Below are 72,089 nucleotides of genomic sequence, written 5' to 3'. Positions count from 1 at the left end.
GCTGATCACTCTCAATCAGTACCCCGTTCCTGCCTTCTCCCCATACCCCCTCACTCCGCTATCCTTAAGAGCTCTATCCAGCTCTCTCTTGAAAGCATCCAACGAACTGGCCTCCACTGCCTTCTGAGGCAGAGAATTCCACACCTTCACCACCCTCTGACTGAAAAAGTTCTTCCTCATCTCCGTTCTAAATGGCCTACCCCTTATTCTCAAACTGTGGCCCCTTGTTCTGGACTCCCCCAACATTGGGAACATGTTATCTGCCTCTAATGTGTCCAATCCCCTAATTATCTTATATGTTTCAATAAGATCCCCCCTCATCCTTCTAAATTCCAGTGTATACAAGCCCAATCGCTCCAGCCTTTCAACATACGACAGTCCCGCCATTCCGGGAATTAACCTAGTGAACCTACGCTGCACGCCCTCCATAGCAAGAATATCCTTCCTCAAATTTGGAGACCAAAACTGCACACAGTACTCCAGGTGCGGTCTCACCAGGGCCCGGTACAACTGTAGAAGGACCTCTTTGCTCCTATACTCAACTCCTCTTGTTACGAAGGCCAACATTCCATTGGCTTTCTTCACTCCGGGTTCAATCCTGAATACGGGTGCTTGTCTGTACGGAGTTTGTACGTTCTCCCCCGTGACCTGCGTGGGTTTTCTCCGGGAGCTCCGGTTTCCTCCCACACCCCAAAGACGTGCAGCTTTGTAGGCTAATTGGCTTGGTAAAATTGGACAGTGTCCCTAGCGTGTGCAGGATATTTAGTGTGCGGGGATCGTAGGTCGGCGCGGTCACGGGGAGAACGTACAAACTCCATACAGGCAGCACCCGTAGTCAGGATCGAACCCGGGTCTCTGGCGCTGTGAGGCAGCAACTCTACCGCTACGCCTCTGGGGACACTCAACTTTACTCATGGGAATTCAATACTGTCTGACTGCATTAGGGTGGTCTAAGTGTACTGGTGAGCTCTGTGTTGTTGTACACTTTCATGTGGTTATAATTTGTGGCCAGGCCATTCCTTATCTCCAGCCGGCAGAGTTAATGTCACCATGTGGGAGATGAGTAACTTGCATGCCAGCCTGGGAAAACTGCAATGTTCTCATCCTTAAACGACAAGGGAATTATGTGCAATTTACAGCGCTGAATCAGGCCATTCAGCCCAACTGGTTTAAGCCTTCACCCACCCCAATTGTTTCATCACAACCATTCATTTATTCTCACAACCCTCATGGTTCCTCAAACACTATCAATTTATCAATGTATTCCTTCCTCGTCATGTCCTTATGTGCTTCTCTTCTACTTTCTGCAACCACAACTTTACGTCATTGAGCTCAACATTTAGGTCCAGGTTTAGTTTAGCTTAGTTTAGTGATACAGCGTGGAAACAGGCCCTTCGGCCCATCGAGACCACACCGACCCTGCAGCGATCCCTGCACATCAACGCTACCTTACACACACTAGGGACAATTTTACATTTATACCAAGCCAATTCATCTAGAAACCAGTACGTCGTTGGAGTGTGGGAGGAAGGCATGAACTGAGAATCCCAAGCACAGGGCCAGCTCTCTACTGCAGGTTCCAAGTGAAATACCCGAGGGTAAAGATTTGGATTACAGTCTAGGATGTGGAGGGAGAGAGGGAGAGAGAGAGAGAGAGGGGGGGGGGGGGGAGAGGGAGGGAGAGAGAGGGAGAGAGAGTGAGAAAGAGTGAGAAAGAGAGAGCTAAGAACTAAGAACTTGGCTATGTCCACAAAGCATGCCACAGAACAGAGAATTTTAAACAAGGGTTCAGATCGAGAGTGTAGATCTGGCTAATATCTGTAAGGTAAGTAAAGAGATTAAAGATTTTAGATTTTAGATTTAGAGATACAGCGCGGAAACAGGCCCTTCGGCCCACCGAGTCCGCGCCGCCCAGCGATCCCCGCACATTAACACTATCCTACACACACTAGGGACAATTTTTACATTTTACCCAGCCAATTAACCTACATACCTGCACGTCTTTGGAGTGTGGGAGGAAACCGAAGATCTCGGAGAAAACCCGCGCAGGTCACGGGGAGAACGTACAAACTCCGTACAGACGGCGCCTGTAGCCAGGATCGAACCTGAGTTTCCGGTGCTGCATTCGCTGTAAGGCAGCAACTCTACCGCTGCGCCACCGTGCCGCTCGATTGGTAATTCAAGGCAAGAGTCAAGAGTGTTATATTGTCAAATATCCCAAAACGGAACAATGAAATTCTTACTTGCAGAGGCACAACAGATATGTTAACATGTTGGAAAATAACTGCAGATGCTGGTACAAATCTGGAGTAAAATGCTGGAGTAACTCAGCAGGTCAGGCAGAATCTCAGGAGAGAAGGAATGGGTGACGTTTCGGGTCGAGACCCTTCTTCAGACTGATATGTTAACATAGCACACTGCAGATACACACAGATTTGATCGCTGGTTGGCGTGAACTGGGTGGGCAGAAGGGCCTGTTTCCGCACTCTGGAGTCTAAAATCTCGAAAGAAACTTATGCGTGGTATTGATTCTGAGTGCGTCTATGTGGACAGAAATAAGCATTTAATGCCTTGCCCACTTTACTCGGTCAGGGTGAACTATCCTCTTGTACTTTAAAAGAATTGCTTCAGAAAATCCAGTCCTAATACAATTACTTCCCATTGAACCGAACCGTAGCCGTCGTTTGGTGGCGACTTGGGCAGTTAGTTAGTGGGGGGTCTTTCTTCAGCGACCTTCATTTGTCAAAACACCACCGGGAAAATGAAAAAAAAACGTGAATTGAGCTAAGATTGAACAATGAATGGTCACCATATGTGGCAGGTCCATAAGGCGATGAGAACGGCCTTCCTTGAAGATAAATACTGCCTGCACACTTAGATTACTATAATCTATTCAGCCTGGCTAAACGAAAGTATCAGTTCATCAGAATGCCGCCAACAAACATAAAGATTGAACTTAACAAAAAGGACTGATTTGGTAATGTAATCTGCTAATATCTTGATTACAGTCCCCTGAGCAATTATGTCAGAAGCTATAGTTATTTTCTTTCTTCGCTGTTACGATCGGGAATATGACCAGTCCTTCGAAGCATAGAAACACAGAAAATAGGTGCAGGAGGAGGCCATTTGGAACTTCGAGCCTGCAACACCATTCATTGTGATCATGGCTGATCATCCACAATCAGTAACCTGTGCCTGCCTTCTCCCCATATCCCTTGATTCCGCTAGCCCCTAGAGCTCTATCTAACTCTCTTTTAAATTCATCCAGTGAATTGGCCTCCACTGCCTTCTGTGGCAGAGAATTCCACAAATTCACAACTCTCTGGGTGAAAATGTTTTTTCTCACTTCAGTTTTAAATGGCCTCCCCTTTATTCTTAGACTGTGTGGCCCCTGGTTTTGGACTCCCCCAATATTACATAGAAATATAGAAAATAGGGTGCAGGAGGAGGCCGTTCGGCCCTTCGAGCCAGCACCGCCATTCATTGTGATCATGGCTGACCATCCACAATCAGTAACATGTGCCCAACTTCACCCCATATCCCTTGATTCCACTAGCCCCCAGAGCTCTATTTAACCCTCTCAAATCCATCCAGTGATTTGGCCTCCACTGCCCTCCGTGGCAGAGAATTCCACAAATTCACAACTCTCTGGGTGAAAAAGTTCCTTCTCACCTCAGTTTTAAATGGCCTCCCCTTTATTCTAAGTCTGTGGCCCCTTGTTCTGGATTCCCCCAATTGGGAACATTTTTCCTGCATCTAGCTTGTCCAGTCCTTTTATAATTTTATATGTTTCTATAAGATCCCCTCTCATCCTTCTAAATTCCAATGAATACAAGCCCAGTCTTTCCAATCTTTCTTCATATGACAGTCCCGCCATCCCGGGAATTAACCTCGTGAACCTTACGCTGCACTGCCTCAACAGCAAGGACGTCCTTCCTCAAATTGGGTCCAAATTCGGTCCAAATTTCCTCAATTAGTCCAAAAATAACTCGCAGAAGAATCGACTTGTGAAACTGCCTGCTGAGATAGTTTGATCTCAGTTTGGTGGATGGGAAGGTGGTCTGAGCTCAATAAAGCATCGAGAATTTTAAAAAAAATTAGCAAACTATTTCACTAGATCACCAGATGATATATGTTGCATGTATAAATGTTGGTTAAGGTTTAGGTTTATTATTGTCATTTGTACTGAGGTACAGTGAAAGGCTTTGTTTTTGCATGCTATCCAAAACAGAACAGATATACTATGTATAAATACAGCCACTCACTCATATTTTACGTATGTGTAGGAAGGAACTGCAGATGCTGGTTTAAACTGACGATAGATACAAAAAACAGGAGAAGACACAAAGTGCTGGAGTAACTCAACGGGTCGGGCAGCATCTCTGGAGGACATGGATAGGTGACGTTTTTGGTCAGGACCCTTCTTCACAGTGATTTTGTAGCCGGGGATCGAAAGCTGGAAGAGAGGTGGGAGCAGGACAAAGCCTGGCAAGTGGTAAGGAACTACAGATGCTGGTTTACACCAAAGATTGACACAAAATGCTGGAGTAACTCAGCGGGACAGGCAGTATCTCTGGAGAGAAGGAATGGGTGACGTTTTGGGTCGAGACCCTTCTTCAGACTAGTCAGGGGAAAGGGAAATGAGAGATATAGACGATGATGTAGAGAGATGAAGAACAATGAATGAAAGATATGCAAAAAGAAACTCTGATAAAGCAAACAGGCCATGATTAGCTGTTTAAGAAAATAACTGCAGATGCTGGTACAAATCGATTTATTCACAAAATGCTGGAGTAACTCAGCAGGTCAGGCAGCATCTCGGGAGAGAAGGAATGGGTGACGTTTCGGGTCGAGACCCTTCTTCAGACTAGCTGTCTGTTGGGTGAAATCGAGAAGCTGGTGCGACATGGATGGGGGAGGGTTGGAGAGAGAGGGAATGCCGGGGTTACTTGACGTTAGAGAAATCAACATTCGTACCACTGGACTGTAAGCTGCCCAAGCAAAATATGAGATGCTGCTCCTCCAATTTGCATTTAGCCTCAACTCTGACAATGGAGGAGACCAAGGACAGAACTGCAGATGCTGGTTTAAACCGAAGATAGACACAAAAAGCTGGAGAAACTCAGCAGACCAGGCAGCAAGTCTGGAGAAAAGGAATGGGTGACATTTCGGACCTGAAGAAAGGTCCCGACCTGAAACATCACCCATTCCTTTTCTTCAGAGATGCTGCCTGTCCCACTGAGCTACTCCAGCACTTTGTGTCTATCTTCGCAACGGCAGAGGCAGCGTGTTCGCCCGCCCCGAATCGCGGGGCTTGGGTCGGCCCGCCGCGGACCTTTCACCATCCGGCGCGGCCTGAAATAGGCCGTTGACCTTTCACCGCCCAGCGGGGGCTTCAATATCGGGAGCCCCGACCGCCCCGACGTGGCAACTCCAACAGCCTGACCGCGGGACAAGACGGCAGGGAAGAGAAAAAGACATTCTGGCCTTCCATCACAGTGAGGAGGGACTGGAGGAGACTCACTGTGATGGATGTTTCTTTTTGTTTGGTGTTAGTTGTGATTGTATGTGTTATTGCATTTTTATTGATTAATCTTATTGGTCTTATTGTTCAACTGCGGGTAATGTTTCATTTTACTACACATTTATGTGTATGTAACAAATAAACGACTATTGACTATTGACTATTGACTATTGACTATTGTTTCTGCTTTTTTGACACGTATGTTCCTTTATTACCAAAGCTTGTTTTACACACTCATATTTTTGGAAGAACGTGTTCAAATTTACTGCTTACAGTTTAGTTACGTATATGTTTAATTCATATGTTTTTGAATTGCGCGCTGCTTTTCACGCACATAACTCCCACTATAAAATGCGAGATGCCTGTGGACTTTAGACTTTAGAGACACAGCGTGGAAACAGGGCCTTCAGCTTACCGAGCCCGCACCGCCCAGCGATCACCCCCTACACTAGCAGTATCCAACACACTAGGGACAATTTACAATTTTACCCAAGCCCCAATCCCCCTGCACATCTTTGGAGAGTGGGAGGAAACCAGAGCGCCTGGAGAAAACCCACGCGGTCACAGGGAGAACGCACAACCTCCATACAGGCAGCACTCGTAATCAGGATTGAACCTCTGGCGCTGCAAGGCAGCAACTCTACTGCTGCACCACTGTGCCGCCCTGAACTGTACAATCAGGTCAAACTCAAGGACAATGGATAAAGCAAATGTGAAGATACAGAGCGCAGAATATAGTTCTCAGCGTTGAAGTACATCAACTTCATCGACAAATTCCAATGTCTATAACGGGGTAGAGGTGAGTTGGACCCTAAGGAAGGACTGTTCCAAAACCTTGTAACAGAGGGGAAGATGCTGTTCCTGAGTCCGGTGGTGCGTGCTTTCGAGCCTCTGGATCTTCTGCCAGATGGGAGCAGGGAGAAGAAGGAATGATCAGGGTGGGACAAGTCTTTGATTATGTTGCCTGCTTTTCCAAGGCAGCGTGATGTGTCGATGGAGTCAATGGTGGGATGTTTTGGCCTGTGTGATGGACTGGGCTACATCTAGTTACGTATGAGATGTCCTGCTCCAATTATAAAGGTCCCGGGTGAGAATCATCTGAAATATTGAGTCTAGGTCTGGTCTTCTTACTTAAGAAAGGAAATTCTTGTCCAAGGAAATACTTGAGAGAGTCCAAAGAGGGCTCATAGGCAGAGCTGGGCCCAAGCCAAGCTGTGATGCAACCCGACTGCATGCTTCTACGGTACTTCAATAGAAGTTAGTAAGAGTCATTGGAGACATGCTGAATTTCCTCAGTCTCGTCAGGAAGTAGAGGCATTGGAGTGCCTTCTTGGCCGTTGCATCTGCTGATAGCTGACTTTGGAATTGTAAATTCACAGCCATCTTTCTGCTCAATTTGCGGTTTAATCTGGATTTCCAGTGTTATTGTAGCAGTGGCTCCGTTTTAGTTTTAGAGACACAGCCTGCAAAACAGGCCCTTCGGCCCGCCGAGTCTGCGCCAACCAGCGGTCACCTGTACATTCGTTCTACCTTACTCACCAGGGGCAATTCACAGAAGCCATTTAACCGACAAACCCGCACGTCTTTGGAATGTGGGAGGAAACTGGAGCACCCGGAGAAAACTCTTCGATTGTGCTGCCCCAGAAAACTACTTGCAGTGCCCCCCCCCCCAACGCTTTCCACAATCACTCTGCCAGACTGTGTCTTCATTGACTTTGTAAAAAAAAAAGCTACAATCGGACAGAGCATTTGTTTGCAAATTCAATAAAGCATGAAATGATAAAATTGCAGGGAGTGGGACAGATCTTTCTGATAAATGCTGGAAGGTTGAGACACCTGTGTAAACACACACAGAGCCTGAAATTTCTCATGAGGTTTTTTTTCCAGGGTATCGTGGATTAAACGTCATCGCCGACCTCCGAATGTCGAAAAGCGAGCAAGAGCGCAGAGAGGATCTACAAGCATTTTATCCCCAGGATTCGAGGGCCTTGGCTATCGGGAGAAGTAAGGCAAACTAGGACCATTGCCTGGAGCGCAGGAGGTTAAGGAGTGATCTTGTAGAGGTGTATTAAATCATGAGGGGAATTGATAGGGTGAATGCAGAGTTTTTTACCCAGGGTAGGGGAATCGAAAACCAGAGGACATGGGTTTAAGGTGAAAGGGGAAAGGTTTAATAGGAACCTGAGGTGCAACTTTTCCACTCAGAGAGTGGTGGGTAAATGGATGAGCTGCCAGAGGAACTAGTTGAGGCAGAACCAATAACATCTTTTAAATGGCACTTGGACAGGTGTATGGATCGGAAAGGTTTTGAGAAATATGGGCCAAATGCAGTTAAATGGGACTAGCTTGGATGGGACCACTTGGGCCGGCACGGCTGATGGGCCGAAGGGCCTGTTTCCATGCTGTATGACTCGATGAGTGTGAACTTTCTCCAAATTCCCAATACTTGGGAGGGGAATCTGATATAGATAGTGCATTCACAACAATGTAGGTGAATGGTTTTGTAACCCACCAGGTAGTAGACAATGAGCATTTTTTTGAATGAATTTTGATTTAAATTGTTCACAGCACACAAGGTTAGGATCGAACTCGAGTCTGCATGTCACACAGCGTCCCAATTTAGAAACACATCACTCATTCCTCGCCGTTGTCGTTTTTAAATTCTTGAATACTACATCCAGCAGTATTCTGGGGATTATCTCTGCAGTAGGAATGCAGCATTTCAAGAAAGTGACCATTACCATTGTAAGGCCAATTAGCGGATAGCCAATAAATACTGGTTTGGTCAGCAGTGCACACATACTGAAAAAGGAATAACTTTACTTTAAATAGACACAAAATGCCGGAGTAACTCAGCAGGACAGGCAAAATCTCTCGAGAGAAGAAATGGGTGACGTTTTGGGTACTTTTGAAATAGTTTAGTTTAGTTTAGAGATACAGCGTGGAAACAGGCCCTTCAGCCCGAGTCCGCACCAACCAGTGATCCCTGCACACTAACACTATCCCACACACACACATAACGGACAATTTACAATTTCGCCAAAGCCAATTGACCGACAAACCTGCACGTCTTTGGAGTGTGGGAGGAAATCGGAGCTCACGCAGTCATGGGGAGAAAACCCACGCAGTCATGGGGAGAATGTGCAAACTCCATATAGACAGCACGAACCCAGTATCGAACCTGTCTCTGGCGCTGTCTGGCTCTGGTGCCAGATTTATCATTTGATTTGATTGGAAACGATGCAAAACAAAGCTTTGTACCTTGGTACATGTAATAATACAAACCAATAATTAAGCCTTATTAGTCTTTGTAAGTGTGTGAAAGTGGTATAACATACGTAGAACCAGTGTGAACATATGAATGGTGGTCAGTGTGGGCTTGTTGGGCCCGTTTCCATGCTGTATCATTCAATCAATCAATCCTCCCTCATCACTAAATGGTCTGAAGGGTCCCGACCCGAAACGTCACCCATTCCTTCTCTGCCGAGATGCTGCCTGTCCCGCTGAGTTACTCCAGCTTTATGTGTCTATCTTTACTAAATGGTTGACACAAAATGCTGGAGTAACTCAGCGGGTCAGGCAGCATCTCGGGAGAGAAGGAATGGGCGACGTTTCGGGTCGAGATCCTTCTTCAGTCTGAAGAAGGGTCTCGAGCTCTCGACCTGAAATGTCACCCATTCCTTCTCTCCCGAGATGCTGCCTGACCCGCTGAGTTACTCCAGCATTTCGTGTCTACCTTCGATTTAAACCAGCATCTGCAGTTTTTTTTCCCCCTTTACTAAATGGTTTGTTGTTCAAGCAATAATGAATGGCACCTAACATTGCAAACCTTGACTATCCTACTTTGGACACATTGGTGCATACATTTAAGCACAGTAGCTTTCAATCACACCCTAGAGTCGTACAGCATGGACACAGGCCCTTTGGCCCGACTTGCCCATGCCGACCCAGATGCCCCATCCACACTAGTCCCATCTGCCTGCGCTTGACCCATATCCCTGTAAACCTTTCCTATCTGTGCTGTGCTGTATAAATATTCTATACCAGATATTTTTGATAAAAGTTGTCTTTTAATGTAAGCTCCAGGTCTCAGCCAGAATAGAGCTCTAGCTCCATCTAGTGGAATTCAAAATTCATTACTGTATAAACAGAATCTTCCCCCTCCTTTTGAGACCAGGCACTGACTTCCAGTTTCACTACAGATCATATTTCCCAGCCAGAGGTTCATTCATTGCAACTATCGAAACTGAATCAAGTTGCTTCTGTTAACCCCAAACAGGTCCCAGTCTGCATATCTTATCGGCGATCTTATCGAAACGTACAAGATTATGAAGATCTTATCGAAACGTATAAGATTATTAAGGGGTTGGACACGTTAGAGGCAGGAAACAAGTTCCCAATGTTGGGGGAGTCCAGAACAAGGGGCCACAGTTTAAGAATAAGGGGTAGGCCATTTAGAACTGAGATGAGAAGAAACTTTTTCAGTCAGAGAGTTGTGAATCTGTAGAATTCTCTGCCTCAGAAGGCAGTGGAGGCCAATTCTCTGAATGCATTCAAGAGAGAGCTAGATAGAGCTCTTAAGGATAGCGGAGTCAGGGGGTATGGGGAGAAGGCAGGAATGGGGTACTGATTGAGAATGATCAGCCATGATCACATTGAATGGCGGTGCTGGCTCAAAGGGCCTCCTCCTGCACCTATTGTCTATCCCTTTATCATTCCCCCTGGCACAGATGCACAGCACGGCTGGGAAGTGCCGCTGCCTCACAGTGCCAGTGACTCGGGTTCAATCTTCATCTCAGGTGTTCCAGAGTTCTCCCACATTTCCAAGGGCTTGCAGGTTTGTAAGGCATGTTTGTTATCACGTTTCTGAACAGTCCTTCTGTAAGTCTGATTGTCCAATTACCTCATTGTGGACACTGGACCTCGCCTTGGAACTGGTGTGCTACAATGCTGAGAACTAGTGTACATTCTGCACTCTGTATCCTTCCCCTCGCGCTACCTATTGGACTTGAGTTTGGCTTGATTGCATCGATGTGCAGTACTATCTGATTTGATCGGAAAGCACGCAAAAAAAGCTTTTCAAAGCTTTGCACCTCGGTACAAGCGATAATAACAAACCAAAACCTCAGCTCTATTAGTCTGTAAATTGTCCCTAGTGTGCAAAAACGTTGAACTAGTGTGAACAGATGAATGATGGGCAGTGTGGGCTAGTTGGTCCTGTTTCTATGCTGTATCATTCAATTCTTCCTGACTATTTCCATTTCTGCATCATTACCCGACACACCTCCTACCTCAGCTCATCTGAAGTTCAAATCTTCATTTGTTCCCTTCCCTTTACTACTAGACCACTATAAAAAGCCAATCCTCTTCATTCAGCCCGCCACAGATTTGGGTCATGTGAAATTCAGTTGCCCATGTCCTGACTTGCACCAGTCCAATGCACTTATCAACCCAGTGCTTAGTGGCCTAGGCTGATCCCTAGTTAAATATCATGTTGATTTTCAGTTTCACTTCCTTCTATAGCCTTACCTCTCCCTAACATTGGAGTCCTTTCCTGGGCACCTAATTCATCAGATTCAGACAAAACGTGCAGGAAGGAACTGCAGATGCTGGTTTACACCGAAAATAGACAGAAAATCCTGGAGTAACTCAGTCTGAAGAAGGGTCTCGACTCGAAATGTCACCCATTTCTTCTATCCAGAGATGCTGCCTGAGCCGCTGAGTTACTCCAGCAATTTGTGTCTATCATCAGAATCGGAGACCCTTCTTCAGTCTGAAGAAGGGTCTCGAGCTCTCGACCTGAAATGTCACCCATTCCTTCTCTCCCGAGATGCTGCCTGACCCGCTGAGTTACTCCGGCATTTCTTGTCTACCTTCGATTTAAACCAGCATCTGCAGTTTTTTTTCCCCCTTTACTAAATGGTTTGTTGTTCAAGCAATAATGAATGGCACCTAACATTGCAAACGTTGACTATCCTACTTTGGACACATTGGTGCATACATTTAAGCACAGTAGCTTTCAATCACACCCTAGAGTCGTACAGCATGGACACAGGCCCTTTGGCCCGACTTGCCCATGCCGACCCAGATGCCCCATCCATACTAGTCCCATCTGCCTGCGCTTGGCTCATATCCCTCTAAACCTTTCCTATCTGTGCTGTGCTGTATAAATATTCTATACCAGATATTTTTGATAAAAGTTGTCTTTTAATGTAAGCTCCAGGTCTCAGCCAGAATAGAGCTCTAGCTCCATCAAGTGGAATTCAAAATTCATTACTGTATAAGCAGAAGCTTCCCCCTCCTTTTGAGACCAGGCACTGACTTCCAGTTTCACTACAGATCATATTTCCCAGCAGGAGGTTCATTCATTGCAACTATCGAAACTGAATCAAGTTGCTTCTGTTAACCCCAAACAGGTCCCAGTCTGCATATCTTATCGGCGATCTTATCGAAACGTACAAGATTATGGAGATCTTATCGAAACGTATAAGATTATTAAGGGGTTGGACACGTTAGAGGCAGGAAACATGTTCCCAATGTTGGGGGAGTCCAGAACAAGGGGCCACAGTTTAAGAATAAGGGGTAGGCCATTTAGAACTGAGATGAGAAGAAACTTTTTCAGTCAGAGTTGTGAATCTGTGGAATTCTCTGCCTCAGAGGCCAATTCTCTGAATGCATTCAAGAGAGAGCTAGATAGAGCTCTTAAGGATAGCGGAGTCAGGGGGTATGGGGAGATGGCATGAATGGGGTACTGATTGAGAATGATCAGCCATGATCACATTGAATGGCGGTGCTGGCTCAAAGGGCCGAATGGCCTCCTCCTGCACCTATTGTCTATCCCTTTATCATTCCCCCTGGCACAGATGCACAGCACGGCTGGGAAGTGCCGCTGCCTCACAGTGCCAGTGACTCGGGTTCAATCTTCATCTCAGGTGTTCCAGTGTTCTCCCACATTTCCAAAGGCTTGCAGGTTTGTAAGGCATATTTGTTATCAGGTTTCTGAACAGTCCTTTTGTAAGTCTGATTGTCCAATTACCTCATTGTGGACACTGGACCTCGTCTTGGAACTGGTGTGCTACAATGCTGAGAACTAGTGTACATTCTGCACTCTGTATCCTTCCTCTCGCGCTACCTATTGGACTTGAGTTTGGCTTGATTGCATCGATGTGCAGTACTATCTGATTTGATCGGAAAGCACGCAAAAAAAAGCTTTTCAAAGCTTTGCACCTCGGTACAAGCGATAATAACAAACCAAAACCTCAGCTCTATTAGTCTGTAAATTGTCCCTAGTGTGCAAAAACGTTGAACTAGTGTGAACAGATGAATGATGGGCAGTGTGGGCTAGTTGGTCCTGTTTCTATGCTGTATCATTCAATTCTTCCTGACTATTTCCATTTCTGCATCATTACCCGACACACCTCCTACCTCAGCTCATCTGATGTTCAAATCTTCATTTGTTCCCTTCCCTTTACTACTAGACCACTATAAAAAGCCAATCCTCTTCATTCAGCCCGCCACAGAATTGGGTCATGTGAAATTCAGTTGCCCATGTCCTGACTTGCACCAGTCCAATGCACTTATCAACCCAGTGCTTAGTGGCCTAGGCTGATCCCTAGTTAAATATCATGTTGATTTTCAGTTTCACTTCCTTCTATAGCCTTACCCCTCCCTAACATTGGAGTCCTTTCCTGGGCACCTAATTCATCAGATTCAGACAAAATGTGCAGGAAGGAACTGCAGATGCTGGTTTACACCGAAAATAGACAGAAAATCCTGGAGTAACTCAGTCTGAAGAAGGGTCTCGACTCGAAATGTCACCCATTTCTTCTATCCAGAGATGCTGCCTGAGCCGCTGAGTTACTCCAGCAATTTGTGTCTATCATCAGAATCGGAGTTTAGCTGTGCAAAATGAAATAGCAACCATTCTTCAAAAAGCAGCTCATGGTCATAAAGCAGCATGAATGGTTATACAAGAATATATTTTAAATTTGCTTTGTTACTTCTAGCCGTAAATGTAAATAGAGCACTTTAGATTAGGTATTGCAATATTTAAAACAAGTTGATGTATTTTCAAATCTTAAAGAATCAGATAGTATTAGAATAACAGGAATCAGGGGAATTATCCAGACTTTAACAAAAATTCTAACTTTAGTTTTGAGATATAGCGTGGAAATAGGCCTTTCGGCCCACTGAGTCCGCGCCGACCAGCGATCCCCGCACACTAACACCATGCTACACACACTAGGAACAATTTACAATTTTACCAAGCCAACTAGCCTACAAACCTGTACGTCTTTGGAGAGTGGGAGGAAATTGGAGCAACCGGGGAAAACCCACGCTGGTCACCGGAAGAATGTACAAACTCCGTACAGACAGCCGCCAGAGTCAGGATCTATCCCGGGTCCCTGGCGCTGTAAGGCAACAAGTCTACCGTTTGCTGTAAGGCGCTACTGTGCTGCTCTTAACTGGTCCGCTTTTCTTTGCTTTACCCACAAAATGATGTGGAGATTGGCAGTGACTATCTGGTTGTCATATTTCAGGCATGTGGTGCACGGGTGCAGGCTTAGTGAACCAGCTGGTCATCCCTGCCGTCATTGTTGTGCGTTCCACTCACGATTTACATCTAGATACAAAAATTATCTTTATTAAATTGGCTCGCATGTCAGAAGCTGCAAGAGAAGACCAGAATCAGCACTTTTGTCCATCAGCATGTGAGTGCGATGCACCTCCATCACACTGCTCTCCCCTCAGCTTGCTTCGTCATGTCTAAGTTTGCAAAGTAGTCCTTTGGGAAGTGGCGAATTCTTTCTAGGTCGATCATGGGCTCCTCTCCTGCGGGCTCCCCCACTTTCTCTCTCTCAGCCAGTATCATAGCACGGAGCAGAGGAGGATAAGGGACATAGCGGATTTTCTCTTCAGGAACAGGCGTGAAACTCATGAAATCCTCTTCCTCGTGTTTTGGCACCAGGCGCCAGTCATGGTACATGACTCTATCGATTTCTCTAACCGTGTCTTCGGTCTTCCCTAAGATCGAAGCGAACAAAGATTTAGCAATCAAAGACACAAAATGGTGGAGTAACGCAGTGGATTTAGTAAAGAACCTTGTATCTTCACTGAGCACAAGCATTTCACTGCCCCTTGGCATTCTTTCATCGAACAAATAATCTCCAACCCAAATAGTTTTTTGGTTTTTTTAATTGATCTCGGGCAAATACCATCACACATTGGAGCAGAATTAGGCCATTCGGCCCATTAAGACCACTCTGCCATTCAATCATTGAATTTAGTAGGGTGAGAGAGGATCTTATAGAAACATATAAAATTCTTAAGGGATTGGACAGGCTAGATGCAGGAAAAATGTTCCCGATGTTGGGGAGTCCAGAACCAGGGGGGGTCACAGTTTAAGAATAAGGGATCGGCCATTTAAGACTGAGATGAGAAAAAACTTTTTCACCCAGAGAGTTGTGAGTCTGTGGAATTCTCTGCCGCAGAAGGCAGTGGAGGCCAATTCACTGGATGTATTTGAGAGAGAGTTAGATAGAGCTCATAGGGCCAACGGAATCAAGGGATATGGGGAGAAAGCATTAACGGTGTACTGATTTTGGATGGTCAGCCATGATCATATTGAATGGCAGTGCTGGTTCAAATGGCCTATTCCTGCACCTATATTCGGTTTCTAATTATGGCTGACCTATCTTTCCCTCTCAACCCCATTCTCCTGCCTTCTCCCTCCAACCTTTGACACCCATACTAATCAAGAAACTTAATTTCTTAATCCCTCTCATTAAATCCCTCTCTTTGTCAACCCTCTTGTTGACCCCATTACCTCAATAGTGTATCAACAGATGTGTTGAACAAAAGACTCTAAAACAGGGGTTCCAGGCCTTTTTTGTCCGTTTACCCCAGGCAACTTTTCGAAAGTAAATTTACCCCCACCCTGTTTTGTTCAGTAATTTGAGTTTACACTTCTACCATAATAAAGCAACCGACAAAGGGGAAATTTAAAATGCTGTTTTTAGCATTATTATTTCAAGTTCAAATAACAATAATGGTGGGCGCGATTTACCCTCTGGGGGTAAATTTACCCCAGGTTGGGAACCCTTGTTCTAAACCAAGATTTAGTTGCAGAGTTTACCCTCGCCCCGGGACAATTTGCTTCTTTAACAGCTTTTACTCCTCTACAACCACTGTTTTGTTCGGCACGTCTGTGATTCAGGCACGGTGGGACCACTCGAAACTTGACCACACAACCGTGCCCACCCAGGGACTCCAAAATGTTGGTCCTACAGAGAGGCGAGAGGGTGAACACACTCAACCTGCATCCTCCCGCCTTCATTGCTCCACACTCTCAGCCTCCCGTCCACTTCCCTTCCACATGATGTGTGACTCAGGCAATAGGACCAGCACATTGACTGTTATCTGTCTGCACAGTTGAAGATTAGTAGGTTTAGGATTGTAGATCAAAAAACATCGAGATTTTACCTTTGAAAGTTAGTACGCCCCACGCTTTTCCATGGTCCAGATCCTGCAAGGAGAAACATAATGAAGTACAGTGACAACAACGGCTTTAAAACTTTGCTGTTAGACTTTTGAGGGGAGTGGCAGCAAAAGTGATGAAAGTGGAAATGTTAAAAACTAGGAGGTAAAATCTGACAGGAAATGGAGAATATTTGTTGTCAATTATGTGGCCATGTGGTGTCAATTATCATCTCACATTGAATAATCGATGGAGTGTTTTCAGTAGTATCACTATGCTACATAGTTGCATGCACATGATATGGAAAACTACAGTTTAAAAAAAAATCACAGGAAAATGTCATTTGGTTTTTAGCAAAACCAACCGTATTATTGACAAAAGGATGTGGACATCTATTAGATAACCTTGTGAAACCTCCCATTGACTCCATCTACAGTTCACGCTGCCTCAGCAAGGCCACCAGCATAATTAGGGATGAGTCTCACCCCAGTCACTCCCTCTTCTGCCCTCGCCCATCACACAAGAGGTACAGAAGTGTGAAAACGCACACCTCCAGATTCAGGGGCAGTTTCTTCCCAGCTGTTATCAGGCAACTGATGTATCTTACCAACTGGAGACCAGTCCTGAGTTACTATCTACCTCATTGGAGACCCTCGGACTATCTTTGATTAGACTTTGCTGGATTTTATTTTGCACTAAGTGTTATTCATATTATTCCCTTTATCATGTACTGTACACCTTGGATGGCTTGATTGTAATCATGCTTTGTCTTTTTGCTGTCTGGTTAGCACGCAACAAAAGCTTCTCACTGTGCCTTGGTACACATGACAAGAAAAAAACTCGAGCTTACTGACCCAAGACATTTAACTGCTCCCACAGGTATTGCCCGACCTACAATATACATCCGCGGTAGTTTGTTTTTGTTGTAATGCTTAATAGCCTCCATTCATAAATAAAACCAGATATGCTGGAAATACTTGGAAAGTTAGGCAGCATGTAGTGAGGGAGAAAACCCGAGAGAATGCTTTAGGTCAATGACCCGACCACAGAACTTGCAGCATTTTGTTTGAATAAGGTTACATTTTTAATTTAATTTGGTGACATAGCATGGAAACAGGCCCTTCAGCCCACCGAGACCGCCCCAACCAACGATCCCTGCACATTAACACTATCCTACACACACACACTAGGGACAATTTACATTGATACCAAGCCAATTAATCTACAAACCTGTACATCATTGGTGTGTGGGGAGAAACAGAAGATCTCGGAGAAAACCCACGCAGGTCACGAGGAGAACGTACAAACACTTTATAGACAGCACCCATAGTCAGGATCGAACCCAGGTCTCTGGCACTGTAAGACAATAGCTCTAACGCTACGCCACCCATTTATTCTAAATTAAAAATTGCGAGCAATATACTTTGCCAGTAAATTTTCACAAATTATTTTGTTTTGTAATGTGTGCTGAGAGTATCCAAAACAAATATTTGATAAACATTGCGGGATAATAATGTTTCAAATAGAACCACAAGTCATTGGAAATGGGAAAGGTCATGCAAGGGGAATGCATTGTCAATTCTGCAATCTGTACCACTGATGTTAACTATTATATTACTGTACACTTCCTTTCAAGATAGGAGTGGACTGTGAAATGTTAATTCTTGGAAATATTGTAAAATAATCAATTTACAGTAATGGCTTTCATTTCATAACATTGGTGTGCAAATACATAATGGGGGATTTAGAAAATTATTTTTTTTAAATGGTGAGATAATTATACCCGACAGTTTGACGTCTGGTCCAACAGGCGACATTCCTAACCCTCCCTTCGAATCTTTCCGCTGACTGTTTAGCATGCGACAAAAGCTTTTTCACTGCACCTCGGTACACGTGACAAGCAACTCAAATAAACAACTATTGGATTCACTCTATGATTTATTAATAACCCATGTAACTCCTCAAAAAAGCAAATAAAAAATGTATTGGGAAATATATTGGAATAAGATCCAACACAGGAAAATCTAATAAAAAATGATCTGCAAATGCTAGTTTACACCAAAGATAGACACAAATTGCTAGAGTAACTCAGAGGATCAGGCAGCACCTTTGGAGAAAATGGCAAGTGACGGTTCGGGTCTGATGAAGGGTTCCGACCTGAAACGTAACCTGTTCATATTCTCCAGAGATATCTTCCTGACCTGCTGATTTACTCCAGTGTTGTGTTCAACTCCAGAAAATCTGTCAGTCCCATACCAGAGCACCGACCATGCAAGATTATCTGAGTTTTATTGTATACTAGACCAAGTGGACCTGTTGGCCCCAAACCTCTCCTGCATTGGTGCAGCACCCTCTCCGCCTCTTTCCCCCCCGCCCCCCCCCCCCCCACCTCCCCTTCCCCCCCGCCCCCCCCCCCCCCCCCCACCTCCCCTTCCCCCTCCCTCCCTAGGAGATAGATTTAAACTTAAAATGTGAATAACTTTTAAAAAATAACCGATTTCAATGAAACTTCTTCCATTAGCACCAAAGGGATGACGATGAGTAAGGTGGGCCTAAAATTGTCGGGCTATCGTGTACAGTTTTGGCTGTAGTTCAGGAACAAACAAACAAACAAACGAGAGTTTTAGTATATAGAATAGATAGATAAATAGCAAGCTGTTGTCAAGCCTCCCTGACTTACGTATGCATCTTACACATTTGATCATCTCTCTGTCACACTCATTAGATTGGTTCAACAGGTTTTACAGCAATGAAGATAATATGCCGGCATTGCTCCAAGCTCTGATTGTGACACCTCTAATTGAAAGTGAAAACAAACAATCCAAAATAGAAACAGCCAGTCACAAGTGGAAAGGCATTAACAGGAAAGCTTAACAGAAGATAAAAGTCCAGCAGATTTAGTAAGGTTGCCTGCAAGAAGCCGCTCCGAGGTGCCTCACAACACAATAACCTGGCATTGTGTTCAAGGAGGGGAGTATAGGTGGACTGGTCAGCAGCTGAGGTAAGTCTTATGATGGGAATATATTGAGAGTTTGAGCACTCAAACTTGGATGTTTGGCAGCACGAGTATCAACAGCAAGGCGAAAGGTGCAGAGGCCAGTGTTGAGAAAGAAAGAGCCCATTGAGGGCATTGTGGCTACAGAATAGAGGAGGGCAAGGCCAGACACCACTTGAATACACATTGAGAATATTAAAATCAAGTGTATTTTTAGACTAGGAAGTCATTCAAACATGATGGAAACAGCTCGAGATCAAATAGTTAGTCATACAGTGAGGAAACAGGCCCTTCAGCCCAACTTACTCACACCGGCCAACATGTCCACATCTGCACTAGTCCCACCGATTTGTATTTGGCCCAAGTCCCTCTAAGCCTGTCCTATCCATATCCCTGTCCAAATGTTTTTTTTAAACACTGTGATGGTACCTTCCTCAACGGCCTCCTCTGGCAGCTCATTCCGTATCCCCACCACCTTGTGTGTAAAATGTTGCCCCTCAGGTTTCTATTAAATCTTTCCCCCCTCACCTTACACCGATAAGTCCTCTGGTTTTTGATTCCCCTACCCTGGGTAAAAGTGCTCTGCGCATTTACCCGATCTGTTCCTCTCATGATGTTATACACCTTTATAAGAACACCCCTCATCCTCCTGCGCTCCAAGGAATAAAGTCCTCGCCTGCTCAACCTCTCCCTGTGGCTCAGGCCCTGGAGTCCTGGCAACATCCTCGCAAATCTTCTCTGCGTGTTCATCAAGAGTGTGAACAGTCTGATTCTGGAGATGTGGGTGTGAGGGGTGTGTGTGGGGGTGTGAGGGTTGGTATATGTTGGGGGTGTGTGGGTGATATAGTGGGGTGTGAGTACACTGACCTGGGCCGTGTAGTCCACCCTGACCTTGTGCAGCGTGCAGTAGCAGGGCTGGTGGTCAGGGTTAGGGGAGTGAGGGGGGGGTATGTGGGTGTGAGTGGGGTGTGAGTGGGGTGGGGGGGGCGTGTGAGGGGGTGTGAGTGGGGTGGGGGGGGCGTGTGAGGGGGTGTGAGGGAGGTGTGTGTGGGGGTGTGAGTGTGAGGGGGGTGTGTGGGTGGTATAGTGGGGTGTGAGTACACTGACCTGGGCCGTGTAGTCCACCCTGACCTTGTGCAGTGTCCAGTAGCAGGGCAGGTGGTCAGGGGAGTGAGGGGTGTGTGTGTGTGTGTGTGGGGGGGGGTGGGGTGTGAGAGGGTGGGGTATGTGAGGGGAGGGTGTACGTGGGTGGTATAGTAGGGTGTGAGGGGGGGGGGTGTACGTGGGTGGTATAGTAGGGTGCGGGAGGGTGGTGGTGAGAGGGTGGGGTATGTGAGGGGGGGGTGTACGTGGGTGGTATAGTAGGGTGCGAGTACACTGACCTGGGCCGTGTAGTCCACCCTGACCTTGTGCAGTGTCCAGTAACAGTTCAGGTGGTCAGGGTTAGGGGCGTGTAGTGGGGGAGGGTGTGGGGGGGGGGTGTATGTGGGGGTGTGTGGGTGGTATAGTGGGGTGGGTGTACAATGACCTGGGCCGTGTAGTCCACCCTGACCTTGTGCAGTGTCCAGTAGCAGGGCAGGTGGTCGGGAGTGCGGGGTGTGTGTGGGGGTGTGAGGGAGGGTGTATGTGGGGGTGGAGGAGGGTGTGAGGGGGGCGTGTGGGGGGTGTATGTGGGGGGTGTGGGTGTTATAGTGGGGTGAGCGTACACGGACCTGGGCCGTGTAGTCCACCCTGACCATGTGCAGCGTTCAGTAGCAGGGCAGTTGGTCAGGGGAGTGAGGGGAGGGGAGTGAGGGGAGGGGAGGGGGGGGGGGTGTGAGTGAGGGGGGGGGGGGGTGTATGTGAGGGGAGGGGAGGGAAGGGGGGTATGTGAGGGGAGGGGAGGGGAGTATGTGAGGGGAGGTGTAGGGGGAGTGAGGTGGGTGTTAGTGGGGGTGTGGTGGGGTATGTGAGGGGGGTGTATGTAGGTGGTATAGTGGGGTGAGCGTACACTGACCTGGGCCCTGTAGTCCACCCTGATCTTATGCAGTGTCCAGCAGCAGGGCAGGTGGTCAGGGGAGTGAGGGGGGTGTGGGGGGGTATGTGGGGGTGTGTGGGTGATATAGTGGGGTGCGAGTACACTGACCTGGGTCGTGTAGTCCACCCTGACCTTGTGCAGTGTCCAGTAGAAGGGCAGGTGGTCAAGGGAGTGAGGGGGGTGTGAGAGGGTGGGGATGTGAGGGGGGTGGGGATGTGAGGGGGGTGGGGATGTGAGGGGGGTGGGGATGTGAGGGGGGTGGGGATGTGAGGGGGGTGGGGATGTGAGGGGGGTGGGGTGTGTGTGGGGGTGGGGGTGTATGTGGGTGTGTGTGTGGGGGTTATAGTGGGGTGAGCGTACACTGACCTGGGCCGTGTAGTCCACCCTGACCTTATGCAGTGTCCAGTAGCAGGGCAGGTGGTCAGGGGAGTGAGGGGTGTGTGTGAGGGTGGGGTGGTGGTGTAGTGAGGGGGTGAGGGGGGGGTGGGGGGTGGTGTAGTGAGGGGGTGAGGGGGGGGTGAGGGGGGGTGTGAGGGGGGGTGGGGGGTGTGAGTACACTGACCTGGGCCGTGTAGTCCACCCTGACCTTATGCAGTGTCCAGTAGCAGGGCAGGTGGTCAGGGGAGTGAGGGGTGTGTGTGAGGGTGGGGTGTGGGGGGGGTGGGGGGGTGTGGGGGGGTGGGGGTGAGGGGGGTGTGAGTACACTGACCTGGGCCGTGTAGTCCACCCTGACCTTATGCAGTGTCCAGTAGCAGCCCGGGCCGTACGCCATCAGCCACGACTTGCTGGTGACGATGCGGCCGATTCCGAAGAGCGGCAGGCGGCCGAGCAGCTGGAAGAGGCGGCTCTCGGCGCGGACGTCGCGGTGGGCGAGGGCCGGGAGCCGTTTGCCGCTGGCCACCCGCCTCATGGTGCCGTAGTCGAGCTCCAGCAACACGCTGTCCCGCCGCTGGCGCCGCTCCCGCTGCGCCCAGTACTCCCGCACCCGCCGCGCCATCGCCGCGATGGCGCGCACCTTCTTCTTGCCCCCCATAGCAACCGCACCCGGACCCGAGAGCGGGGCGCACCGCCGCCGTCCGCCGGACGCCTCACCCTAACCCGTTCCCCGCTCCACCACATCCCCTGAGTAAAGGTTCCACTTCACCACCCCTGGAGGAAAGGTTCCTACCTCCTACCTCCTACCCCCTCCCCTGCAGGACTCACACTCGGCCACAGACAGCAACAGCAGAGTTTTATTCAGCAGTGTTTTATTCAGCAATTAACAGCAGTGTTTTATTCAGCAATTAACAGCAGTGTTTTATTCTCATCTGACCTGTAACACAACATTGACATTCTTACTTGCAGAAGCACAGCAGAATAATAAACATTGTACTTTGTAAACAATATAATAAACAACAGAAAAGCCCAGTGTTTATATGTATACACAAACAAATATATACTGAACTTTTTTTATATGTACATATTGAGTATATATACTATATATACTTAACTTTTTAATCCGAGTATATAATGACTATATATACTGAATGTATTCTGAGTTTTTTTCTGAGTATATAAACTGTATGTATATACACACACATATAAATAGTATAGACACTGATCTTTTTGTGAAAATATTGAGTATATATATTGAGTATATACATTCAGTATATGTACTCGTATAAAAAGCTCAGTATATATATATATATATATATATATATATATATACTGAGCTTTTATATATACACATTATATACTGAGCTTTTATATATACACATCTCTGGAGAGAAGGAATGGGTGCCAGCAACGGGAGTTCTGCAACACCCTCTCTCGTTGCTGGTCATCGGTGCCGGCTCTGATTTGTTCTGCACCTTTTCATACCTCTGGCTTCCCTCTCCCTGACTCTCAGTCTGATAAAGTTTCTCGACCCGAAACGTCACCCATTCCTTCGCTCCAGAAATGCTGCCTGTCCTGCTGAGTTACTCCAGTGTATCTTTGGTTTGAACCAGCATCTGCAGTTCACTCCTGCACATTCTGTAATGTTCTATGTTAATGCTAATGACCTAGCCTTTGAGGTCACAGCTGCCTTGCTAAGTGCCAGCATGTGAGATCTTATGAGACATGAGTAAAATAGCGTTTGCTGACACTGGCACGGGACGACATTATAATGGGGTGTTTCACTTGAGACAATTGTGAACTTTAAATGGGCAGTTTTTATAAAGCATTAGGTTGACACACAGCATTGTTTTGACCTTGTTAACAATTGGCAAACGAGCTTCTCGGCTGTTCTCTTCATTGTTCACAAAGGTGTTCTTTACTGGTAAAGTACACTCCCAACACCTGCCATTTCACAAAGTTCTTGTTCAGTTGGATGGCGTTTAGTGGGAGGGCAGTGATAATCTGTGAGATTATTTGTGCTGAAAATCTCCCTCAGTCTCCGGTCTATTTTTGTTCAGCTGTTCCTCCTCTTCCATTAGAATTATTTTTAAAGTACACTGTTCTGGACGGCCTCAAAGGACGTTCCTTCAGGAAGGAGATGAGGAGGAATTTGTGACTTGAGTCAGAAGGTGGTGACTCTGTGGAATTCATTGCCACAAAAGGCTGTGGTGTGGAGGCCAAGTCAATGGATATTTTTAAGGCAGAGATAGATAGATTCTCGATTAGTACAAGTGTCGGGGGTTTATGGGCAGAAGGGGTTGAAGGGAAAAATGGATCAGCCATGATTGAATGGCAGTGTAGACTTGATGGGCCAAATGGCTTAATTCTGCTCCCATCACATGAACTTGTGAATAAGGCATTTGAGAAGGTCTTTCAAGGAAGACGGGTCAAGCAGATTAAAATGCACGGTGACTTGGCAGTTTGGATTCAGAGTGCACGGTGACTTGGCAGTTTGGATTCAGAGCTAGTTTTCCCATTGAAGAGAGAGAGTGTAGTGGAGGAAGGTGAGAGGTCTTTGAATTGTGATTTTGCTCATAGATCAGTGCAGGGGACCTCCATTGTTTGCGATATCCATAAATGACTTGGGGAAAATTGTAAGAAAATAACTGCAGATGCTGGTACAATGGCGGCACGGTGGCGCAACGGTAGAGTTGCTGCCTTACAGCGAATGCAGTGCCGGAGACTCGGGTTCGATCCTGACTACGGGTGCTGTACTGTAAAGAGTTTGTACATTCTCCCCGTGACCTGCGTGGGTTTTCTCCGAGATCTTCGGTTTCCTCCCACACTCCAAAGACGTACAGGTATGTAGGTTAATTGACTGGGTAAATGTAAAAATTGTCCCTAGTGTGTGTAGGATAGTGTTAATGTACGGGGATCGCTGGGCGGCGCGGACTTGGTGGGCTGAAAAGGCCTGTTTCCGCGCTGTATCTGAAATATGAAATATGAAAAATTGAAGGTATTTATTCACAACATGACTTCTCCAACTTTAGATAGTTCCTCTGTCCCTCTCTTCCCCTCCCCTTCCCAGTTCTCCCTCTATCTTCCTGTCTCCACCTATATCCTTCCTTTGTCCTGCCCCCCCTGACATCAGTCTGAAGAAGGGTCTCAACCCGAAACGTCACCCATTCCTTCTCTCCCGAGGTGCTGCCTGACCCGCTGAGTTACTTCAGCATTTTGTGAGGAAAATTGTAGATGGGTTGGTTAGTAAGTTAGCAGACAACCCAGCATTTGGTGGATCAGCCATGATTGAATGGCGGAGTAGACTCAATTGGTCGAATGGCCTAATTCTACTCCTGTGACTTATGACCATGAGCCTAACACGGTAGCGCAGCGGTAGAGTTGCTGCTTTACAGCGAATGCAGCGCCGGAGACTCAGGTTCGATCCTGACTACGGGTGCTGCACTGTAAGGAGTTTGTACGTTCTCCCCGTGACCTGCGTGGGTTTACTCCGAGATCTTCGGTTTCCTCCCACACTCCAAAGACGTACAGGTATGTAGGTTAATTGGCTGGGTAAATGTAAAAATTGTCCCTAGTGGGTGTAGGATAGTGTTAATGTACGGGGATCACTGGGCGGCACGGACTTGGAGGGCCGAAAAGGCCTGTTTCCGGCTGTATGTATATGATATGATGATATGATATGATATAGCCTGTGGTGTCAATGCATCTCTCCCGGTGTCCAAGAGATTCTTTATTTGCTCAAGGTTCCTAGACCTCCAGTTCCTTGTAAACACTATTGAGCATCCTTATTTCCCACTTGACGATGAAATGAAGGCCATTGTTAAACCAGGTTAGCACCTGCCACCTGGAACTCCATTGACCCCAGTGTTATTACTCCAACAACCATCAGTCGTAGCTGTAACGCAGACAGATGGAGAAGCTTTGTTCAATCAAGCATTGAACGGCCGACAATCTACCTGAGAAAATTAGGGAGTGTGACAAGCTTGGGAGTTGAGTATTGCAAAAGAAATTCAATGCAATAAATCTTAATGTCAACGATGCATTAGGTAATGCTATAAAATGTTCGAATTATCATGCAGCAGTGGTGATGTGGGGTATAAATGGTAGGGATTAGCACAGATACTGTGGCCAGTCGAGTATTCTGGACTTGGAAGCTCAGCACGGCCTCATCGTGCAGGATTTTGTAAGTTCAGTTGTTAAATCTTTGTTTGGTTATTACCAATAATAGGTATCATTGTATGCTTTATAAATCTGTGAAATTCTACAACCAATGTTCAGTGATTCTGAAGGGAGATTACTCAGTAAGGATATTTTCTTAAAGAGTTGGCGCTCATGAAAAGCTGTGTTTCTGCTAGCTTCCCCTGGACTTTGAAATTATTATGAGTTTTAATGGGGGTAGCGACAGACAGATCATAAGGTCATAAGGGTTAGGAGTAGAATTAGGCCATTCAGCCCATCAAGTCTACTCCGCCATTATCCATCTGATTTATCTCTCCCTCCTAACCCCATTCTCCTGCATTCTCCCCGTCGCTTCTCTGAATCGACGGGGAATATCTGTGCTAATCCCTACAATTTATACCCCACATCAACACTGTTGCATGATAATTCGAACATTTTATAGCATTACCTAATGCATCGTTAACATTAAGATTTATTGCATTGAATCTCTTTTGCAATACTCAACTCCCAAGATCCAAAACGTCATCATTTGTGTAAGGTAGCCACTGACTAATAAATACAACCAAGGGATTGAGGGGAGCTATCTTTGCCTTTTGAATGGTTAGACTGTGGGACTTGTTACCACTTGAGGCAATTGAGACAAATCTCGAGAGGCACAAGAAACTGCAGATGCTTGAATCGCGAGCAAAATGAGCAAAGTGCTGGAGGAACTCGACGGGTCAGGCAGCTTCTGGGGAGGGAACAGACAGACGATGTTTCGGGGAGGGAACGGACAGACGATGTTTCGGGTCGGGACCCTTCTTCATGCTCCGTGAGTAGCTTCAGAACATGGTCAAACAAGAGGAAAGCTGCAGGAATCGCAGAGGGGGAGCAGCGATAGCGGGTCTCACAGATCTCCCGTCGGAGCAAGGAGGTGAACACACTTTGAGGAGATTTTTCCGAGACACGGTAAAATAGAGACACAAGAAGCTGCAGATGCTGGAATCTTGAGCAAAACACAGTGGTGCAGCGGTAGAGTTGCTGCCTTACAGTGCTTGCAGCACCGGAGACCCGGGTTCGATCCCGGCTATGGGCGCCGTCTGTACGGAGTTTGTACGTTCTCCCCCGTGACCTGCGTGGGTTTTCTCCGAGATCTTCGGTTTCCTGCCACACTCCAAAGACGTACAGGTATGTAGGTGAATTAGCTTGGTAAATGTAACAAAAAAAAATTGTTCCTAGTGTGTGTAGGACAGCGTTAATATGTGGGGATTGCTGGTCGGCGCGAACCCGGTGGGCTGAAGGGCCTGTTTCCGCGCTGTATCTTTAAACTAAACTAAAAAAACTAAATACAAAGTGCGGGCATTACTCAGCGGGTCAGGCAGCATCCGTTTAGGGAAAGAACAGATGTTGTTTCGGCCTACTTTGGACTCAACGGAGACAAATCACTGTTCTGTAATGCACAGAATGTACCCATCGGGTCAAGATCTACAGGTCAGTGTGGAGGATTATATTCCTCATGTACCTTCTTCAATTCCACTTTGCCTAAACCAGCAAGAATAACTTTTATTTGGTATTCATTTCTCCCTTTTTCACATATCTAGCTTCCTATCAATGAAGAGAGGCCATCAGTCTGAACCCTCTCTGCAGATGCTGCCTGACCTGCTGAATATTTCCAGCGTTTTCTTATTTTTATTCAAGAGTTTCAACGATTTGAGTTGGAAATAACATACACAAAGGTGTCACTGTATAGACTCTGTCATGAGAGGTCTTGGAGTTAAAGGGGCTTGTTGGTACAAACATTATAGAAACATTCAGTGTGTAGGAAAGAACTGCAGATGCTGGTTTAAATCGAAGGTAGACACAAACTGCTGAAGTAACTCAGCGGGACAGGCAGCATCTCTGGAGAGAAGGAATGGGTGACGTTTCGGGTCGAGACCCTTCAGATATATACAGCATGGAAACAGGCCATTCGGCCCACTGACTCCTTGCCAACCATCAACCACCCATTTTATATGAATCCTATGCTAATCCCAGCTATCTTATTCTCTCCCCTTCCTGACCAATGCCTTACTGATTCTATTTCTCCTCTGCACACCAAGGGTAATTCGCAGTGGCCATTAACTAGCTCCTATGTGTTTTGTACATGGACAGAAACTAGAGGACCAGGTGGAAAACTGCACGGTTACTGGGAGAGCATGCAAACTCCACACAGATAGCACTTGAATTCATACGTTCATAAGTGATAGGAGCAGAATTAGGCCATTCCGCCAAAGTCTACTCCGCCATTCAATCTTGGCTAATCTATCTCTCCCGACCCCATTCTCCTGCCTTCTCCGCATTAGCCCTGACACACGTACCGATCAAGAATCTAACTCTGCCTTAAAGATATCCATTGACTTGGCCTCCACAGTCTTCAGCGGCAATGAATTCCACAGATTCACCACCCTCTGACTATAGAAATTCCTCCTCATCTTCCTGAAGGAACGTCCTTTAACTCTGAGGCTATGACCTCTGGTCCCAGACTCCCCCCACTAGTGGAAACATCCTCTCCACATCAACTCTATCCAGGCCTTTCACTAATTGGCAGATTTCAAAGTGACCCCCCCCTCATCCTTCTAAATTCAGGTCAGGATTAAACCCGGATCTCTGGCGCTGCGAAACAGTGGCACGACCAGCTAAGCCACTGCTTTGCATTAAATTTAGATCTAGCGTGTGCAAGAATTGCAGTTAATAAAGGTATTTGAGGAGTGTAGTTATAATAAAGGCATTTGAGGAGTGTAGTAAGGAATGTGGAGGAATGGTTGGTGTGGAATGAAGCCAGCAGTGAGAAAGACCAAAGATAAATTGGATTTTCCACTGGGACCCCTGTGCTCCGAACCCCCCCCTTTTGTATCATTACTCATCATCATCATCATCATATACATACAGCCGGAAACAGGCCTTTTCGGCCCTCCAAGTCCGTGCCGCCCAGTGATCCCCGTACATTAACACTATCCTACACCCACTAGGGACAATTTTTACATTTACCCAGCCAATTAACCTACATACCTGTACCTGTACTCTTCCTCCTTTGTCCACAGTTAGAATAAAAAAGAGAGCCATGAAAAGCTCACTGAATATATTACATATTAAACTGCATCTTCACATGGAGAGTTGTGAGTCTGTGGAATTCTCTGCCACAGAAGGTAGTTGAGGCCAGTTCATTGGCTATATTTAAGAGGGAGTTAGATGTGGCCCTTGTGGCTAAAGGGATCAGGGGGTATGGAGAGAAGGCAGGTACAGGTTACTGAGCTGGATGATCAGCCATGATCATATTGAATGGCGGTGCAGGCTCGAAGGGCCGAATGTCCTACTCCTGCACCTATTTTCTATGTTTCTATGTTTCTATGCCACAAGAAAAAAATAGCCAACGTTAATGGAAAGGTTGCAGCATTTTGTTTTCTCTGCACTACAGGATCTAAAATGTCTGTGGAGTATTCATTTAGTGTCACAGTCTTACAGAGTGGAAACAGGCACTTGCCCACACCGACCAACACTAGGTCCCACCTGCCTGTGTTTAGCCCATATCCAAACCTGTCCTATCCATGTACCTGTCTAAATGTTTCTTAAACGTTACGATGGTACCTGCCTCAGCTACCTCCTCCGGCAGCTGATTCCATACACCCACCGCCCTTCGTTCATATCTATGCTTCCAACCATATTCCAAACCCATCAAACAGCAGTGTTCAATCTTTACTTCCAACCAACTTTTGGGCAAAATTAAGATTGTAATGTTTGTTTAACTGCAAAGGTGCCTGAACACGTTGTGTTAAGTTGAGTTTCGTTTTTCCGTTTAGTTTAGAGACACAGCGCAGAAACAGGTCCATTGACCCACTGAGCCCGCTCCGACCAGCGACCAACCCGTACACCAGCACACACGACACAGGGGACAATTTACATTTCTTACTGAAGCCAGTTAACCTACAAACCTGCACGTCTTTGGAATGTGAGAGGAAACGGGGCACCCGGAGAAAACCCACGCATTCATGGAGAGAACGTACAAACTCCGTACGGACAGCACCCGTAGTCGGGATCAAACCCGGGTCCCTGGCACTGTAAGGCAGCAACTCTACCGCTGCGCCACCGTGCCACCCTAACTTGTAAATTATTGGGTATTTCGAAGACCCTGCTGTAGTTTCTAAACTGTGTGTATTGTTTTAGGATATTGAGAAACGTTAATCCCCAAGGATGTGTGGAATATTTGCCTCTTGCCAAGGTTTGGTTCAACCTCCAGATATACAAATGCTCCCTCTCCCCCTTCTCACGCAAGCACCCTCCCACCTGTTAGTCCAGCATGGTGTTAGGATGAATCATTATTTAGCCCAGCGTGGTGTTAGGATGAATCATTAGTTAGTCCAGCATGGTGTCAGGATGAATCAGTGCCTTTTTGTTGCTGTCCTATCCACCAACATAGTCTACCGGCAGCTCTAAAAAGTAGATTAAAAACAAGTTGGAAACGGTACAGAGAAGATTGCCGAGGATGTTGCCAGGTCTCGGGGACTGGATCTATTGAGCAGGCTAGGACTTCATTCCTTGATGGAGGAAGATACGGGGTGATCTTACAGAGTTGTGTTAGAACACAAGAGGAATAGATAGGGTAAATGCACAGATTCATTTGCCCAGAGTAGGGGAATTGAGGACAGAGGTTTAAGGTGAAGGCGGAAAAGATTTAATAGGTATCTGAGGGGTAACTTTATTACACAAAGGACGGTGAGGATATGGAACGAGCTGCCAGAGGAGCTAGTTGAAGCAGGTACTATCACAACGTTTAAGAGACATTTGGACAGGTACATGGATAGGATAGGTTGAGATGGATATGGGTCAATCGCAGGGAGGTGGGACGTGTGGGTGGGACATGCTGGGCAAGGTGGGAAGTTGGGCCGAAGGGCCTGTATGATTCAATAATTCTATTGATGTACAGCAGCCAATAACAATGTGAATTGTTATATGCGTGTATTGGCATCTCTCTGTCTGCATATAAAATACTGGTGTAAATACATTAGAAATATCAAGAATGACCTGCCATTAAATTGAGCAGGTTGTGGAGAGGAACTAGAAGGTGCTTATTTTCCACCACACCCTCGCCTCGATCTCTCCTATCTCTTCCTAGATTAAACTTGTCGTCGTGGCTATCTCTCGAGGTCGAGGATAATCGTCTACGTTCCGTTGATTTTATGAACTCTCGGGTGGCTTATGAGTCCAAAGTTGAGCGATTGAGTCGAGTATTCACCACTTCCGTGCCGGTTCTTGACTAGGAGCTTCCAGCCGTCACGTGGCCTGCTCCCCTCGCCCTTCCCCCATCGCCGAACGTCTTGAGAGAAGTTTTGAGCTGCTCACAGAACGAAGGCGCCTGTGCGTGTACTTGATGTTGCACTCCAAGAAGCACACGCTCCTTCACAAAGCAATCAACTCATTCCAATGGCCAAGGAAACCAAGACGATTGGAGCTGATGGATCTGTTGCAGCCTTCATCCGCCTTCACAGCCGTTGAGTTCAAGATAACTTCGCCCGCCTGGTCCGCCGTTGAGGTCTTGTACTTTGGATCGTTTCGTAGTCGGGTCCCTCATCCTCGACCTTACCGCCATGGGTGGCCCCACCAGAAGCTAGTGCTTCCGACGGCATGGCTCTCGGAATCAAGGGGGCAAGCAAGCCTCTTCACCACAACAAGGTGAACGATCTGAAGAGGTAATTAAACTAACGTGCCCTTGGCCCTTGGCCCTTGAATCCAGCTTCTGGTCTGAAGAAAGGGGGGACCTGGCAGAGGGGGTGCCAAGAACGTGGGGGGGGGGGGGGGGGGGAGGGGGGGGCTGCCTACTGCGAGAAGAAAATATAAAACTGTTCGAAGGTCTTGTGACTTTGTCGGCACCAGAAATGACTCACTCAAGACTCTCGTGCACTGCCTAGCTGAGGTCTGCTGTATGGTTCTTACCCGGTTGTATGCAAAACAAAGCATTTTGCTGTACCTGAGTACATGTGACAATAAAGTATCGTTGAATTGATTGAACCATTGAATAGGTCAACTTAACCTACGCTGCAGACCTAAAGCCAATAAACTATTGCACAACAATGGAAAAACAAAACAGTGCTCCATAATCAGCTTAGTGGCAATCGGCCATAATCAGAATTGGGCAATATTATCCCAGTACTTGGTATCTTAGCACTTGTTGGGTAACGCAGCTCGCAAGTGGACAGCTGGAATTTGTTTATTGTTATCATCTTTTCTCGGGCATAAAACTCTTCCCAACTGATCTCATAAAGGTGTATAAAATTATGAAGGGAATAGATCGGGTAGATGCACAGAGTTTCTTGCCCAGAGTAGGGGAAACGAGAACTGGAGGACATGGGTTTATGGTGAAGGGGGGAAAGATTTTATAGGGAATCTGAGGGGTACCTGATAGACAATAGGTGCAGGAGGAGGCCATTCGGCCCCTCGAGCCAGCACCACCATTCAATGTGATCACGGCTGATCATTCTCAATCAGTACCCCGTTCCTGCCTTCTCCCCATACCCCCTGACTCCGCTATCCTTAAGAGCTCTATCTAGCTCTCTCGTGAATGCATTCAGAGAATTGGCCTCCACTGCCTTCTGAGGCAGAGAATTCCACAGATTCACAACTCTCTGACTGAAAAAGCTTTTCCTCATCTCAGTTCTAAATGGCCTATCCTTTATTCTTAAACTGTGGCCCCTGGTTCTGGACTCCCCCAACATTGGGAACATGTTTCCTGCCTCTAACGTGTCCAACCCCTTAATAATCTTATACGTTTCCATAAGATCCCCTCTCATCCTTCTAAATTCCAGTGTATACAAGCCTAGTCGCTCCAGTCTTTCAACATATGACAGTCCCGCCATTTCGGGAATTAACCTAGTAAACCTACACTGCACGCCCTCAATAGCAAGAATATCCTTCCTCAAATCTGGAGACCAAAACTGCACACAGTACTCCAGCTGCGGTCTCACTAGGGCCCTGTACAACTGCAGAAGGACCTCTTTGCTCCTCTCCTCAACTCCTCTTGTTATGAAGGCCAACATCCCATTGGCTTTCTTCACTGCCTGCTGTACCTGCATGCTTCCTTTCAGTGACTGATGCACTAGGACACCCAGATCTCGTTGTACGTCCCCTTTTCCTAACTTGACACCATTCAGACAATACTCTGCCTTCCTATTCTTACCACCAAAGTGGATAACCTCACACTTATCCACATTAAACTGCATCTACCATGCATCCGCCCACTCACACAACCTGTCCAAGTCACCCTGCAACCTCAAGGCATCTTCCTCACAGTTCACACTACCACCCAGCTTTGTATCATCTGCAAATTTGCTAATGGTACTTTTAATCCCTTCATCCAAGTCATTAATGTATATTGTAAATAGCTGCGGTCCCAGCACCGAGCCTTGCGGTACCCCACTAGTTACTGCCTCCCATTCTGAAAGGGACCCATTTATCCCCACTCTTTGCTTTCTGTCTGTCAACCAATTTTCTATCCATGTCAGTACCCTACCTCCAATTCCATGTGCTCTAATTTTGCCCACTAATCTCCTATGTGGAACCTTGTCGAAGGCTTTCTGAAAGTCAAGGTACACCACATCCACCGGAACTCCCCTGTCAATTTTCCTAGTTCCATCATCAAAGAATTCCAGAAGATTAGTCAAGCATGATTTCCCCTTCGTAAATCCATGCTGACTCGGAACGATCCTGTTACTACTATCCAAATGCTCCGCAATTTCGTCTTTTATAATTGACTCCAGCATCTTCCCCACCACTGATGTAAGACTAACTGGTCTATAATTTCCCGTTTTCTCTCTCCTTCCTTTCTTAAAAAGTGGGACAACATTAGCTACCCTCCAATCCACAGGAACTGATCCTGAATCTATAGAACATTGGAAAATGATCACCAATGCGTCCACAATTTCTAGCGCCACCTCCTTAAGTACCCTGGGATGCAGACCATCAGGCCCTGGGGATTTATCAGCCTTCAGTCCCATCAGTCTACCCAACACCATTTCCTGCCTAATGTGGATTTTCTTCAGTTCCTCCGTCACCCTAGGATCTCTTGCCACTAGAATATCTGGGAGATTGCTTGTATCTTCCTTAATGAAGACAGATCCAAAGTACCGGTTCAACTCGTCTGCCATTTCCTTGTTCCCCATAATAAATTCCCCTGCTTCTGTCTTCAAGGGACCCACATTTGCCTTGACTATTTTTTTCCTCTTTACTTACCTAAAAAAGCTTTTACTATCCTCCTTTATATGAGTGGATAGTTTACCCTCGTACCTCATCTTTTCTCCCCATATTGCCTTTTTAGTCATCTTAAGGCCAACATTCCATTGGCTTTCTTCACTGCCTGCTGTACCTGCATGCTTCCTTTCAGTGACTGATGCACTAGGACACCCAGATCTCGTTGTACGTCCCCCTTTCCTAACTTGTTACATTCACTTTCACTTCCATTCTCACTGTTCTGAATGCAAGTAAACAGAACAACCAGCTTCTCGTAAATCAGAATAGGAAACTGCTGGGAATTCCCAGCAGTTACTCTGGGAACACTGCTGGGAATTTCCAGCAGTTACTCTGGGAACACTGCTGGGAATTTCCAGCAGTTCAGACAACATCTGTGAAGGGAGATGAAGAAAGAGTGTTTCAGGTCGGTTTCATCAGGGCAGAAACATTGAGAAAGCCAACCTTGTTTTCCCTGAAACCATAAAAGAACTAACTTTTTAATTTGTGTAGGAAGGAACTGCAGATGCTGGTTTACACCAAAGACAGACACAAAATGCTGGAGTAACTTAACAGGCAGCATCTCTGGAGAAAAGAAATAGGTGATATTTTGGGTCGAGACCCTTCTTCAGACCGAGAGTCAGAGGAAAGGGAAACGATTTTATAGGAATCCGAGGGGTAACTTTTTCACACAAAGGGTGGTGGGTGTATGGAACAAGCTGCCAGAGGAGGTAGTTGAGGCTGGGACTATCCCTTTGTTTAAGAAACAGTTGGACAGGTGCATGGATAGGACGGGTTTGGAGGGATACCAAGCACAGGCAAGTGGGATTAGTGCCGCTCGGACATGTTGGCTGGTGTGGGTGAGTTGGGCCGAAGGGCCTGTTTCCGCACTATATCACTCTATGACTCTCTGACTCTAAGAGAGGTATGAAAACGTACAGAACAAATTAGAGCCGGAAGGAACTGCTGACCCATTGATGACCCAGGAAAAGTGGAGCCCACAATGGTCCATTGTTGGCTGTGGAAGAGCTGATAACGAAGGGATATCGGGATTCGACAGTGGAACTGCAAGGATAGGAGAGGGGAGGAGAGAGAGAGCGAAATCAAAATCTGAGTGAAAGACCTGGGTAGAGTGAGTGTAGAGAGAGTGGGAAAGTCAAGGACCAGAGGACACAGCCTATCATTTAAGAACTTTTGAAGTTTTGAACTCTAAGGGCATGATATGTGGCTGGAACATTCTGCATTAGCGAGGGTGGGGTAATAAATCGGAACCCGCAAGAACTTTTGTGTGTGAGAAGTTCGCACTGAACTTTTTTCCCTCATTTATGATATTGTTTACAGGGTACTATGTCTACATGTCCCGCTGTGCTGCTGCAAGGAAAGATTTTATAGTTCTGTCGGGGACATATGACAATAAAACACTCTTGACTCTTGAAGATCTCTACCGAGTAATGTGGGTGTTTAATCATTAAGGAGCATAAAAGAGTTAAATTATAAGTTCGTAAGACGTGGGAGCAAAATTAGGCCATTCGGCCCATCGAGTCTACTCTGCCATTCAACCTATCTTTCCCTCTCGACCCCATTTTCCCGCCTTCTCCCCGTAACCTTTGACACCCTCACGAATCAAGAACCTTTCAATCTCTGCTTTAAAATATCCAATGACGTGGTCTCCACAGCCATCTGTGGCAACGAATTCCACCGATTCACCCCCCTCAGATCAAAGAAATTCTCCTTGTCTCCTTTCTAAAGGTAAAGCATCAGACTTAGCAGTATTGTTGATTGCAATTTTCTTGACGATGATAAATCTGATATGAATTTAGATAATTTCAGTCTATTTCCCAGAAGATGTGGCCCACAGCCGTGATAAGTGGACACAGCACTTCTGACTCAAGATTCCAGCATCTGCAGCTCTTTATGTCTCAGAATTAGGCACAGAACAGATGCAGCATGTTTTATTTTTCTTGTTGCTGACACAGTGCGGTTGACATTCCTCGCAAAAACATCCGCTCTTGTGGTAGAAAATTGAGACTGATTATAATTATCGCTATAATTATCAGACAGATCAGTCTTAATGACCATTGAGGCAGGAAAGTGTTAAGTCTGGTGGCATAGCGGTAGAGTTGTTGCCTCACGGTGCCAGAGACCCTGGTTCGATCCTGACCTCTTTTTTTTTTATAATATAAAAGTTTTATTCCAAAGAAAGACATACAAACATACTAAGCGAAATGTGATCAAACAAAAGCCGCCTGTATCGGCAGTTTACAAAATAAACAATTATCACATTAAAATCCCGCCATCTCTGTCAACAATACATTCGACCCCCCGCGGCGACCAGCATTCACGGAAGGCCTCCAGGGATGTCTCCAGGAACACGCGGGCACGGACGTAAGCCCGGAACAGGGGTAGGCAGCCGACCTCTGTGAGGCCATCAACTACCCGTCGATCCTGACCTTGGGTGCTGTCTGTGTGGAGTTTGCTCGTACTCCCTGTGACCGCGAGGGTTTTCTCCGGGTGCTCCGGTTTCCTCCCACATCCCAAAGACGTGCAGGTTTGTAGGTGTATTGGCTTTTGTAAATTGCGTTTAGTGTGTGGGCTAAAACTAGTGGGCCAAAGCCAATTAACTCTCAAACCAGCACGTCTTTGGAGTGTGGAAGGAAACCGGAGCAGCCAGAGAAAACCCATGCAGTCACAGGGAGAACGTACAAACTCTATAGAATAGAATAGGATAGGATAGCCTTTGTTGCCATCCAAAAACATGTTTTTGAAACAAATTACGTTACCCACAGTCAACAATAAGAGGCAATTTTAAAAAGCGGCACGGTGGCGCAGCGGTAGAGTTGCTGCCTTACAGCGAATGCAGCGCCGGAGACTCAGGTTCGATCCTGACTACGGGCGCCGTCTGTACGGAGTTTGTACGTTCTCCCCGTGACCTGCGTGGGTTTTCTCCGAGATCTTCGGTTTCCTCCCACACTCCAAAGACGTTCAGGTTTGTAGGTTAATTGGCTGGGCAAATGTAACAATTGTCCCTAGTGGGTGTAGGATAGTGTTAGTGTGCGGGGATCGCTGGGCGGGGCGGACCCGGTGGGCCGAAGGGCCTGTTTCTGCGCTGTACCTCTAAATCTAAAAAAAATAAAATCTAAAACACACAATCACAAAAACCAACGTAACACATAAAACATCCATCACAGTGAGTCTCCTCCAGTCATCTCCTCACTGTGATGGAAAGCCAGAATGTCGTTCTCTTCTCTGCCGTCTTCTCCCGTGGTCAGGCAGTCGAAATTGCCACGTCGGGGCGGTCGGGGCTCCCGACATTGATGTGGCAGCACCCACAGTCAGGATTGAACCCAGGTCTCTGACGCTGTGAGGCAGCAACTCTCCCGCTGCGCCACCGTGCCATCCTATTCTACAAAGTAATTTTACATGACAATATAATCGTGCTGGCACAGAGGTGGTTTCGTATCAGTGCAGGAAAGATCGATTTCAATAACCCTGTTAGCTCTCAAGTTGGGATTTACAATTTATTTTCCACCAATGCATGGCTCTTCACCAGAATCTTTGTGGTTAAAACTATTCTGTGAGCTGTGCCATTGCCAGAGTGGCTTTCTGTGGAGTTGGAAGATATGACTGGAACAGAGCTATTACTGTCCGCTTGCTTTCAGGAAATGATGTCCCCAGAGGGTTGAAGGGGCTGGCATTAGTTCCAAATCACTTGAGAAAACCAGAGGTCGGACAGCTCGCTATCCCGAGTGTGAACCTAGAGCTGCCTGTGTTCACTCATGGATGTCCCGCTCTTCCTGCTGCTTGTCGCACTATCAGGTAAAGGAAATTCACTTGACCCTTTGTGTAGGAAGGAACTGCAGATGCTTTGTTTAAACCGAAGATAAGACACAAAAAGCTGGAGTAACTCAGTGGGACAGGCAGCGACTCTGGAGAGAAGGAATGGGCGACGTTTTCGGGTCGAGACCCTTCTTCAGACTAGTTAGGGACATGGGGAAATGAGAGATATATTAACGATGATGTCGAGAGATTAAGAACAACGAACGAAAGATGTGGAACAAAAGCAACGATGATAAAGGAAACGGGCCATTGTCAGCTGTTTGTCGGGTGAAAACGAGAAGCTGGTGCGACTTGGGAGGGGGAGGGATGGAGAGAGAGGGAATGCCGGGGCTACTTGAAGTTAGAGAAATTAATATTTATACCATTGGGCTGTAAGCTGCCCAAGCAAAATATGAAATACTGTTGCTTGAAGTTAGAGAAATCAATATTCATACGACTTGTACTGGACACTTTGTTCATTTTGGTTTCAATTTATTTAGTTACCCCCCGTATCCTTGATAGAGGCCTGGATAGAATGGATATGGAGAGGACGTTTCCACTAATGGGAGAGTCTAGGACCAGAGGCCACAGCCTCAGAATAAAAGGACGCACCTATAGAAAGGAGATGAGGAGGGATTTCTTTAGTCAGAGGGTGGTGAATCTGTGGAATTCATTGCCACAGACAGCTGTGGCTTGGAAATATCCAAGTCAATGGATATTTTTTAAGGTGGAGATTGATAGATTCTTGATTAGTACAGGTGTCAGGGATGATGGGGAGAAGGGCAGGCGAATGGGGTTGAGAGGGAAAGATAGACCAGCCATGTTTGAATGGCGGAATAGATCAGCCTAATTCTGCTCCTACAACTTATCAACTTATGTATCTGGTGAGAATCGATGACTGAGACTGCTCCGAGAAATAAGTGTCCTGATACAATGCTTCTCAGTGATGCTGCGTTTAAAGTTCCAAACGAAAAAGGAAGTTGATAACTAAGAAAAAGAGCATGCATTTTGTAGCATATCTGGGCAGGACTTTAGGCAGAGTTGTCGACAATAATGGAAAAATTCTCAAATGGATAACATAACCGGTTGATAACTGAATGTCCCCAAATTTTGATCTTGAAACTGGCAATGAAGACTAACATAAGCTGGACTTGATTTTCACAGCAATAAAACACAGTGCGCTGGAGTAACTGTGTAAGTCAGGCAGCATCTGTGGAGGGAATGGACGGGCGACATTTTGGGTTGGAAACCCCCCCCTGAAACGTCTCCTATCCGTTCCCTCCACAGATGCTGCCTGACCTGCTGTTACTTATTGGAAAGACTATTACCTGTTGAATTAAGATTTTCCAGACTTCTCGCCTATTTTTAAGGTTATGTCCGTTCCCCTAAACCATTGATAAATACTGCCACGGTCAGAGTGTGGCCACATGCAAATTGGAGGAACAGCGCCTCCTTCATATCTCGTCTGGGCAGCTTACAACTCAGCGGACTCGGTGAGCCGAAGGGCCTGTTTCAGCACTGTATATCTAAACTAAAAACTAATTTAGTGTCTATAAACACAGTGGCACAGCGGTAGAGTTGCTGCCTTGCAACGCTCTCAGCGCCAGAGACCCGGGTTCGATCCCGACTACGGGTGCTGTCCGTGCGGAGTTTGTACCTTCTCCCCGTGACCAGTGTGGGTTTTCTCAGAGATCTTCGATTTCCTCCCACACTCCAATGACGTACAGGTTTGTAGGTTAATTGGCATGGTCTCAATGTAAATTGTCCCTAGTGTGTGGGGGATAGACAACGTTAACGTGCGGGGATTGCAGGTCGGCGTGGACTCCATGGGCCGAAGGACCTGTTTCCGCGCAGAATCTCCAAACTAAACCAAGCTAAACTAAACTAAGCTAAACTAAACTAATTGTCATCATGTGAAGATGTGATTGTTTTTGTGATCTTGATCCAGTGCCTACCACATCCATGGGCGAACATGGCAGGGTGCATCCACGAAGCATCATCGACCTGGGTGCCATGATTCGATGTAGCACAGGGCGTATGTGGTCCTACCTGGGGTACGGTTGTTATTGTGGACTCGGAGGGAAGGGCTGGCCACGGGATGCAACAGACTGGTGAGGAAGATTCCCGAACTTTCCTTTTATATATAATTGCAGCGGGTAGAGCTGCTGCCTCACAGCGCCAGAGACCCCAGTTCGATCCTGACTACGGGTGCTGTCTGTACGGAGTTTGCACGTTCTCCCCGTGACCTGCGCAGGTTTTCTCCGGGTGCTCCGGTTTCCTCCCACATTCCAAGGACGTGCATGTTTGTAGGTTAATTGGCTTCTGTAAATTGTCCCGAGTGTGTAGACAATAGGCAATAGACAATAGGTGCAGGAGGAGGCCATTCGGCCCTTCGAGTTAGCACCGCCATTCAATGTGATCATGGCTGATCATTCTCAATCAGTACCCCGTTCCTGCCTTCTCCCCATACCCCCTGACTCCGCTATCCTTAAGAGCTCTATCTAGCTCTCTCTTGCATGCATTCAGAGAATTGGCCTCCACTGCCTTCTGAGGCAGAGAATTCCACAGATTCACAACTCTCTGACTGAAAAGGTTTTTCCTCATCTCAGTTCTAAATGGCCTACCCCTTATTCTTAAACTGTGACCCCTTGTTCTGGACTCCCCCAACATTGGGAACATGTTTCCTGCCTCTAACGTGTCCAACCCCTTAAGATCTCCTCTCATCCTTCTAAATTCCAGTGTATACAAGACTAGTTGCTCCAGTCTTTCAACATATGACAGTCCCGCCATTCCGGGAATTAACCTAGTAAACCTAGTGTAGGATAGTGCTAGTGTATGAGGTGATCGCCGGTCGGCGTGGACTTGGTGGGCCGAGGGGCCTGTTTCCGCTCCATTGTCTCTCTAAACTAAACTAGTACACAAGTACTTTCAAGTGCGACAAGCTCAGAGATACAGCTTTGAAGCAGGTCCACCGAGTCCACAAGTTGTAAAACGTCCCCAATGTGTGTAGGATAGTGCTAGTTCATGAGGTGATCGCTTTTTTTTTTTTTTTTTTTAAATCAAAAAATACTTTATTCAAATAATAAATATCATTTACAAAACATATTTTTAAACAAGCCCATCCGACATTTCCGGAGGTTACATTCGATACAGGCATTCATTTAGACATTTACATACATTTACCCAGTATCCCTTATTTGGAGGGGCGTCTCTCTCCACCACACCCTGCCCCCCCCCATGTCCAGCAGCGGAAGGACCCTAGACTGTGCTCCTCTCCCACAGGGCCTTAGCGTTGGCTGCACCAAGCTTCAATGCGTCCCTCAGCACGTACTCCTGCAGTCTGCAGCGGGCCAGTCGGCAACATTCCTTGACGGACAGCTCGCTCCGCTGGGAGGCCAACAAAGCTCGGGCAGACCAAAGAGCGTCTTTCACCGAGTTGATGACCTTCCAGCAGCACTCGATGTCAGTCTCAGAATGCGTCCCTGGGAACAGTCCGTAGATCACAGAGTCCTCTGTGACGGAGCTGCTCAGAATTAATCGTGACAGGGACCCCTGCAGACCTCTCCAGACTCTCTTGGCAAATCCACACTCTGTGAAGAGGTGGGCCACCGTCTCCTCTCCGTAGCAGCCGTCCCGAGGGCAGCGTGCGCTGGTAGTGAGGTTCCGGCGGTGCAGGAAGGATCTGACTGAGAGGGCTCCCCTCACCGCCAGCCAAGCCAGGTCTTGGTGCTTGTTGGTTAGTTCTGGCGATGAGGCATTTTGCCAGACAGGCTGGGCAGGCTGCTCTGGGAACCACGCCACAGGATCCATGGAGTCATTCCCCTGCAGTGCCCGATCGCTGGTCGGCGCAGACTCGGTGGGCCGAGAGGCCTGGTTCCCCGCTGTCTCTCTAAAGTCTAAAGTAAAGTCTAACTGCAGTCACTTTAGAATCAGGGTTTGTTGGCCTTGGGTTGATGTATCTGAATTATTTGTGGAACCAAAACCAAAACCTTATGCTGACAGTGTGAGTGAGCTGACAGAAACAGCATTATACACCAATATCCTGCCTCCCAGATCACTGAATACTTGCCACATAGTTGCCTACCACATACCTCCTCACGGATGGTGCACACCTCCAAAATAAATAGTGCGCACAAACATATCAGTGTCAGCTCTGGCGCTGTTGGTATCTGTACCACTGTCCAGTCAGCAGGTCCTGGGATGAAGTTACTCCAGGCCTTAGGCCTAACACAAGGTGCTATTTGGTGTGTGTGTGTGCGCGCGCGCGTGCGGTTTCACGTTCTCCCTGTGACCGCGTGGATTTCCTCCGGGTGGTTCAATGGTTCAATGCTACTTTCTTGCCACATGTACCTCTGTGCACAATGAAATGTATTTTTGCACGCAGATCTGTACAAGTACTACTACACATCAGCACATCTTAGATACAGTACAAGCGTACAGAAATAGTACACGCAGGCAGTGTACAAGAGTCGGCCAGATTTGGCGCCATTTTCAAGTCCCGGTTGCTGTCAGTGCACAATTTCTTAACCTGGCCGTGAAGGCCCGTTGTCATGGCAGCGATGCTGGGTCGGCCTGGCTAAGTGCAGCCGTTGGAGTCCTCCACCGCTCCGTGCCGCTGCAGGCCGCGTACGGTCCACACGGGGTGCTCCAGTCTCCTCCTGCATCCCAAACACATGCAGGTCTGTAATCATAATGATAACCATACTCATACTATATTAGCCAAGTATGTTTTGCAACATACGAGGAATTTCATTTGTCTGTAGGTTAATTGGCTGATGTAAAATTCTACACAAGAACTTCGTACCCTTTGATCTCTCGTTCTCACACTTTACCCTTCCATACCTCTCGTTTCCCTCTCCCCTGACCCTCAGTCTGAAGAAGGGTCTCAACCCGAAACGTCACCCATTCCACCTATCCAGAGATGCTGCCTGTCCCGCTGGGTTACTCCAGCACTTTGTGTCCAACCTCAGTAGAGAAATGTCTCCTCGTTTCACTCCTATACACTGAATAGATTTTTAGGCCATTAAACAAGGTTGTGATTTGAGCAAACTACAGTTGGTTTTACAGACTTGGCAAGAAAGAGAATATTTTTTTCTGCTGCTCAGTTCAATCCACTAGTTGCTTCATCAGCACTTCTGACACTAATTTGGTTCAAATTTAGAAGCAATCATGACAGAATTGGAATTCTTACCTCTTAATCAGTACTCTGGGCCACTGGACTACTAGTTTAGTTTCGTTTAGAGATACAGCGCGGAAACAGGCCCTTCCAGCCCACCGGGTCCGCGCCGACCAGCGATCCCCACACATTAACACTATCCTATACCCACTAGGGACAATTTTTACATTTACACCAAGCCAATTAACCAACATACCTGTACGTCTTTGGAGTGTGGGAGGAAACCGAAGATCTCTGAGAAGACCCATGCAGGTCACGGGGAGAGCGTGCAAACTCCGTACGGACAGCACCCGCGGTCGGGATCGAACCCGGGTCTCCGGCACTGCGTTCGCTGTCAGGCAGCAGTTCTACTGCTGCGCCACTGTAATGTTATCTTTAATGTTCTGTAATGTTATCTCTATCCCACACTGTTCTTCTAAACTCCAGAGATGATTAGTGTTGTATTTGTATGTAGTTATGCAAACAAGTCATCTGGTCTGAAAATGTTTGGATATAATCATGTCTGTAGAAGAATTCTCCTCATTGGAATAAATAGCTTTGTTTGAAATTCTTGTGTCCTCTAAATGCAAGTAACTGCAAGCAAAACTCACCAGCCGCATCGAAGATACCATACGGGGAAACCTTTCCTTTTAGGGTGAAGGTTTCTTAGGAGGAATCATTCTATTAATAACTTGACCATCAGCTCCAAGACAATTATATCCATCCTTTGATAAGGATATACTCTTCCACTAGTGGGAGAGACTAGGACTAGAGGTCATAGGCTCAGAATTAAAGGACATTCTTTTGGGAAGGAGATGAGGAGGAATTTCTTTAGTCAGAGGGTGGTGAATCTGTAGAATTCTTTGCCACAGAAGGCTGTGGAGGCCGTCAGTGGATATTTTTAAGGCAGAGAGAGATAGTTTCTTGATTAGTACGGGTGTCAGAAGTTGTGGGGAGAAGGCAGGAGAATGGGGTTAGGAGGGAGAGATAGATCAGCCATGATTGGAAGTTCGGAGTAGACTTGATGGGCCGAATGGCCTAATTCTACTCCTATCACTTATGGCCTTATGATATTCTGTTTTTGAATTGATTTCACTCAATTTAACTGCATCCATATTTCCTTAAACTTGTATGATGATGCTTTCTGCCACAATGGCTGATACAGGAAAAGACACAAAGTGCTGGAGTAACTCAGCGAGTCAGGCAGCATCGTGGATAGATTATGTTTTTGGTCGGGACCCTTCTTCAGAGTGATTTTGTAGCAGGCGATAGGAAGCTGGAAGAGAGGTGGGAGCAGGACAAAGCCTGGCAAGTGAAAAGGAACTGCATATGCTGGTTTACACCAAAGATTGACACAAAGTGCTGGAGTAACTCAGCGGGTTAGGCAGCATCTCTGGAGGCACGGTAGCGCAGCGGTAGAGTTGCTGCTTTACAGCGAATGCAGCGCCGGAGACTCAGGTTCGATCCTGACTACGGGTGCTGCACTGTAAGGAGTTTGTACGTTCTCCCCGTGACCTGCGTGGGTTTTCTCCGAGATCTTCGGTTTCCTCCCACACTCCAAAGACGTACAGGTATGTAGGTTAATTGGTTGGGTAAATGTAAAAAATTGTCCCTAGTGGGTGTAGGATAGTGTTAATGTACGGGGATCACTGGGCGGCACGGACTTGGAGGGCCGAAAAGGCCTGTTTCCGGCTGTATATATATGATATATGATATGATATGATATGATGATGATGATGACACGGATAGGTGATGTTTTTAGTCAGGACCCTTCTTCGGACAAACGTTAGAGTAGGGGAGAGAAATTTGGAAGAGAGGTGGGGGGCAGGGATAGCTAAGCAAGGAACTGCAGATGTGCGTTTACAAAAAAAGACCCAAAACGCTGGAGTAACTCAGCGGGTTGGGCAGCATCTCTGGAAATCTTCTTGAAACACAGAGGGTAATAGACAAAAAGATCACTTCCCATTTGTTTCGCTGGGCTTGCAAGGAAAGAAATCGACAAATTGTTGAGTTGAGTTTAGTTTATTGTCACGTGTACCGAGGTACAGTAAAAAACTTTTGTTGCATGCTAACCAGTCAGCGGAAAGACAATGCATGATTACAGTCGAGCCATTCACAGTGAACAGATACACGATAAGGGGAATAACGTAAATAACGTTTAGTGCAAGATAAAGCCAGTAAAGTCCGATCAAAGATATTCCGAGGGTCTCCAATGAGGTAGATAATAGTTCAGGACCGCTCTCCAGTTGTTGATAGTTGCCTTGTAACGGCTGGGAAGAAACTGTCCCTGAATCTGGAGGTGTGCGTTTTCACACTTCTGTACCTCTTGCCCGTCGGCACGGTGGCGCAGCGGTAGAATTGCCGCCTCACAGCGAATGCAGCGCCGGAGACTCAGGTTCGATCCTGACTACGGGCACTGTCTGTACGGAGTTTGTACGTTCTCCCCGTGACCCGCGTGGGTTTTCTCCGAGATCTTCGATTTCCTCCCACACTCCAAAGACGTGCAGGTTTGTAGGTTAATTGGCTGGGCAAATGTAAAAATTGTCCCTAGTAGGTGTAGGATAGTGTTAGTGTGCGGGGACCGCTGGGTGGCGCGGACCCAGTGGGCCGAAGGGCCTGTTTCTGCACTGTATCTCTAAATCTAAAAAAAACCCATCTAAATCTACCGGTGAGCCGTTTCTTGCAATGTGTTTTGTCCTTCGTCATTCTCACGTTAAACACAGCGTCCACTGACTCCTTCATCTCTTCCTTCTTTGCTCCTGAAGGTGCTGCTTTGCTCACGACTGCTGTTATTGGAGAGCGGAGTTTGCTGGTTGTCATCCCAAGTCTGATACCTACAGCTGGTCTTGCAACGGAGGCACACCGAGCTGTGGTGAGTATTTGACCAGGTCACTCCGAGAGGGGCCATCGCACTTCGGGAAACAATCATCGGGAGGTGGGAGGCTTGAAGCGTGCAGCGTATGTGGAAACTAGCAAATAGGCCAGGCCCAGCTGGTAGAAGCCTGTCCATCATTGCCTTCCAATTGAACACAACACACTCAATGGTCGGTGAGTTCATGTGTTTGGTAGCTATCATTGACCTTGTTGTCTATCATTGACCAAGCCCTGGTACCTGATCGACAGTGTGTGAGGTCCCTGGTACAATTCCGATGTTTCAGCACCAATTTGTAAATTTAGGGCGGCACGGTGGCACAGCAGTAGCGTTGTTGCCCTAACAGCGTCCGAGAACCGGGTTCGATCCTGACTTCAGGTGCTTGTCTGTACGGAGTTAGCCCCTTTCTGCCTGTTGACCTGCGTGGGTTTTCTCAGGGTGCTCCGGTTTCCTCCCACGTTTCAAATACGTGCGGGTTTGTAGGTTAATTGGCTTCGGCAAAAGTATATCTCCAGTATGTAGAATACAACTGGTGTGTGGGTGATTGCTGGTCAGCACGGACTTGGTGGGCCGAAGGGCTGGTTTCCATGCTGTGTCTCTAAGAAGTCCAAGACAGGGAATAGTAATGGGTACTTGCTGAAAACTGCAGGGGCCACATGACACACGTAGCCCACCCAGGTAATGAAATGTCATATCTTACTGTGTCAGAAGGAACCGCAGATGCTGGTTTACCCCGAAGATAGACACAAAATGCCAGAGTAACTCAGCGGGACATGCAGCATCTCTGGAGAGGAGGAATGGGTGACATTTCAGGTCGAGACCCTTCTTCAGACTGTCTGTCTGTCTGTATGCCTGTCATATCTTATTGACAAGCTTCTGGCCCTTGATTCAGTAGCAACCCTCTTCCGCTTTATCTTTTTGATGTGCCCCTCCTCCACCCTGGTGCATATTAATTTCTCCCACTATTCTGCTCCTCTTTCCCCCCTCGATCCACCCCTGTCTCAAGATTTCAAGATTTTAAGATCAATTTATTGTCACATCTACCAATTAAGGTACAGTGAAATTTGAGTTACCATCAAGCCATACGAAGTAAAAAGCAACAAGACTCACAGCCACATAAAATAAAATTTAGCATAAACATCCACCACAGCGGATTCCACATTCCTCACTGTGATGGAAGGTAATAAAGTCCAACCATCTTCCTCTTTGTTCACCCGCGGTCTGGGCTGTTGAACCGTCCGCAGTCGCCGCTGCCGACTGTCGGAAGCCCTCGGGTCGGGACGATCGAAACTCTCTCCGCGGCACGGAGCTCCCGAGTCGGCCTTTTCTTACCAGAGACCGCAGGCTTCCCGATGTTAAAGTCCACAGGCCCCGCGGTTGGAGCTCTCCACAGTCGATCCTCGGCGAAGGATCGCAAGCTCCACGACGTTAAAGTCCGCGCCACGCCCGCGGCATGAAGCGCCGGGCCGGTCTTCAGGAAAGGTCAGCAACTCCTCGATGTTAGGCCGCAGTGTGGACGGAGATACGGTACGGAGACAAATCCGTCGAGGTAAGAGATTGGAAAAAAGTTTCCCCCAACTACCCCCCCCCCCCCCCCACCCACCCACCCACCCCATTAAACAAACCAAGAAACAGTAAAACACACTTTTAACACATACTTAAAATAACAAAAAACGGCAGAAAGGACAGACAGACTGTTGGCGAGGCAGCCAGTACATCCCATGTTCTGACTTCCCTTCTCTCCTTATCTGACACCCTTTTATCTCCTTTCAATCTCTAGAGTTGGTCCACCCATCTGCTAATCAAACATAGGGTGAGGTTGCCAGAGCTGTAGTGACAGGTTGAGCAAGGCTAGGACTTTATTCCTTGGAGTGCAGGAGGATGGAGGGTGATCTTATTGAAGTGTATCAGGTAGTGAGAGGAACAGATTGGGTTAATACAGTCTTTTGCCCAGAGTAGAGGTATCAAGAACCAGAGGGCATAGGTTTAAGGTGAGGGGGAAAAAGATTTAATAGGAACCTGAGGGGCAACTTTTTTTACACAGTGGGTGGTATGTATATGGAACGAGCTGCCAGAGGAGGTAGTTGAGGCAGGTACTACCACAAAGTTTTAAAAAACATTTGGACAGGTACATGGTTTGGAGGGATATGGGCCAAACTCGGGCAGGTGGGACATGTGTAGATGGAGCATGTTGGTCGGTATGTTAGCAAGTTGGGCCTGTTTCCACACTGTATGACTTTATCAGTATGCTTTGTTAGTAATGGATTGCGTCAATATGCTGGAAGAGGCGGGATGATGGAAACGCTTGCAATCTAATGTCCAATGGAATGTGATTCCCTTCTTAGTCCTTGAGACTGATCTCATAACATGGATGCTCTGAATGAACGAGTTGTGTAGAGGTACTTTCAGAACTTTAAGATAATACAGCGTACAACATTCACAATTGTTTTGGTTCATTGAGTTTATTGTGGAGAACATGCTGAGTAGTGAAAAGGGCATTCAGTACCCAAGAGAAAGAACTGTAATCATATCCAAACTGGGTTTAAGTCACTCCAAAAGAGCAAAACATGCAGACTGTTTGGAAGAACTTGTCACTGTTTCAACAATGCAATTTATTCAAAAGTCGAAGATAGACCCAAAAAGCTGGAGTGACTCAGCAGGTAAAACAGCGACTCTGGAGAAAAGGAATGGGTGACGTTTCGGGTCGAGACCCTGAAGAGTTTGAAGAAGGGTCTCAACCTGAAAAGTCACTCATTTCTTTTCTCCAGAGATGCTGTTTGACCCGCTGAGTTACTCCAGCTTTTTGGGTCTATCTTCTGTTTAAACCAGCATCTGAAGTTCTTTCCAACACATTATTCAAAAATCCTATCTTTTCGCACTTCTACTGCTAACTGTCGAAGGGATCTAACCATAAAAGGGCTTCTTCGAGACCTTCAATTGCAAACATTCTTACGAACATATGTTTTTTTTAAATTAGTCTGCTTTTACTAAACTTCGGATTGTTGTTGAACATGAAGTACGAATGATATCAAATAACTGGTTTGAAGAAGTTACTGTACCCAACAGTTAAATTAATATTAAAGATATGGTCATTGACCCAAAATTCTCCAGCATTACTTGATTTTGGCTGCGTATTTTAAGTTTATTTCTACAACCCAGGTTACTGTGCTTTATTAAGCTTGTATCTCTTAATAATCTACTTCAGAACTCACTTTTATTTCTTGTGCAAGTCAAAGTATTTCAAAGAGAGCAGGGATTTATGGACTTAATCATAATCTTAGTACCCTCTTGGAAGGTAAAATGAATATTGTTTGACCTTCTGTAATCAGGAACACATGCTGACCTGTAAAACACGTGTAAAAATCTTGTGTGCCCATATATGTCCGGCAGATAAATTGATATATGCAAAGGTTGAAGTGAATGTCATAAAGTGAAAAATGTTCTTTAAAAAATAGGCAGAGACATTGAGTGGGATTTCTCCATATTAAGGAGAATGGAGCCCAATAAATTGGAATCCAAGCTTGTGTGGGGTGCAAAACTGGTGCTTTGTAAATTATCAGGGGCCTGTTGGGTCTCCTGAAAGGAAGCCCAACAATTAGCGAAGAACCTGGTTAAAAAATAGTTACAGAAAGGCACAAAGTGCTGGAGTAACTCAGTTGCAGTACTTCAGTCTGAAGAAGGGCCCCGACCCGAAACTTTGCTTATCCATGTTCTCCGCGCACGCTGGCTGACCTGCTGAGTTACTCCAGCACTTTGTATCTTTTTTTTTGTTGTAAATCAGCGTCTGCGGTTCCTTGTGTCCACCCATCACCGTGCACGAAACAGCATTGAACATTTGTGCAAGCCTAAATCTTAAATGTTAAATCTTAAAAGAACGCGCAAACTCCATGCAGACAGACAGACAGCGCCCAAGGTCAGGATTGAACCTGGTCCTCTGGCGCCGTGAGGCAGTGGCTCTATGAGCTGCACCACTGTGCATGTCTGCAATCGTTTGGACGATGGTTCACGACTTTTGGTTGCTAAATATGATTGAGCAAGGGTTGCCACCAACTGAAGGAAAGGTGAATCAATGGAAACATTAACTACTTAAGGAAAAGCACCAAGGTTCACGGCTGCAAACTTTGACAAAATAATGCAGAATACAAATCTGCGTTCTACTGAGTCTGCAGAACTGTTGGGGGCAAAACCACTGAGAGCTAGTCCTCAATGGGCAAGTTGGGCTGAAGGGCCTGTTTCCGTGCTGTCTGACTCTATGACTCCGTGTGTTCAAAGTCCTGGGAATAGGACCCGAGGTCAGGATTGAACCTGGTTTAGATTTTTTTTTAGAGATACAGCGCGGAAACAGGTCCTTCGGCCCACCGGGTCCGCGCCGCCCAGCGATCCCTGCACATTAACACTATCCTATACACACTAGGGACAATTTTTTTTACATTTACCCAGTCAATTAACCTACATACCTGTACGTCTTTGGAGTTTGGGAGGAAACCGAAGATCTCGGAGAAAACCCACCAGGTCACGGAGAGAATGTACAAACTCAGTACAGACGGCGCCCGGAGTCAGGATCGAACCTGAGTCTCCGGCGCTGCATTCGCTGTAAGGCAGCAACTCTACCGCTGCGCCACCGTGCCGCCCAACGGCGCTGTGAGGCAGCAGTACTACCAGTTGCGTCGCTGTGCCGCTCTGTTGCTTTTGCGGAGCGAGGGAGTGCAGGTGGCATTAAGGATGACACCCCCAGCAAGCGATAGATGGTGTGAGGATTGATCGTACAATTTCCTGATTCAAACTTCATCAATGAAGTCTAGAACACAAACTATGCAGCATCAAGTGCTTTGAGGTGAGGGGGGGGGGGGGAAGATTTAATATGAGTAACTCAGCAGGTCAGGCAGCATCTCGGGAGAGAAGGAATGGGTGATGTTTCGGGTCGAGACCCTTCTTCAGACTGATGTCAGGGGGGCGGGACCTGCTGAGTTACTCCAGCATTTTGTGAATAAATACCTTCGGTTTTTACCAGCATCTGCAGTTATTTTCTTATAAGATTTAATAGGAACCTGAGGGGAAACTCTTTTACACAAAGGGTGGTGGGTGTCTGGAACGGGCTGCCGGAGGAGGGCGTTGAGGCACGTACTATCATAACTTTTAAGGGGCATTTGGAACGGGTACATGGATAGGATAGGTTTGGAGGGATATGGACCAAGATGGGACAGTGGAGATGTTGGTCAGTGTGGGCAAGTTGGTCTGTTTCCATGTGTATGACTCTATGACCCTATAAGTAATGATTTTTTTTTTAAATTACAGGGAGACGCCTCAGCACATGTGAAAAGAAGACTTGTGACTGTGATGCGGTGCTATCAAAATGCTTAAAGAGGGCGAGGTACCTGAAAAGATTTGCGTTGTGGCCCAATTTCCTTTGTGGCACCTCAAGGCCAAGTTGTTAAGACCTTGGGAGAGAAAAATCAATGCTGAGCATGAAACTGGCTTTGATTTAACTCAGTAGAAGGAGTCAGCAACAAAAGCTTTTCACTGTACATCGGCACACGTGACAATAAACTGAACCAAAACCGAACCAACAATATTGTACGGAAAAACACGCTCACTTTGCATCCTGCGAAACCGAGGCTCACGGGAAATTGCAGTCACACTACCCACTAACGATCGAAAAACTAACTATAATGAACGACAAGTTATCGTCTCCACTGCCATCGCTTTGCATATATCTGACCATTGGGTTGCAGGGCGGTGAATTCTGTCCTGTTTTACATGAATTACACTTTGATTAAGAAGCCCATAAGATCATAAGTCATAGGAGTAGAATTCGGCCATTTGACCCATCAAGTCTACTCTGCCATTCAATCATGGCCGATCTATCATTCCCTCTCAATCCCATTCTCCTGCCTTCTCCCCATAACCCTTGACACCCGTACCAATCAAGTATCTGTCAATTTCCGCCTTAAAAACACCCAGTGGCTTGGCCTCCACCACCGCCAGTGGCAATTAATTCCACAGATTCACCACCACCCTCTGATTAAAGAAATTCCTCCTCGTCTCCTTTCTAAAGGTACGTCCTTGGATTCTGGGACTGTGCCCTCTGGTCCTGGACTCTCCCACTCGTGGAAACACCCTCACCACCTCCACACGATCCTGGCCGATCACTATCCGGTCGGTACGTTTCAACGTATGATGGCAGGGGCAGTGGAATGTAAGCTGTAGCAATGATCTGCACGGTTCACTCAAGGCCGCTAAGCCCTTTCACACCGAGTGACATGCGTGTCACAATCAAAACGTTTAATCGGAACAAAAATTTAACTGGAGATTGAATCTTAAAAGATCAGTCCATTCTGTTCAGATTGTAAAAGGATCATTGATTTGGAATGTTGTCTGCGCTGTTCTTTTTTACAGATTTTTTTTTTTTGTTTGTTTTTTTGAAAAGCATATGTACAAATAGAAATAAAAGACACATTTGTTACAGAGTTCTTACATAGCTTCAATTTTTAAATTTTTAAAGAGAGAAAACAAAAAAATAAAGAAGAAAGGAAAAAACAAAACAAAACTATAAACTATTGGGAAAAGAGACTAAGAGGATTAAAAAAAAAAAAGATATAACTATAAAAATTAAAGGGAGTAGATCCGGGAGACAATAACCACAGTTGTACATCCATTACAGATGCTTTTTAGTTCTAGTTTTCCACTTTTCCAAAGCACTCTCGGATGTCAAGCTAAGATGTGACTCAGTGGCCATCTTTTGTTCCGCACAATGAATTTTATCCACTAGTCACTAATGTGACATTTCCCCCATATCGATTATCTAATGAGTTAAATAGCACAGTAAAGTTCACAGGACAAAGAGGTCACGGTCCTCGTGATTATTTTTGGAACTGCATTGAGTAAACAAGTAGGTTCGGACTCGGGCACAGCGGTAGAGTTGCTGCCTTACAGCGCCAGAAACCCCGGTTCGATCCTGACTACGGGTGCTGTCCGTATGAAGATTGTACATTTTCTCCGTGACCACATGGGTTTTCTCCGGGTGCTCCGGTGTCCCTCCACACTCCAAAGACGTGCAGGTTTGTCGGTTGATTGGCTTTGGTAAAAGTGTAAATTGCCCCGAGTGTGTGTAGGACAGTGCTAGTGTACGGGGTGATCGCTGGTCGGAGTGGACTCGGTGGGCCGAAGAGCCTGTTTCCACGCTGTATCTCAAAACTAAACAAACAGTAAACTAATGTTGTGATAAAATTAACAAGGGTCAACTTAGGAGCACATATATGTTGAATGTTTGAGAAACTTGTCCAAGCTCACATGAGAAAGATATAAAAAAGCACAAAGTGCTGAAGTAACTCAGCAGGTCAGGCAGCATCTCTGGAGAACATGGATAGGTGACCATTCGGGTCGGGACCCTTCTTCAGACTGATTGAGGTTGAGGATGATATATTGTCTGAAGAAGGGTCTCGACCCAAAACGTCACCTATTCCTTTTCTCCAGAGATGCTTCCTGACCCGCTGAGTTACTCCAGCATTTCGTGTCTACCTTCGGTTTAAACCAGCATCTGCAGTCCCTTCCTACTCTAGATTTTCCATAATCATTTAAGCATCATAGCAGTTTCATGGTTAATACACAGTGGTTCCGTTTTCTAGGTTTCCTTTATCATTCCACCACAAGTATGGAAACCTTCTGCTGGTGGTGTTCCCATGTATTTTCTATCCTGGTCCTTCTAGATGCTCTTGCAGCATCCTGGATGACCAGCTGCAGAGGGGAGAACATGTGAGCAAATTTGCCCCCCATGTCTGAGGAAGGATGTGCTGGCTCTGGAGAGGGTCCAGAGGAGGTTTACAACAATGATCCCAGGAACGAGTGGGTTAGCATATGATGAGCCGTTTGACAGCACTGGGCAGGGCCGTTTTTACAGCATTATGGGCCCCTGGGCAAAGCAGTGTACTGGGGCCCCTACCGTTACTCTCCCCCACCACCCTTTCCCTACCAGCCTCCCCTGTCGTGCCGGCGAAAAGCACTTACCGAAAAGCACTTAGCGATGGACTTAGGGTGCTACATTGTTGCGAAAAGCACTTACAGATCGCTGTGAGAAGCACTTAGGGACCGAAAATGTTGTGAAAAAAGCACTTATTGAACCTACATTTTTAAAGTAGTATTTATTTATTGCAAGTCACTTAACATACACAGATCAGCATGGGGCCCCTATGCTCGTGGGACCCCGGGCAAGTGCCCATCAGGCCCATGCGTTAAGACGGCTCTGGCACTGGGCCTGTACCAATCAGTAACCGGTGCCTGCCTTCTCCCCATACCCCTTGATTCCGGTAGCCCCGAGAGCTCTATTTAACTCTCTTTTAAATACATCCAGTGAATTGGCCTCCACTGCCTTCTATGGCAGAGAATTCCACAAATTCACAACTCTCTGGGTGCAGATAACCATATAAGATAACCTCACTTATTATCCATGCTGCACATTCCACATGTGATCCAGTCCGGATCTTCATTCCTACCAAGACTATGTAAGCTGCCTTACTCTGTCTCACAGCGGACTAGCTGCTGGCCACGGGGATGATAGGATGTAATGTTTTCCTTCGCTTGTGTTACAATAAAACTATGAGTTGTTACTCCTGTGTATGGGTCTGATTCCAACAACACTGGGTGAAAAAGCTTTTTCTCACCTCAGTTTTAAATGGCCTCCCCTTTATTCTTAGACTGTGGCCCCCGGTTCTGGACTCACCCAATATTGGGAACATTTTTCCTGCATCTAGCTTGTCCAGTCCTTTTATAATTTTATACGTTTCTATAAGATCCCCTCTCATCCTTCTACATTCCAGTGAATACGAGCCCAGTCTTTCCAATCTTTCCTCATATGACAGTCAATAGACAATAGACAATAGACAATAGGTGCAGGAGTAGGCCATTCAGCCCTTCGAGCCAGCACCGCCATTCAATGCGATCATGGCTGATCACTCTCAATCAGTACCCCGTTCCTGCCTTCTCCCCATACCCCCTCACTCCGCTATCCTTAAGAGCTCTATCCAGCTCTCTCTTGAAAGCATCCAACGAACTGGCCTCCACTGCCTTCTGAGGCAGAGAATTCCACACCTTCACCACCCTCTGACTGAAAAAGTTCTTCCTCATCTCCGTTCTAAATGGCCTACCCCTTATTCTCAAACTGTGGCCCCTTGTTCTGGACTCCCCCAACATTGGGAACATGTTATCTGCCTCTAATGTGTCCAATCCCCTAATTATCTTATATGTTTCAATAAGATCCCCCCTCATCCTTCTAAATTCCAGTGTATACAAGCCCAATCGCTCCAGCCTTTCAACATACGACAGTCCCGCCATTCCGGGAATTAACCTAGTGAACCTACGCCACACTGCCTCAATAGCAAGGATGTCCTTCCTCAAATTAGGAGACCAAAACTGCACACAATTCTCCAGATGTGGTCTTACCAGGACCCTGTACAACTGCAGAAGGACCTCTTTACTCCTGTACTCAAATCCTCTCATCATGAAGGCCAACATGCCATTAGCTTTCTTCACTGCCTACTGTACCTGCATGTTTACTTTCAGTGACTGGTGTACAAGGGCACCCAGGTCGTGTTGCACTTCCCTTTTACCTAATTTGACACCGTTGAGATGACGAGTGGAAAGGGTTGGGGATGTGAGAAAATTGGGGAGGGTGGGGAGGGGGAGGGGGGGGAGGGGGGGAGGGGGGGGGAGGGGAGTCAGTCTACTCCACAACCAAAGGGGGAGGAGTTGTACAGTTTGATTTAAACCAGCATCTGCAGTTCCAGCATCTTCAACATGGAAGGAAGCATATCCTGAAGCTCTTAGCAAGGAGACCAATTACATATTAACAATAATGGCACCGTTTACAGAGGAACAATTGGGTGCAAGATCACAGGGGTGAACAATTATCGTAACAAAATCCAGTTTTAAGAGAATAGTCTGTTCAGCAAGATGATATCCCCTTTGTACAAAGCACCCAAGAACATTCCATGGTGGAATGTAAAAGCACTGTTAGTCATTATTAAATGTGTGATGATAATCTGATTCCCAACCACAGTTAAGTTGTTTATCTCCTCCTCACAGCTTGCTAGAGACTGGGAGCTGAAAGGATAGTCCATGGTAAAGCCAATGCTTGTACAAGTCTCAAGGAGAATATTCCTTGAGACCAGATTTTGGTCTCCTAATCTGAGGAAATACATTCTTGCCATAGAGGGAGTACAGAGAAGGTTCACCAGATTGATTCCTGGGATGGCAGGACTTTCGTATGAAGAAAGACTGGATAGACTCGGCTTGTACTCGCTGGAATTTAGAAGATTGAGGGGGGATCTTATAGAAACTTACAAAATTCTTAAGGGGTTGGACAAGCTAGATGCAGGAAGATTGGTCCCGATGTTGGGGAAGTCCAGAACAAGGGGTCACAGTTTAAGGATAAGGGGGAAGTCCTTTAGGACCGAGATGAGAACGTTTTTTTTCACACAGAGAGTGGTGAATCTGTGGAATTCTCTGCCACAGAAGGTAGTTGAGGCCAGTTCATTGGCTATATTTAAGAGGGAGTTGGATGTGGCCCTTGTGGCTAAAGGGATCAGGGGGTATAGAGAGAAGGCAGGTACGGGATACTGAGTTGGATGATCAGCCATGATCGTATTGAATGGCGGTGCAGGCTCGAAGGGCCGAATGGCCCACTCCTGCACCTATTTTCTATGTTTCTATGTTTCTATTCCAATATACGGAGCCACCGATAACATTTAGGGTGTGTAGGATGGAACTGCAATGCTGGTTTACATCGATGGTAGGCACAAAAGGCTGGGGTCACTCAGAGGGTCAGGCAGTATCTCTGGAGAGAAGGAATGGGTGACGTTTTGTGCCGATACCCTTCTTCAGGCTGGTGAGAATGGGTGATCAATGGTCGGCATGGACTTGGTGGGCCGAAGGGCACGTTTCCATGTTGTATCTTTCAATCAATCAATGGTTAAACGAGTGGGACTGACAAATCTACTATAAAAAAAAAACAAAGACGAAACAGTAAGTCAAACAAAGGGAGGCTTACATCACACGCCTAAAGCTTAATGGAGTAGATTGATTGGGGTAATATATAAAATCTGGGGTGAAATTAAACTTGTATGGAGAAACAAGAGGCTGGAGATGCCGGAAACGTCACCCATTCCTTCTCTCCAGAGATGCAGCCTGTCCCGCTGAGTTACTCCAGCATATTGTGTCTATCTTCGATAACATTTAGGCCACGTCTTCCTCAGGTGCCACCCAACATGCTCAGTTACTCCAACATTTTGCGCTCAACACAAGAACGGTGGTGCAGCGGTAGAGTAGTCACCGGGAGAGAACGTGCAAACTCCGTGCAGGCAGCACCCGTAGTCAGGATCGAACCCGGGTCTCTGGCGCTGTGAGGCAGCAACTCTACCGCTGTGCCCACCGCTCCAGTGGAAAACAAACCCAGCTTATCCAATCTCTCCTGACAACCGAAACGCTCCAGTGTTTGATCAACCTTCTTAACAACAGCTACGGAAGGACAAGCACTGGCCCCATTTTTGATGAATAATATATATTTTTAATTGTTTTTCAAAAATTAGGACCAGCGATCCCCGCACACTAACTCTACCACACACGCACGTGCACGCATGCACACACACACACACACACACACACTGACACCCAAATGCGCGCACACACACGCACACACGCGCACACACACACACACGCGCACACACACACACACGCACATGCGCGCACACACACACGCACACACACGCGCACACACACACACACGCACACGCGCGCACACACACACACACACACACACACGCTGACACCCAAATGCGCGCACACACACACACACACACACACGCACACGCACGCACGCACGCACGCACGCACGCACGCACGCACGCACGCACGCGCGCACGCACACGCACACACACACACACAGAACAATTTTACTTTTACACCTAGCCAATTAACCTACAAACCTGTACGTCTTTGGAGTGTGGGAGGAAACCGAAGATCGCGGAGAAAATCCACGCGGTCACGGGGAGAACGTACAAACTCCGTACAGACAGCACCCGTAGCCGGGATCGAAGCCGGTTCACAGGCGCTGTTGATCATTTTTCTAGGCAATCCAAATAATTGATTGAAGAGTCTCAAAAAAAAGAGAAAGCAATGACTAGAGGTTTTAACCAATGTAAAAAGCCAAACACAGCCCCTTGTTTTTACAGGAAATAATTCCTTCCAGTTAATCTTTTCTGTGTCTGGGATACACCAAAGAAACAGAAAATGCAAGAAAATTCAGCGTTACACTAGTTTGACAATCGTACATTGTGGCTCGGTGTTATCCATAGGTGCCAGTTAGCACAGGGTTGAGTTGCTCTATAATCTGTATAAAATATTTCTATAATCGAAAACTCCTCTGCATAATACGTGGTCAAAAGAAACCAATTAATGCCACAAAATAAAATAAAATGAACGTCAGTAAGCATATCTTTTATTTCTGCGCGTTTTACACTCATTGGGAAACTTCACTCGTTGGAAATTTATAATTCCCACAGTGTTCCAATGCCCAGCTCAGACGCTTACAGTTCTGCAAAAGGAAAATAAAGTTCTCCCTTTCTATCTGGCTGAATAGTGTCTAATTGCAGTTCACGTTTAACCACAGACCTGCCCGGCCTTAAAGTTACATTATCCCCGCCAACGCATTGTTCCCCTTTATACAGACAGGATAACTGAATTGCGTAAAACTGATGAAGATGTAAAACCAGGAACTGTAGATGCTGTTTTACAGAGAGTGCTGAAGTCACTGTAGTTAGGTACACGTAACAATAAAATACGATTGAACCATTGAGCCAACCTGTAAAGTTACTTCAGCATTCTGTGTAAAACTGTGCCCAGATCAGGGCGGCACAGTGGTGCAGCAGTCGAGTTGCTGCCTCACAGCGCCAGAGACCCGGGTTCGTTCCTGACTACGGGTGCTGTCCGTACGGAGTTTGTACTTTCTGCGACCGCGTGGGTTTTTTTCCGGGTGCTCCGGTTTCTTCCCACGCTCCAAAGACGTACAGGTTTGAAGGCCAATTGGCCTGGGTAAATTGTAAAGTTGCCCCTAATGTGCGTGTGTAGGTCAGTGTATGGCGTGATCGCTGGTTGGCACGGAATTGGTGGGCTGAAGGGCCTGAAGTATCTCCAAAAGCCTCAAGTAAAGTCTAAAGTCTAAAGTCATGCTAGACTTTTCCAGCACATTGCCTAGCCTATTCATCCTTGAGAAATAGCTTGTCAAGATAAAAGAAATGTATACAGCCAAGTTGTTATTTTTAGGATAGAATGTTATTGATGGTACAAACGTGCCAATTCCTTGTGCACCGCCTCAGAACACATCTGCAATTTTTTATACTACAGCCAGTGCTCCCTTGTCGTCATGTATGATTGTGCTGATGTATAAAGTGGTTTTACTAGATTGTATCCTAAACACAGCTTTTCACTGTATCTTTGTGCGTGCGACAATAAAGAGACTGATACGTTCTACTCAGTATCATTCTCCAAAGCACGCATTAAGTGGGAGGCCAAAACAACACACGTCTGGACACAAGATCGCCATTTTAACTCTCTGTGTATTTAAGCAATGCGCAAGCACAGCTTTACCATATTGTTGCATGTATACATAATAATAATAATAATAATAATAATAATAATAATAATAATAATAATAATAATAATAATATATTCCTTTATTCGTCCCGCAGCGGGGAAATTTACAGTGTTAAAGCAGCAAAGTGGATAACAAGGGAGCAAAAGAACATTAATTATAAATAAAAGATTGTCATTTGTTTCCGAGTGTTATTAGCTGTTATTGTTGACTCGTCTGCTGGGAGCAGTGCTGGTTGTGCAGTCTCACAGCAGCGGGAAGGAAGGACCTCCTATATCTCTCCTTCACGCACTTGGGGTGAAGGAGTCTGTCACTGAAGGAGCTACTCAGTGCAGTGACAGTGTCCTACATATCTCCCCCCTTAGAATTGTGATACTTTTCTTCCATCTAAAGCATACTAATACGTATAAAACAACACAATATCATAATGATCTTTATATCCATTATGTTTCCAAAGTATTTCTCTATAACAAAGCCCAATTTAAGTAAGTCCAAAAATATGCATCATCATTTTGTATCCAATTAAATCCAAATCAAAGTTTACATATCCTATTCTTATTTTGGATGTGAGTATCATCTTCAATGTAATTCTATCAACCAAATAACCTAACCAACCCAAAATGCCGAATAAGAGTATTCATGCTACAATCCTTTCCATTAATGATAACCAAATTTTCGTTGCTTTTACATTGTCCGTATAACCTAGTCCATATAGTCAAGTCCGTTGTCAAAATCCGTAGTAATCCGGTCGTTTCATATTTCGCTTTCGGTACTGCTTACGCACTGAATTGCTTTCTTCGTTGCGCTCTGATGTCGCGTCAATAGACAATAGACAATAGGTGCAGGAGGAGGCCATTCGGCCCTTCGAGCCAGCACTGCCATTCAATGCGATCATGGCTGATCATTCTCAATCAGTACCCCATTCCTGCCTTCTCCCCATACCCCCCTGACTCCGCTATCCTTAAGAGCTCTATCTAGCTCTCTCTTGAATGCATTCAGAGAATTGGCCCCCACTGCCTTCTGAGGCAGAGAATTCCACAGATTCACAACTCTCTGACTGAAAAAGTTTTTCCTCATCTCAGTTCTAAATGGCCTACCCCTTATTCTTAAACAGTGGCCCCTGGTTCTGGACTCCCCCAACATTGGGAACATGTTTCCTGCCTCTAATGTGTCCAACCCCTTAATAATCTTATACGTTTCGATAAGTCCTCGACGGTCTCATCGTGGTTGCATTTGTTGAAGTTTTCATGTTCAACGCTTCTTTCGTTGACGTCTTCATCGCGCACTGTGGGCGTACCCATGTCGAAATCTATCGAATCTCCCGTTTCGTTGGTTCTGGGGAGAGTCGATTTCGCGTTTCAGAATCTGGTCTGCGTGACGTTTCCAGACCGGTGGCGATACCGAGTGCCTTGTCGAAATCCAGCGTGGCTTCCGACAATAATCGACGCTGAATCAATCCCACACACCAAACGATCACGTAACATTTCAATGAGATTCGAACCATAAGCACAACGTTCAGTGAGGTGACGTAACTCGCCCACATAATCAGCGACTGACTCACCCGGTTGACGATGACGAGAGTTGAATTTGTAACGCTGGACGATGACCGGCGGTTTCGGGACCTTGTGATTCGTGACTGTTGACACAATCTCAGAATATTCGACTTGCCCAGGTTTCTGTGGAGCTAGTAAACTCGAGATAAGTCTTTACGTTGGTCCTCCACACACGGAAAGCAAGATGGCCCTCTTCTTTCCCGCATCTGTAATGTCGTTGGCTAGGAAGTAATGTTCAATGGGCTCAGCGTACTGCACCCAGTCGCCCTGCGCAACATCAAATTCCCCTATTGAGCCAAAGGTAGCCATGGTAGCCACAACAAGTCACCAAGCGAAACTTCAAAACAAGTTTATCCTCGTCACCAATTAATGATGCGTTCTCCTCAGTATCATTCTCAAAAGCACGCATTGAGTGGAATTCCAAAACAACACACATCTGGACACAAGACACGCCATTTTAACTCTCTGTGTATTTAAGCAATGCGCAGGCACAGCTTTACCATATTGTTGCATGTATACATCACAGAGACGATTGAACTGTTCACATTTACTGTAAACCCAAAGACTCCCACTACTTTCTGCCTTCCCACTTCCATTCGCAAGAAATTCCATTCTCAAGGAATTGCAATGTTGTGGTTAGTTTTTGGAGATACAGCATAGAAACTGGCCCTTCAGCCCACCAAGTCAGTGCCGACCAGCGATCACCCGGACACTAACTAGTTCTGTCCTAAACACAAAGGACAATTTACAGAAGCCAATTTACCTACAAACCTGCATGTCTTTGGGATGTGGGAGGAAATCAGAACACCTAGAAAAAACACAGGTGGTCACAGGGAGAACGTGCAAACTCCACACAAACAGCAGCCAGGAGTCAGGATTGAACCCGGGTCTCTGGCACTGTAGAACGTGCAAACTCCACACAAACAGCACCCAGGAGTCAGGATTGAACCCGGGTCTCTGGCACTGTAAGGCAGCAACTCTACTGCTGCTCCTTGGTTGAAGGTCCAAACCCTGAAACGTCACCATCAATGTCCTCCAGAGATGCTGCCTTAATGGCTGAGTTACTCCAGCACTTTGTGTCCTTTCTCCTAGTGCCTGCCTCCATTGCATCTGCTCTGATCATAGCACTGTTCACACCAGTGCCTATACCTACAATCAAGGATTTCCCCTTTGGTGTGTTGGAAGGCCTCTCACTTTAATATTATCCTGTCCTCACCTCTTCCCCTGTGCCCAGACCTACAAGAGAGGTCCTTGTTCTCATCTTCCACCTCATCGGCCTCCACATATTGCGCTATTTCCTTCAAAGGTTCCTCAACCTTTCTTCCATTTTGAAGAGAATATTCCCCTCATGACAATGACCCCTTCATAATCACCCTTAAACCAGACTTCCCTTCCCCAGGGAGATATTTCTGACCTTTTACCTTGACACCATCTGGGAACTAGGGTTGCCAACTGGCCCGTATTAGCCGGGACATCCCGTATATTGGGCTAAATTGATTTGTCCCGTACGGGACCGCCCTTGTCCCGTATTAGGCCCAGGGGGGCACTGTTGGTCCGGACAGTGTTGGTCCGGACAGTGTAGGTCCGGACAGAGTAGGTCCGGAGAGTGTAGTAGGAAAAAAACTGCAGATGCTGGTTAAAATCTGTGTCTACCTTCTGGACAGTGTAGGTTCGGACACTGGCGCCGCCTAACGATGGTTGCGTAGCAGCCCGCCTCCCGGCCCGAGTGGCTGCCATTGGTGGAGCGGGAGCACGTGGCCGCTGGCTTGGTGAGGTCACGTGGGGCGCGGGGTGGTGACGTCACCTTGTCCCGTATTTGGGAGTGAGATAGTTGGCAACCCCTACTGGGAACACAAACACTGCTTACAGGCTCCTCCAACCTAGCCTACAAACCCGCACGTCTTTGGAGAGTGGGAGGAAATCTGAGCAGCCGGAGAGAACCCATGTGGTCACAGGGACAATGTGCAAACTCCGTACAGCCAGCACCCATAGTCAGGATCGAACCCGGGCCTCCAGTGCCATAAGGCAGCAACTCTACCTCTGCGCCACCGTGCCGCCCCTGACTGTAGGGGGTGAAGAGAAAGCTGGTAGAGAGGAGGGGCAGGACAAAGCCTGGAAGGTAATAGATTCTTGCAGCACTTTTGGGCTCTGAGAAACCTGAAGGGCAAAGCAACACTACCAGACACAGCCACTAGAGGCCGCCCAGTCATCACACTAGGAGGGGAACGGATGCACCAAGGTTCCTCTGGTTTAATGCTTCACTTTCCCATTCTGCCATTTCCCCACCTTTATCAATGGTGACTACTAGCTTCTGTTCATTATTCTTTGCTCTCTTCCAGGCTTATTTTTTCCCTGCATTATAAATCAAAATGTTGCTTTGTACTTTGGATATACTGATACATCAGTGTGAAGAAGGGTCTTGACCTGAAACGTCATCCATTCCTTCTCTCCAGAGATGCTGCCTATCCCGCTGAGTTACCCCAGCATTTTGTGTCTATCTTCGGTTTAAACCAGCATCTGCAGTTCTTTCTGAAACACGATAATCTTATAAAGTGACTTTACAGTTTGGCTCAGTGGTTCAATGGTACTTTATTGTTATGTGTACCTAACTACAGTGATACAGTTCAACAACAATCCTACAATACATTGGGTGACAATAGACAATAGGTGCAGGAGTAGGCCATTCAGCCCTTCGAGCCAGCACCGCCGTTCAATGTGATCATGGCTGATCATTCTCAATCAGTACCCCGTTCCTGCCTTCTCCCCATACCCCCTGACTCCACTATCATTAAGAGCTCTATCTAGCTCTCTCTTGAAAGCATCCAGAGAATTGGCCTCCACTGCCTTCTGAGGCGGAGAATTCCACAGATTTACAACTCTTTGAGTGAAAAAGATTTTCCTCATCTCCGTTCTAAATGGCCTACCCCTTATTCTTAAACTGTGGTCCCTGGTTCTGGACTCCCCCAACATTGGGAACATGTTTCCTGCCTCTAACGTGTCCAATCCCTTAATAATCTTATATGTTTCAATAAGATCCCCTCTCACCCTTCTACATTCCAGTGTATACAAGCCTAGTCGCTCCAGTCTTTTAACATATGACAGTCCCGCCAGTCCGGGAATTAACCTAGTGGCCCAGTGGCGCAGCGGTAGAGCTGCTGCCACACAGCGCCAGAGACCCGGGGTTGTTGCTATTGAGGGCGTGCAGCGTAGGTTCACTAGGTTAATTCTCGGAATGGCGAAGGTTTACCAGGTTAATTCCCGGATAGCGAACCAGTGACGGCTCCGGCACGTAAAAAATTAGCGCTGCAACACTGACTATGGGTGCTGTCCGTACAGAAGAAACATGCAGTTGTTTTCAACATAAATGAATTGAATTCTACCTTTTACTTTTATAATACGGATCACCTTTCTGATAGATTTCTTTTTTTTTTGTTGCACATCTGTTGTAGGGCAACAGCTCTGGGATTTCAGTTTAGTTTAGGTTAGAGATAAAGCATGGAAGCAAGCCCTTTGGCCCACCGAGTCCGCAACGACCAGCGATCCCCGCGCTTTAACACAACCCTGCACACACGAGGGACAATTTTACATTTTATACCCAGCCAATTAACCTACAAACCTGTACGTCTTTGGAGCGTGGGAGGAAACCGAAGATCTCGGAGAAAACCCACGCAGGTCACGGGTATGCAGGTCATGGCGGCACGGTAGCGCAGCGGTAGAGTTGCTGCTTTACAGCGAATGCAGCGCCGGAGACTCAGGTTCGATCTTGACTACGGGTGCTGCACTGTAAGGAGTTTGTACGTTCTCCCCGTGACCTGCGTGGGTTTTCTCCGAGATCTTCGGTTTCCTCCCACACTCCAAAGACGTACAGGTATGTAGGTTAATTGGCTGGGTAAATGTAAAAATTGTCCCTAGTGGGTGTAGGATAGTGTTAATGTACGGGGATCGCTGGGCGGCACGGACTTGGAGGGCCGAAAAGGCCTGTTTCCGGCTGTATATATATGATATGATATGATATGGGTGCGAACGTGCAAACTCCTTACAGACAAACACCCGTGCGCAGGACCGAACCTGGGTCTCTGGCGCTGCAAGGCAGCAACTCTACCGCTGCGCCACCATGCCAGGTGGCAATAACAATAACAATTTGCATTTATATCATGCTTTTAAAATAGTAATGTGTGCAAAGACAGTTCACAAGAATGTAAGTAAACAACATTTACGCCACGCTGTGCAAGGAATATATCTCCGCTGGTGTATTGAATGATTTAGGTTTAGGTTTATGTTTATTACTGTCATGTCTACCGAGGTACAGTGAAAAGATTTGTTTTGCATGCTATCCAAATAGATCAGATATAGAGTCATAGAGTTACAGCGTGGAAACAGGCCCTTCAGCCCAACTTGCTCCTACCGGCCAACATGTCCCATCTACACTAGTCCCACTGCATATGTTTAACCCATATCCCTCTAAACCTGTCCTATCCAATACGATATGATACAATAGAACTTTATCTATACCAGGAGGAAAATTGGTCTAACAACAGTCATAAAACACAACAAGATACATGAAACATGAATATAAAGTGACGAGTGGAATGTCCAGGATTGGAAATGGGCAAAGATTTGGGAGGGGGGAGGGGGGAAGGGGGAGGGGGAGAAGGGGAGTCAGTCTCAGTCTACCCCACAACAGAAGGGGGAGGAGTTGTACAGTTTGATAGCCACAGGGAAGAAGGATCTCCTGTGGCGTTCTGTGCTGCATCTCGGTGGGACCAGTCTGTTGCTGAAGGTGCTCCTCAGGTTGACCAGTGTGTCATGGAGGGGGTGAGCTGTATTGTCCAAGATGCTCCGCAGTTTGAGGAGCATCCTCCCCTCCAAGACCACCTCTGGTGAATCCAACTCCGCCCCCAGGATGGAGCCAGCCTTCCGGATGAGCTTGTTGATTCTGTTGGCGTCCGCGGCTTTCGTCCAGGTGCCCCTGCACACAACAGCGAAGAAGAAGGCACTGGCTACCACCGATTGATAGGACATCTGCAGCATTGAAAGAGCGGAGCCTCGTCAGAAATCCTTGTGCCTGACTAAATGTTTCTTAAACATTACGATCGTCCGTCCCTGCCTCAACTACCTCCTCAGGCAGCTTGTTCCATACACCCACCCCACTTAGTGTGAAAAAGTTACCCCTCAGGTTCCTATTAAATCTTCCTCCCCTCACATTAAACCTAGTCTGAAAGTCTGAAGAGGGGTCTCGACCCCAAACTGAGTATCAGGAATGTTGGACATTTGACATGTTTGCCACAGTCCAATTGACGCATGGAGCCAATACACTAAAAATTACAGCCAAGACCCCAGTCAATAAAATAAAATATTGACTTCAATATTCGGCGTTGGTAGTGGATGCTCACAATGGGAATACTGTGTTGGGCTTTTCAACGCCTCTCTCTCTCCCCACGCTGTGCCATCTGAACTGCCAGCTGAACCACAGTGACTGTACATGTGGGAAGGAACTGCAGATGCTGGTTTAAACCGATGATAGACACAAAATGCTGGAGTAACTCAGCGGGGCAGGCGGCATCTCTGGAGAGAAGGAATGGGTGATGTTTTTCAGGTCGAGACCCCAAAACGTCACCCACAGTGACAGTACCACAGATATAAGACTGGGCTAGTATTCACTGGAGTTTAGAAGGGTGAGAGGGGATCTAATAGAGATGTATAAAATTATAAAAGGACTAGACAAGCTAGATGCCGGAAAAATGTTCCCAATGTTGGGGGAGTCCAGAACCAGGTGCCACACAGTCTAAGAATAAAGGGGCAGGCCATTTAAAACTGAGGTGAGAAGAAACCTTTTCACCCAGAGAGTTGTGAATTTGTGGAATTCTCTGCCACAGAAACAGTGGAGGCCAATTGACTGGATGAATTTAAAAGAGAGTTAGATAGAGCTCTAGGGGGCTAGTGGAATCAAGGGATATGGGGAGAAGGCAGGCACGGGTTACTGATTGTGGATGATCAGCCATGATCACAATGAATGGCTCGAAGAGTCAAATGGTCTCCTCCTGCACCTATTTTCTATGTTTCTATGAAACGTCACCCATTCCCTCTCTCCTAGATGCTGCCTGACCTGCCGAGTTACTCCAGCATTTTGTGTCACCTTAAACCTATGTCCTCTGGTTCTTGATTCCCCTACTCTGGGTAAGAGACTCTGTGCATCTACCCAATCTATTCCTCTCATGATTTTGCACACCTCGAAAAGATCACCCCTCATCCTCCTGCACTCCAATATATTATAAATAAATACGCTCACGTTAAACTCAACTACAATAGATAGAGCAAAGAGTGCAGAGTGTAATTCTCAGCATTTAGAACATTGTTTGGAACTAATGCACTACAATGCTGAGAATACACCGATCAGCCAAAACATTATGACCTGATGAGCCAAAACATTATGACCACCTGCCTAATATGCTGTTGGTCCTCCGTGTGCAGCCCCATATGCAGTAGGGTGCGATGCACTGTGTATTGTGACACATTCCTCCCGTGATCACCATTAAAATTTTCTGTGCCTTGTGCTACAGTCGACCTTCTGTCGGTTCGGACCAGACGGGATAGCCTTCGTTGCCCTCACGCATCGATGAGCCTTGGGCGCCCACCACCCTGTTGCCGGTTTGTAGTTTGTCCCTCCTCGGACCACTGTCGGTAGGTACTCACCACTGCTGACTGGGAGCACCCCACAAGCCTTGCCGTTTCAGAGATGCTCTGACCCAGTCGTCTGGCCATAACAATTTGGCCCTTGTCCAAGTTGCTCAGGTCTTTACTCCTGCCCATTTCTCCTCCATCCAACACATCAACAAGAACTGACTGTTCACTTGCTGCCTAATATATCCCACCCCTTAACAGGTGCCTTTGTAATAAGATAATCAATGTTATTCACTTCGCCTGTCAGTGGTCATAATGTTTTGGCTGATCGGTGTATATTCTGCACTCTGTATCTTCCCCTTAGTTCTATGTGCCGCTGTTCCGAGGCAGCATATTGTGTAGATGGCGTCAATGGTGGGAAGTTTGGTCTGTATAATGGACTGGGCTACATCTGGGCGGCACGGTGGCGCAGCGGTAGAGTTGCTGCCTCACAGCGCCAGAGACCCAAGTTCGATTCTGACTACGGGTGCTTGTCTGGACGGAGTTTTACGTTCTCCCCGTGACCGCATGGGTTTTCTCCGGGTGCTCCGGTTTCCTCCCACACTCCAAAGATACACAGGTTTGCAGGTTAATTGGCTTTGACTGAAATAATTGTAAATTGTCCCTCGTGTGTTGGATAGTGCTAGTGTACGGGGTGATCGCTGGTCAGCCTGGACTCGGTGGGCCCAGTCTCTGTATCTCTAAAGCAGTATCTCTAAAGTGCAAAGTAAAGCCTCAAAGCTGGACAGTCTAAGGTTAGACAGTCAGAGTCTTTTTCCCAGCGTGGGAAATGTGAAATAATAGAGGCTAGTGGTTTAAGGTGAGAGGGGGGGAAGACAAAGAAGATTTGCAAGTCATTTATTTACAGAGAGAGTGGTCAGTGTGTGGAAATAAGGATAACATTAGTTACATTGGCTTCATGGTCGACACAGACATAATGACTTGAGGGACCTGCTCCTGTGGGCAGTGCAGTGGCACAGTGGTAGAGTCGCTGCCTCACAGCGCCAGAGACCCGGGTTCGATCCTGACTGCGGGTGCTGTCTGTACGGAGTTTGTACGTTCTCCCCGTGACCACGTGGGTTTTCTCCGGGTGCTCCAGTTTCCTCCCACACTCTAAAGACGCACAGGTTTCTAGGTTAAATAAGAAAATAAATGCAGATGCTGGTACAAATCGATTTATTCACAAAATGCTGGAGTAACTCAGCAGGTCAGGCAGCATCTCGGGAGAGAAGGAATGGGTGACGTTTCGGGTCGAGACCCTTCTGAGACCTCTCCCGAGATGCTGCCTGACCTGCTGAGTTACTCCAGCATTTTGTGAATAAACAGGTTTCTAGGTTAATTGGCTTGGCAAAATTGTAAATTGCCCCTGGTGTGTGTAGGATAGTGTTGGTGTGCGGGGATCGCTGGTCGGCGCGGGCTCGATGGGCCGAAGGGCCTGCTCCCACGTTGTATCCCTAAACCGAACTAAACTAAACTGTGCTGGGAGAAATATAACTCTTCCATGTTATATTAGTCATGCAAGGTTAACAGGTGATTGTGAAATCTCCTTGCCACAGCACAATTTTAATAGACTCGCTGAATCATTGTCTGTTAAAGAGCTGAGTAGATATCAACATCACTTTTGGTTTGTACATTGGGACTTTAAAGATTTTTGAAGCCAAATCGAGCCATGTAAATAATTCCATTTTAATGAAGGTGAAAGCGATTAAGTTGTGTTCCCAATGACTGTGGATCGAGCTGCCGTAATCCGCTTTCTGAAATGAGGATGTTTGGGTGTATTGGTCTCCGGTCTTGTGCATGATGGCCTTAAGGCGACCGCGGTTAATGATTAATGAATGCAATAACTGCCGTAATGAGTAACGTGTGTCATCATTATTAGATAAACGAACTTGCAAAGATATTCCATATGAGGAGATCTGATTCACTGCTTTGTACACAAGGTTCAGGAGTTACATATTCAGTCATGTAACTGAAAGTGTGTAGGCAGCAACAGCAGATGCTGCTTTAAACCGAAGATACAAGTAGACACAGAATGCTGGAGTGACTCAGCGGGAGATGTGGAGTAAAACACCCGGAAGCGACAGCTTATCAGCAGAGTTGTACTCGGCTCTGTGGGACTGGGTGGGCCCGGACCTGCTGGACGTGTACAACAACATACTTCTAGCCGGCAGCATGTCTCTATGAGGAAGGGCAGCATCACCCTAATCTACAAGCAGAAGGGGGAGATGAATGATATAAGGAATTGGAGACCCATCACATTGTTGAATGTAGACTACAAGATCCTGTCTAAGGCCGTCGCCAACCGGGTCAAGTCTGCTCCGGGACGGGTGATCCACCCGGACCAAACCTGTGCTGTACCTGGCAGGAAAATCTCAGACAGCCTGGTGCTGCTGAGAGACACCATTGCCTACGTGCAGGACAGACGGGTGGATGCCTGCCTGGTCAGCTTGGACCAGGAGAAGGCCTTCGACTGGATATCGCACACGTACATGAGGGATGTGCTCTCCAAAATGGGCTTTGGGGAGGAAATCAGGAAGTGGATACAACTGCTCTACACCGATATCTGTAGTGCAGTCCAAATCAATGGGTGGGAATCAGACAGCTTCCCCGTCAGGTCTGGAGTCAGGCAGGGTTGCCCTCTCTCCCCTGTCTTGTTCGTCTGTTGCTTTGAACCCTTTGCCGAATCCATCAGGAAGGATGCGAGCATTAGAGGAGTGACATTGCCAGGCAGTGGGGGCACTCAGGTCAAGGCCTCCCTGTACATGGACGATGTCGCCGTCTTCTGCTCGGATCCAGGGTCGGTCCGCAGACTGATCAGCGTCTGCGACCAGTTTGAGTCGGCCACGGGGGCCAGGGTAAACCGCAGGAAGAGCGAGGTCATGCCCTTTTGCAGCTGGCCCGACCGATCTTCCATCCCCTTCACCATCAAGCCTGACTTCTTGAAGGTGCTGGGGATCTGGTTCGGGAAGGCTGGGGCATGTAACAAGAATTGGCTGGAGTGGATAGCCAAGGTGGGGAAGAAGCTGGAGCTGTGGAAGCAGCGCTCCCTCTGCATCACGGGGAAAAATCTGGTCATCAGGTGTGAGGTGCTCTCGGGGCTGCTGTACTTGGCGCAAGTGTGGCCCGTCCCTCCCTCCTACGCCACGGGGATCACCCGGGCCGTCTCCGTTTCATCTGGGGGTCGGCGATGGACCGGGTGCGACGAGCCACAATGCACAAGTCGGCAGACAACGGGGGTAAAGACGTGCCCAACGTCGCCCTCATTCTGATGGCCACTTTCGTGTGTGGCTGCATCAGGCGGAGCATAGAGCCAAGGCACGTGGGCACCAAGTGCCACTACCTGCTGAGGTTCTACCTGTCCCCGGTGTTGCGAAGGATGGGCCTGGCGCAGATGCCACGCAATGTGCCAGTCAGCTGGACATTGCCGAACCATCTGTCGTTCGTGGAAAGGTTCTTCCGGACCAACACCTTTGACCACAAGTCCATCGGGCAGCGGTCAGCAGGGAACGTCCTGCAGGCACTGCAGGGGAATGACTCCATGGATCCTGTGGCGTGGTTCCCAGAGCAGACTGCCCAGCTTGTCTGGCAAAATGCCTCATCGCCAGAACTCACCAACAAGCACCAAGACCTGGCTTGGCCGGCGGTGAGGGGAGCCCTCCCAGTCAGATCCTTCCTGTCCCGCTGAGTTACTCCAGTGTGATGTAACTAATACCTGTGAGGAAAAACACAAATTGCTGGATCAGGCAGCTTCTCTGGAGAACATGGATAGGTGACGTTTTAGGTCAGAGTCTGAAGAAAGGTCCCAATCTGAAACATCACCTATGCATGTTCTCCAGAGATGCTGCCTGACCCGCTGAGTTACTCCAGCATTTTGTGTCTTTCCTCGGTAAACCAGCATCTGCAGTTCCTTATTTCTACAGCTTTATACTAATCAGGTTTGTTAAACGTCACTTCCAACTATGAGTTGCTCGATACAACGAACAGCGCAATTGGTACAATTTTTAAGTATGGAGTTGCAAAGAATGCTTTAAAATCCCCATATTGTTCTCTCCAGTTCTAATTCCAATGAAAATTATGATTTTATCATAATGCGCAGATTTCCTGAAATTTGAATTCCTGATTTCTAGAACATTGGTTCCTAAAACATAGAACATAGAAAAATTCAGCACAGGAACAGGCCCTTCGGCCCACAATGTCTGTGCCGGACATAATGCCAAGATAAACTAATCTGACCTTCATGGTAGCACAATGCACAGCTACCTTACAGCACCAGGGACTCGGGTTCAATCCTGACCACAGGTGCTGTCTGTATGGAGTTTGCACGTTCTCCCTGTGACCGAGTGGGTTTTCTCTGGGTGCTCCGGTTTCCTCCCGCACTCCAAAGGCGTGCAGGTTAATTGCTTCTGGTAAAAATTATAAATTGTCCCTCGTGTGTAGGCTGGTGCTGGTGTATGGGATGATCTCTGGTCAACAGGACTCGGTGGACCAAAGGGCCTGTTTCTATGCTATATCCCTAAACTAAACTAAACTAAACTAAACTAAATTAAACTAAGTTATACATGAGCCATACCCCTCAATTTTCTGCATACCCATTG

The 72,089-nt window shown here is 46.8% G+C and overlaps 2 protein-coding genes across 3 annotated transcripts; one reads left to right on the top strand and one right to left on the bottom strand.

Annotated features, from left to right (window-relative positions):
- Positions 1-14,044: 14,044 nt before the first annotated feature.
- Positions 14,045-22,108, bottom strand: mrps34 (mitochondrial ribosomal protein S34). Its single transcript, XM_078418435.1, has 3 exons — positions 21,723-22,108; positions 16,007-16,049; positions 14,045-14,548 (listed from the first exon to the last, which is right to left on the bottom strand). Exons 1-3 carry the CDS (start codon positions 22,044-22,046, stop codon positions 14,256-14,258), a joined length of 660 nt encoding a protein of 219 aa, XP_078274561.1. The 5' UTR covers positions 22,047-22,108; the 3' UTR covers positions 14,045-14,255.
- Positions 18,903-52,018, top strand: LOC144604222 (group 10 secretory phospholipase A2-like). 2 transcript variants are annotated; one of them, XM_078418437.1, is made up of 5 exons: positions 18,903-19,002; positions 37,459-37,615; positions 39,564-39,726; positions 45,536-45,642; positions 50,938-52,018. In XM_078418437.1, the coding sequence occupies exons 2-5, from the start codon at positions 37,576-37,578 to the stop codon at positions 51,075-51,077; spliced, it is 450 nt and encodes a 149-aa protein (XP_078274563.1). In that variant the 5' UTR covers positions 18,903-19,002; positions 37,459-37,575; the 3' UTR covers positions 51,078-52,018. The 2 variants fall into 2 exon arrangements, with proteins under 2 accessions (XP_078274563.1, XP_078274564.1); XM_078418438.1 differs by lacking the exon at positions 18,903-19,002 and adding an exon at positions 25,531-25,571.
- The last annotated feature ends 20,071 nt before the right edge of the window (positions 52,019-72,089 follow it).

This window comes from Rhinoraja longicauda, chromosome 21 (assembly GCF_053455715.1).
Source record: "Rhinoraja longicauda isolate Sanriku21f chromosome 21, sRhiLon1.1, whole genome shotgun sequence".
In the NCBI taxonomy this organism is placed as follows: Eukaryota; Metazoa; Chordata; class Chondrichthyes; order Rajiformes; family Arhynchobatidae; genus Rhinoraja; species Rhinoraja longicauda.
This window is presented reverse-complemented; position numbering and strand designations above follow the sequence as displayed.

Excerpts from the sequence above, each read along its gene's own strand:
- mrps34 (XM_078418435.1), bottom strand. The coding sequence starts at position 22,046 with ATGGGGGGCAAGAAGAAGGTGCGCGCCATCGCGGCGATGGCGCGGCGG. Across the intron at positions 16,050-21,722 it reads GGGTGGACTACACGGCCCAG|GATCTGGACCATGGAAAAGC; the intron begins GTCAGTGTACTC and ends TTCTCCTTGCAG. Across the intron at positions 14,549-16,006 it reads GGGCGTACTAACTTTCAAAG|GGAAGACCGAAGACACGGTT; the intron begins GTAAAATCTCGA and ends CTTCGATCTTAG.
- LOC144604222 (XM_078418437.1), top strand. The coding sequence starts at position 37,576 with ATGGATGTCCCGCTCTTCCTGCTGCTTGTCGCACTATCAG. Across the intron at positions 39,727-45,535 it reads CCACGGGATGCAACAGACTG|GTGCTGCTTTGCTCACGACT; the intron begins GTGAGGAAGATT and ends TTGCTCCTGAAG. Across the intron at positions 45,643-50,937 it reads CGGAGGCACACCGAGCTGTG|GGAGACGCCTCAGCACATGT; the intron begins GTGAGTATTTGA and ends TTTAAATTACAG.